Raw genomic sequence first — 72,089 nt, 5'->3', positions numbered from 1 at the left:
TCTATGCTGATATATTCATGAGTGTGCAATTTTTCTTCTGGATTTCGATAGTAAACGTCCCAAGCGGGGTATAAATGCTAAGTGCGTAGCAACATAGGAAAGTCGTATCACATACGATGTAAAAAGTTTCACTAATTAGAACATTATTGGTAGTCGAAGAGATGCACTTTGAAATTTAAACATACACTTTCAATTTTCAAATTAATATTTTGCTTGTTCATTTGACACAAAATATAAGCCTTCAGGAGGCACACTCACAACAGGCGTGGCGACTTTGGCTGAAGAGGCGCGAATGGCCTGCTTGTCCAACTAGCTTCTACCTATGGGGCGAAGGGTGTCAGTCCCGAAATCCAGACACAAAGGAACAGTCACCAAACATGTAGACATCACGTGATCAGGGTTCTTAATTTTTTGATCATATATGGCCGTAGGACTGGAGCTAGACGCACTAACATAAACATACCAAACTGGTGAGAGGAGACTTCGAGATGTTTCTCTCATATACGAGGCTTGGTCAATGAAGTTCAAAATTAGCACTGTCTTTTCCATCTTGCTCAAATGCGATGAATGAGCCTAGGATCGGTGATATCCTTTGGTTCCCGCAGACGACCGAGCAAATTGATTCAATTTTTGAAGAGAACCCTGAACGTCAGAGGGTTAATGGTCTACATTAAAGTATCACTGGGAAATCGCTATGTTGTGGAACACCCTGTACATTAATTCATGTCGGTATATTGGTACGTTACTGTATATAATGGAACACATCTCACTTGTTAACTATGAGGTTATTCACCCTGTATGATGATAAGCCACCTATCGTCAACGCCACCTTTCATACTTATAAAGCCAACTTTAAGCCACCATTAGTAAAATGTTCATTGTTATTTCATTCATTTGTATTTTCAGTTTATAGTTCCATTTCTTTATTTATTTATTTATTTATTTATTTATTTATTTATTTATTTATTTATTTATTTATTGTTTTTCTTTTTTTTCAATTATTGGTTTCTCACTAGAGATGAACATTTCAGTTGGTTTCTCGATCCTTTTTCACTGAACATACCGTACTGTACAACTTGTTCAAAATGATAATAATCACATTAGACCAAATTAATGTACGAATACACATTTATACAAAATACTTAATTACTAAACAATAATAGAAAATATGTATATTAAATTCAAAAGTGTTACCTAATAATGTCGGTTATGTAAGCCTGCCTGACAACAGTTTACATGAGAAGGTTGAAATTCCTAATATGTGTATCTGGTGTAGTGTAATGTGTATATCCGCCTTTCTACAACAACATTTAATTAATGGACAAACTCTCTTATTCAAATTCACATTACGTAACTAATAAATGACTACTAAGTGAAAACATCTAATTGCAATATCAGATTTGTCAAGATGGTAGAAAGAGAACTACCTATATTCTTTTTTTCCATCACTTTGATCACAGTGAAGCAAAACATTTCAAGTTATTATATCTAAGTTCACTTGTCAAAATGCGATAATCTTTTCAAAGTTAAATTGCGCAAGAATATTTTGGCTATAGAAATTTTCATAAAATATATTTATGTATTTTTGTATATACAAAGCTTAAAAAGTGAGAAGGAGCGGATACTGATAATAAGAATACTTACTTCTTCACTAAGGGAATAAGTTTGAAAATTGTGTTATGTGATCATAAGTTCGTTCCAGGTTTCTGTTCATCTTTCTCACCTGACGGCAAGACGAGCAGTGAAAATTGAGCTGTTTAAATCAATTACATATTTTTTTGTTCCTTTGATTTATTATTATTATTATCATTCTGCTGGTTACTGGTTACTTTGTCGATTGTTCATTCGTTCGAACACAGAAAGACAGTTCCATAAGCAAAGATAGTAAAACTTCTATATCTCTGTAGTTCTTAATTTTGACCCTTTACGTCTAGGCCAAATTTGATGGTGATCCATTAAGAATGTATTGACTTTTCTAGTCCTGGACGGACGGAGAGACACATGAACATGGTAAATATATAAACCAAACTCCTTAAACATTGCTTCAAATTTATAGACATTAATTAAAATGTAATATAAATTCACTCTTGTGAATCTAATCTAATATAAATAACATAAAGAGTTTGTTTGTTTGTGTCTGTCTGTGTGCGGCCTGGGGACCAGACGAGTGGGCCGCAAGTTTCCAAATTTTGATCACGGGTACCTTGGTTCAGACACTAAACCAAGAGGAAGCGTTTCTTTCAAAATTCGAACCTAGGGGTCTCAGAAGGGGGGGGGGGCGTTTACCGGGACCGACCTGGGGACAAGTGGACCTACAGTTACCAAATTTTGGTAACGGGAACCTTGTTCTAGGCCCCAGACCAGGACGAATCGTTTTTTCAAAATTCGATCCAGGGGTCTAAGGGGGGCGAGACAAGTAAATATAATCCATATCGTAACCCCATGAATGCGTATGTTTCAAAACAACTCTATTATTCACCATCCTCAAACGAATATAAAAAAAACGTAATTGCAAACATATCCAAGTTTTAGAAACGCTTTAGAATATTAAAACGAGTTCAAATCAGCAAAAGGGTTACATCAGATCACCTTTGAACTTTGTAACTTAATATGTGTACTGTTCTTACAATTGTCATTTTGTAACTTTCCCTATTTTTGCGACAGCCAGGATTATCATCTAAATATTTCTTAAGTATCTAAAAAAAAAAAAAACAGATTTTAAGTTGCATAACATAACGGAAAAACAGAACAGCATACAACAGGACGTAATATTAAGAACACCAATAAAAGAGAAAATGTAATTATGTCAGTTTATTATTCTGTCGTGAAATAGCGATGTTTTGTGTTCGTTTATTTGGAGTTAATGTTTTTTTTTTTTTTTTTTTCATCGAGACTATATGAGATCCCTATTGTCTCTAAGCCGACAACAATTACCATTTAATTACAGACAATCAAAAATAGAGATGGAAACTCTTAGCAGTTACGTTAGATATATATGTAATTCTTCACGATAATGAGGTGTGATATATCCACAATAAAAGTACAGTGGCAAAGAACACCCAAATCTGCTTCTGGCAAACATCACAGTGGCAAACTACACGCCACCAGTTATGAAAGTCTAAAAAAAAAAAAAGTTTAATTTTCTTCGTCGGAAACGTCCGGTTAACTGAAAAGCTCGAGTATACTCGAGATTTTAATTTTACAAATAATTTAAAACCTCGAGTATATTAAGGCATCATACAGCATTATTACAATTGATCACTGTTGAACGGTACAAAGTTTACAAGCTCGAGTATATTCGAGGTTTTATTGAAAGGACATTTTAGGCTTACGTAAATCATTGTTGCCTTCAGTAAAAATAATCACACTGTTGCCATTCGTTTTGTTCCTAAAATGTTAGAAGATGTTAGATGTTAGAATTTAGCAATAAAAAAATAGGTAGAAATTGAAACGCTCCTTTGGAAATAATTGGTAAGTTAACCGGTTGTGTACCTCGACCTTCCTTTGACACGTCTACGAGAAGAGGAGCAAGACAAGCAACATTAGTCATATCCTGGAATGAAGAGTTGCTTCCCACACTAGAATGATAGTTCAGTCTCATTTGAAATTTTGCGCTTACATACATAGGTCGCGTACGAAATTTTCCCTAGTATTTCGTTCATCCTATTTATCAGTCTCAAGAAGATTGAATTTTAATCATTAACCAAAATAAACACGTGATCAGGGCATCAAGGGAAGGGGGCACTATAACCGAATTTACCATTGTCCATGAGCCGTATGGTGAAATAAAGCAAATGGTCACTCAGAAAGTGCAAACTACGGTTGTGGGGAAGAAAAAAGGGCCCGCGAGATTTTCACTGATTCTTGTAGTACTCGGCGGGAGAAATCGATTATTGAAGGAATTTTCAAAATCGGCGCAGGCATACGTGGAGAAAACCGCATTTTCATGTACGGGTTCAAAATGGGGAAGGAAATCGCATTTTTATGTACGGGTTCAAAATGGGGAAGGAAAAACTCGATGGCCCTTTTCCTTCCCCATTTTGAACCGGTACATGAAAATGAGATTTTCTCCATGTTTACCCGCTCCGGTTTTGAAAATTCCTTCACTAATCGATTTCTCCTGTCGAGTACTACAAGAATCAGTTAAAATCTCGTGGGTCCTTTTTTCTTCACCATTTTGAACTGGAACATGAAAATTCGATTTTCTCCATGTTTGCCTACGCCGATTTTGAAAATTCCTTCACTAATCGATTTCTCTCGTCCAGTACTACTAGAATCAGTTAAAATCTCGCGGGTCATTCTTTCTTCCCCCCAACCCAAACTTCTACCACGATTCATGTCTTCCTACATAGCCTAAATAAAAGCAGAAAAAACTCACACAGACTTTTTCAAGAACATAACCTCCTTGGCGGCATAATGATGGATAATAGTAATGATTCAAGATCTGATTAAAACTTTGCAATCAAAAAGTTAAAGAAAAGTTTTTTTTTTTAAATTTAAATAAAGTTGAAAAGTGCAAAAACAAGCATTATTTTCCATCTTACTGTAAATTTTGTTTAATGTCGATAAATAAAATTTCATTATTGTTTATATCTTGAATTACATATGTATGGGGTACGAAAATATTTTAGATACTTAGGGTCTTAAGGGTCTTAATCTCGTCCTGGTCTTAAGGATGAATTACTGCTATAGTGAGTAAGTGTACGTAATAAGTTACAAGGAGAATATTATGGTACAAATTTCTTCTCAATCATTGATGGGGTCTTTAACCTTAATAAGACCTGCTCAGATATTGTTGTGGGACATAAACTTCAGAATCTCCTCCTCTCGCTCAATCCCCTGCTAGATATTGGTTGAACATTTATAGTCTGCTTTAGACCAGAGAATCAAATGCAAAAAGTTTCTTACCCAAATGAATGTTACACTCCACTAAGAATACATCACTACCTCTCTTGAAAATATTCACGAACAGTGTTTCAGTTTTATGCCAATACAGGTGCATTATGGGATAATAGTGATTCAAGGAATCTTGATCAATAATTGTGATAACTAGAGACAGGATGTTTAGGCATTAAAAACCTGGAAAATAGGTAGGCAAATAGGATCTTAAAATTTAAAAAAATAGGCAGTAAAATGTAAGTCGAAATAATGAAGATAAATACTCAATAAAATTAAATAATAAATTCAAGTCATGAATAATGTTCAAAGAATATAGAAACATACTTGTTTGTTAATACCTTCTTTTACTGTATATATGGAAACGAAGCTTGACATGTATTCCGTCATTCTTTACATTAATACTTATTCTTTACATTAAATACATTCTTCACAGCATATTATTACTACCCATAACAATCCACATTTTATACATTCATCAGTACACACAGCAGTCCAAAGTTTTACATCTTATCACTATAAACAACCTCGGAAGAGGCAGAATCCTTTCTTGAAATACTAAATTATATGTTTTATCCCAATAAAGACTTATTTTGAAGAAAGTGCATAGAATAGGCAACATTAGGCACTAAAACAATTATTTAGGCAGAAATGGGCGAAATAGGCAAAAATAAAATTGGTTCAAATTGAAACTATAACACCCATATAACCTTTAAAACGTCACTTTTGATCATATTTTTAATATTAAAGAATAGGCATTTTGCATAACATCAGGTCTCTAGTGATAACTATATGTAAATTTATAAGCGTACTATATGTGAATAGTCTAAATAGATGGTATGTATTTAACTCGACTCAGCTTTCTTATTATTGTAACATATGTTAATATGGAAATACCACCGTGACACTAAGTGTGAGAAGGAACATGTCGTCATTTGTATTTGTAACACCAGTGTTACAAATGCTATTTATTAACGTTGTCTTGACAATGAAAAATAAGTAAAAATAATTATATTAAGTAAATTTCAGAACACTGATTTACATGTTAATTTCTTATGTTCAATCTTCTTTTCAGGAAATTTATGGAATTATATAATGAAGGTCGTTTTGCTGATGGTCATAGTGAATGTGGTGTTTAATATAGTGGAAGCCAAACTAAGCACCAATATAGTCTTGCAAACAGTTGAGACTTCAATGGCTGATTGTGTTTGTCACATACTGCAGACGTATCTCAGCGACGTCAGAAAACTCACAACGTTTGAAGAGAAATCCAACAGAGTCACAAATGTGATGATTACAAAATGCAAAAATGAAATTTCTCTTGTTAAATATGACATACCATATGGAAGCATATCATGACAGCAGAAGCTGCCAGTGTCGGAATGGTTAGATGAATCAGTAGTTTATGTATTTCTTTTGGAACAAGAGCACGGTTTTTCCGAAATTCTTAATAATTTGAAAGTTCTTCGTGTTAGTCCTCATTGCAAGTTTATTGTGATTCTTCGTAGTGCTAATTACTCATCGAATGTCGCCTCTCGAGTATTTAAGAGTGCGTTTCAACAAGATATTTTCAATATAATCGTTGTTACACCAACTATGCTCAGTGATTCGTTAAAATCATTAAGTATCAACATATATACATATTATCCTTTCTCCGAAATTCACTGCAAATCAGAAGGGAAAGCTATATTATTAGATCAATGGTACAATGGAAAATTCCTAACTGGAAGCGAACTTTTTCCTGATAAGATCAGAAATCTGCATACGTGCCCATTACTTGCCACAATTATTCATTTCCCGCCTTCTATCATACTGGAGATGCTTTCCAACGGTGACTTGATTGCCAAAGGTACAACTCCAAACATTTTACATGCTTTTGCGACCAAAATGAATTTTACTTGGCAACTTCTGAAGAGAACTAAACGAAGAGATCATGGCAGGGTTTTCTCCAATGGAAGCTGTGATGGTGATTTAGGACTTGTGTTGTCCGGGAAGTTAGAAGGAGGTTTTGCTGGTTACACTGCGTTAAAGTCACGCTTTATGCATCTTCATCCAATCTTGACTGGAGAATTTTTTAAGTTAATATGGGTAGTTCCCCTGCCTTTCATATATCCCAGATGGATGAGCATATATTTTCCTTTTAAAATTGATGCTTGGGTTTCCATATTATCTGCGTATGTTTTCGTAATATTTTGCATAAAGGCAATCCGATATGTTGTCAGAACCAAGAACACCTTAATACTGCAATATCCTTTCTTGTATAACATTTCTATTCTGTTGGGAATATCCGTTCCAAATCAACCTCAAATAGCTCTGGTGAGATTTGTTTTCTTGATTTGGGTCTTGGGATCCTTTATAATAAACAACTGCTACCAAGCGGCTCTGTTTGGTTTTGTGACAAGACCTAGTAAATATCCGTACATAAATACAATGGAAAATTTAGTTGAGTGTGGTATATCACTAGGAGGTATTGTACAACATCAGCGATTTTTCAGTGACTCATCAGATCCAGTTATGAGACAGATTCTAGACAAATGGGTGAGTCATTCTTCCAGTAAAGAACTGGGAGAAATATACCTAAAAATTGCTAAGTCTGGTAAACAAGGTATCCTTTGGGAAGCTACAAGGGCTAGCTATTTTATGTATAAGAATTCACTTTTTGACTCCCAAGGCAAACCTCTGATTCACAGTGTCCAACAAATCGTAGCTTCAATTCCTACTGTTTACCTTCTACGCCCTAATTCGCCTTATGCTAAGACTTTCAGTAGAGTGATTCAAGATTGCATAGAATTTGGTTTGCGCACAAAGTGTCAAACAGATACCTTAACTGCGATGAGAAACAGAAAATTGTTTCTTGTTGCTGTCGATGATGGAAACGAAAATCCCAGAGCCATTGCTATCGAAGACTTGATGGGCCCTTTCTGCATCCTTATTGTTGGATTATCTCTTAGTTTACTTGAAATTGTTGTTGAAATGGTTGCTAAATGTCCCCGATATTTTTACAGAAAAAAATCTTAATACTTTTAGTAACTTTATCATATTATGTAACAATATTCTATATCAATGTTTCGACATCTTTTTCTTACTACTTAGATACTAACAGGACATGAAAAACATGTTGAAGCATATTTGTGATTCGAAGATCTAAATGTACGAATGGAATTAACTTTTGTCGAACATTTCTCTTACACTTTATAGCTCTTGCTTAGATACATATGTGTTATTTTCTTACATATTAATTTTCTACAGAAACTCGACTTAGTAACGTTTTACTTTGAAGTGGAAACGACTATATGGTTTTATGTTACACTTTTAAACTTGAGAAAGGGTAAACTACGAATATGTATTGTATGTTGTTTTGATATAATCGTACAACAGCAGCAAACAGGATCTCGGTCTTCTCTAAATATACAGTGTTATGAACACGATAAATTTTTAAAAAATCTCCAAGGAGGGTTAAATTTATCAATTTTATAAATATGAATGTTGTGGATTTGATTATGAGTTGCAGCCATGTTGAAAAAAATAAGAAACAGTTTAAATAAAAAAAAAGACCTTTTCTTGTTGGTAGTATGCTTTTGTTTAAGTGGAGAATATATTATGCTTTAAAGTGATTGGCAAATAAATGCATTCCTAATAAAATAAATACTTGAATATGTGCGTGAGGGAATGTGAGTTAATTACAAACAAAAATTGAGTCTGTTAAGCACACACACATATATACAGTGTGTGCCGGGAGGAAACCAACACATTTTGCACACATATTGCTGAGAAGTGCCACTTTTGGAGATACAGGCAATTGTAGGCAATTAAGTGACAATGACAAAACGGGCTACACTTCGATTGCAACAAACAAGCTTTCAGTCAACGTGTTCCTGTATGTATTTATCTTAACAAAATGCTAAGTGAGCTTTTCTCTTGTTTTGGTGTAAGGAATACGTTTATTGAATGTGCTTGTTGATTGTCACAGTATACCGGACATGGCGTCATTATCATTGAATTGCCTAAAACTGCCTGTTTCTCTGAAACTAGGCACTTTCCAGGAAAGTGCGAAATCTTATTTCGATTTAAGGAGCGCATTGACTGAGGTTATTTGTTGATGGTTGCAGTGTTGCAAGATTAGCGTCATTAACTCTAAATTGTCTAAAACTTACTGTATCTTCGAAAGTAGGAACTTCTCAGCTAGGTACAAAATAAATTTTGCTCTTGTTTTGATGTAAGGAACTTATGTGTGGAGTTTGTCGGTTTCCTGTATATAGAATTATATATATATATATAAAGATATATAGATATATAGATATATAGATATATATATATAAAGATATATAGATAGATAGTTATAGTATGTAAGTTAGACATTACTTGAACACATATGGAATAAATAAAAATCGTATTTTTGTCTTTCTATGTAATATGTGAATGATAATTGTAATTATAAAAATTGTCACAAGGAAACTACTAAACAAACATTAGGTTGATAAATTGTTACGAAGTGGTTAATTGCAATATTCTGTACCTTCAATGTTTATCTCCACTTTGATCTTTCTTTCCTTTAATGGCTGTACGAGAAGAGACATTAATATGTTCACGTAAGGTCGGGTCAAACGTTTTCAGTCGAAATCATTGCTCAGTATACCATAACATGGTAAATTTCGTCAAGAAATAGTATGAAAACTATTTTTCGTATGCAGTTCGCAAATTCTCCAGATGTAAACCATCCTCAATACCTTATGTTCACTTTTCAGTTACCGCCTAAAGCGTACACAAGCTTATAATTATACTCCAGGTATGTACATGTTTGTGTGTAGGTGTGTTACGGTAATTTATGGCAACTACTTGTCAGATCTGAACCAAGTTCTGTAGGGCAAGTAGCCCATTGTCTAAGGAATAAAGATTGTTGTATTTGGTGGCCGGCTTGACCAGGGACTGGGACGATTCGATTTATATAAACTTTATTTCTCAGTAACTAATTGCCGGATCTGAACAAAATTCGGTAGGCATGTATCCATCACTTAAGAAATAAAGATCGCTATGCTTGGTTGTCGGATCTGAGTTCCATAACTTAGCAACACTGGTATCTTCTGGGTTCCTCGGCTAACCCCGGCATATTTATTTGTAAACTAGCTTTCATAGCTCATTAATATTATTTTTGATAAAGAAATATGATAGTGCTGGACATGAAGAAATGAAGAGCAGAACACTAAGACGTCCTTCCTCTAATGATATCAAGAACACATACTTCGCAGCTTAGACTCACCACCCAAACATGAGAAGAGTGTGATATAGGGTTTGGAAAAGGAAGGGTTAGGGAGGGAAGAATGGCTGCTATCAGAAAACAGACAAAGTGATCTATCTACAATGGTTTCTGTTTCAAAACAAGACTTTATTTTATTAAAACACAACAGAAATACATCTAATAATTTCTTTCAGTTTAGTCCTCCAACAGCACAAATACACAATTAATGTTATGACATTTACCAACAAAGTAAAGACCAACTATTTGGCTCACTTACTTCAGCAACAAAAAAGATGAAGAAATCAAGTGATCAACCAACAAAAACATCATTACAGTTTTTTTTTAATTTTCTAATTATAATTCTTCATCTATATATTATTTGCATTTGATATATACGGCGTTCTACGTGTGTCGAATATGTCGACACTGTGACAAAATAGGGAAGGTAACTTTCATAATTAAATGTTCATACCTTCTGAAGGGTAGAAACATGAAATTTGGATATATGGATGTCCAACTTAAAATAATTAGACGTGTTTCAACGTTGTTTGATATTTCCGTCGTAGAAGGGAAGAAAAAGGATAGGAATAATAAAAAGATGGGATTATAATTTGTATAATTGGATGCGTATATCTCGAAGTGCTTTAACAGTAAAGATATGTTAATCAGAAATGGGAAACATGATATATAAACTTCTTATTCAAAACGAATAAGCATATGCCACAGTGTTTTCGACAATTCCACTTTTAACGAAAAAAGAAGTAATTTATATTTTTTTTAAATCAATATACATTGTACATTTAAAAAAATTTAATATTATCAGTTTCATTATCAAGCAGAAACGAGAGAACCATTTGAAATGAATTTTTGAAAACAGTTGGATCATGGCTGATTAATTTTTTTTTTATATATATCATTTCGCTTTGATTTACATGTGTATTCTAAGGAGGAAAGGGCTTGATGTTTTCAGCAAAGAATAATGTCATGAACGTATTCTTGAAAAAAGAAGAAGAAGAAATGAAAATTTTGAGCTTTACGTCCCACGATAATATAGTGGTTAGGCAAGAAGGCAAAGGATAAAATATTGGGTGTGAGACCGTAGGTCAAGCAAACAAAAAGTCCTAACGACGAACCCCCAATATTATATAAAGTGAAACCTGTCTATGTTGGCCGATTATCGGTTCTATTGAAAAGTGGCCAACTTCGACAGGTGGCCAACTTACAGAAAATAAGTGTGATTGGTGTAGTTTTAAAATAGGGTTTCTAGTTCGCCGTTGGTGCATCCGCAAAACATTTTACTCTTCCACTCTTGATTGTTAAATTTTAATAAGCAATGGTACCATAGCTACTTTTAAATAATGTACAGCACATAAAGTAATCACAACAATATACAGTACTAGGAAAATTACTACAGTATGTTTAATATATGCACTTTTCTCTTCTTGAAAACTAGACTGGTACACTGAATTATTCGAATTGAAAATACAATAACAGAAACAACCACATGATAGAAACATATGTACGCAGTTTATTGAAATTGATATTGTATAGTAAACTGAGTTATTCCGATTGAAAACAAGAAAAAGCAAAATTATAAATTGAGCAATTTACATCCAGTTTATATGAGTTTTTTTCAACAATGACAAATATTTTCTGTAGATACCTTTCGAAAAATAGCGAATCAGTTATTAATTCCAAATTTATTCATAGTGGTTTATATTCTAGATGTATTTCTTTTAGGCACATATGCACATTATTATCTTGTAATTAACTACCTCTTGTTAATGAGATACAGGTGTTTTCCTCGGAGGAAAAGATGTTTTGAGAAAATCTGAAGGGAATTGATATCTCGAAACCTCCGCTAGCTTTCCACAAGCCGTCAGGTGCCAATAGTTGACAATTGAGATGGTTAGTTTTAACCTTAAGAATTTTTCGGAATTACTGAAGCTCCCCACTGATGGAAGGAGCCGATATAGCTAATGGTTTTAGTTAAACAGACAGGGTAAACAAATACATAGAAACCATTTCCTGAATTCCTGTATGTGCTTTTTTTTTTATTCACATCTTCCTTCATCACCCCTTTATTAGGATAGTTTATTGAACTCCAAGAACAAATCGTAGGAGTCCATGCTTCTTTGTCTTCAGTCACAAATGCGGAACATCTGTTTCGAGTTCATATCGGAATACGAAAGAGTTATAAGAAAATGACAAAAGGTATTTTGGGTGGCCAAGATACACAGGTAAATTTGTCAGCATCATAGTGTAAACATTGCTTCAAAATGGCCAACTTACAGAGTAATAAGTAGCAAATGTTTTATAGGAAAATGTAGGTTCAAGACCAATCAGGGCAAGATAAGCAGGCGGCCAACTTAGTGGTGGCCAAGTTGACAGGTTTTATTGTATTATTAAGAAAAAACACCTTCGGTAGCTCCTATCAGAAAATAAAGAACTGAATATAATAAGCAATGAGGAACAACTTCGGCATTGCCGTAAAATTCTAATCCAAGTAACAAGATCATTCTTTCCTATTATTCGACTATTTTTACAGTCACCCTCTAGCCACAGCCATAGTGGTGCTCATGGGGGCTAAACGTGGACTCAGACGGGATCAGGAGTGTCACTATATATCTCAAGAACCCGTGACCAACGGATTACATACCAATCTAAGTCATGTTTCATTATTTATACGCATTCTCCACTCCCCATGTTAGGTGCGATATGGGGCCTTATGTCCACTACAGGTTGAACTTAGACTTAGAGCATCGGAACTGTCACCAGTCAACTTAAGGATCCCAAACACTATGGATTCTAAACTAATATCAGTTATTTTCGATCACTTTAATACTTCGCCCCCTTTCACTCCCTTCCTATTAGATTATTTTTTCGTCACCATTCCCCCACCCGGAATTCTAACACTGGGTATACCTGGACTTAAGTCATCGGCAGTGTCACTATTCATCTGAGAAACCGTCAAACTATGTATTTAACTATAATAAAAGTTGTTTTCGATTAGTGTTACATATCACCCCCTCCCAATCCCTCTATTGGGCTAAGGGTTCCTACTTCCACAGTGTATTTTTTTCAGATTGTAAGTAATGTGTATACCAACTTTGGTTAAAATTGTGCCAGGTGTTCCACAGTTATGCTGGAATATGCACAAACATACATCAATATCATCTTATAACTATCTATATATCTAATTATATATATTAGGGATGGCCAAAATTTTCCGGAATCCGGATTCCGGAAATTTTGTTTTCCGGAATCGGAAAATTTATTTTCCGGAATTCGGAAAAATTCCGGAATTCAGAAAAATTACCGAATTCGGAAAAAATCCGGAATTCGGAAAAATTCCGGAATTCAGAAAAATTCCGGAATTCGGAAACATTCCGGAATTCAGAAAAAATTCCGGAATTCGGAAAAATTACGGAATTCAGAAAAAATCCGGAATTTCTTAAAAATTCCGGATTTCGGAAAAATTCCGGAATTCAGATGAATTCCGACATTTGGAAAAATCCGGAATTTTTCCGATTTTACTTTCCGGATTCCGGAAAGTAAGAATTCTGGAATTGGCCATCCCTAGCTAGTAGCTGTTAAAAGAGAAAAACAATAATGAATATATATACTGTATTAGTTTCTTGGAGTTGGATATGTCTTTATCACTTACGTAGACAATTGCTACTGCAGTTATTTACTGCTTTATGAGGAAGGTCTTATTTTCACACACAAAAAAGTCGCCGGTATGTCTCAAACATTATCGCGTTCCCACCTGCAGCTGCTCCAAAGCACTGCAAACTACTTTTTAACCAGGCGAAAGGCAGCGAAGGAAAAGAAATCTCAACAAATATTCTAATAACATTCGCTTATTGTCAACATACCTACAGTGAGCGCAGAAAGTGTTCGTACACCGTGCATACTTTATATTGAAAACAGCTAGCATGAGAACGGGAGGTGGAAAATATATACATAACCAGAATTAAGACTGCACATTCATACATTTTATTTCTATATACAAGAGAAAGGCCAAACAAAGACAATCACTGTTTTGTTCATAAGAAAAGAGAGAATTCCTTTTTTGTAAAAGTCACCGTACACTTATGATTGAATTAATGCTTATAAAGTATATTACGTTATTTAATATTTTACGGGATTACCCTGTGCGTTAATGATTGTCTGTAGTCTTCGTGGCATTGATTTCACCTGTAGTAGTTCATAGTTCTGTAGCTTCGGGACTGATTATATCCCATTCTTCTTGAATAGCTTTTCTCATGCCTTCTTTAGTAGAAGAAGCTGTGCCTTCTGATTCTTGTCTCCAGAACAGACCATAGATGTTCTATGGGGTTCATGTCTGGGGATTGGGGAGGTGTGCGAAGCTGTTTCAAGGTATTATAGAGTAACCACAATCGAGTATTTTCCGCTGTATGTTTGGAGTTGTTGCCTTGCTGAACAATAAATTGTTTTCTGCGCACTAGTATGGAGATTTTCCTTTAATATGTTAATATACACTTTGTGGATCATCACTCCATCGATAAAGTGGAGACGACCCACTCTTGAGGCACTCATACAACTCCAGACGAGCACGGACCCTCCTCCGCGTCTTACTTTAGGGACGAGATTTTGAGGATTCATCTCTGTATTCACCTTGCGCCATACCATACGCCTCCCATTGGATTCGATAAGATTAAATTTACTTTCGTCCGAAAATATGACCCTATTCCAGAAAGAAGCCTGATCCTTTATCTTTATACTCTTTTTCAAACTTTAGTCTCTTTATACGATTTGTCTTGTTCACCCATAACATTTTCCTGGCTATCCGACCATGATACCCTGCAAATATTCCGTACTGTACTGGCTGATACTTTAACACCGCGTGTTTCCCGATCCGTTGCCAATTGCACAGCACTACTTTTCGGAACCTTTTTTCTTTCCCTAATAATGTAACGTTTATCTTGTTCACTCAACACTCTTGGTCTTCCAGTTTTTTTTTTTCGCACAGTGATAGAAACATTATACATCGCAATTATTGTTTGTACTGTTGAACGAGGCCTGTCCGCAAGGTTTGCTATCTTTCTCAAAGACTTACCTTTCTTATGCAATTTAATAATTACTTTTCTTGTCTCCTCATTTGTTTCTGTTCGGTTGCTTCCCATTTTGACAGCCCACCGCGCAGTTTTTTCACTCCTATTCACAACTAAACTCATTCTGTTATTCGTCATGCTATACAGAGGTGTATACTCAGGTGAATACTAGTGAACCCCAGTTGTGGTATCTTTGTTTCGTATTCGTACGTCAGGTGTACGATCTCTTTTTGCGTCTACTCTATACACTTTCTACGGAATTTATTTAATTTCTGACCATTAAACTTGTCTTTGTTGCTCTTTATTGATATATTCATAAAGCTTAGTTTTCATTATTCATATTGTGTGTGTTATTACACTTCTTAAATTTTCTGTTTCTTTTTCGCAGGCATTCTCGTTTCAATAGCATAGGTGTACGAACACTTTCTGCGTTCACTGTATGTACAGTAAATACAAATTTATAATTTTTGACTTTACGAAGTATACAATGTAATTGTTCAATAATTAACATAAACAGGCATTCATTAATTTATATTAATATAATAATTAATAAAACTAATAAGCGGGTGATTGATGACTCAGTGGTAGAGTTTTCATCTATGGTATTCTAACCCAGGACATGTGGGTTTTCGATGGCTAATTTTGTGTTCGAAAATTTTTCCGGTGGTAGGCCTACTCTTGGTTCCCTTTCTTATATTTGTTCCATCATCACTCATTAACGAATTAGGTTTATCAAAACTCTATAGCCATATATTCATTCTGTCCATCAGTGAAACAAACAGTCTCAAGAACTATCTGATGGATTACCATCAATTTTGGCCACGATGTACAGAATTCCGGAATTCCGATTACAGAGTCAATAGTTAAGAATCGAGTTCCCTGATGAATGTAATATTCAAACCGGAAGCGGTACAAATCAACCATTTCCGGTTTTAACGTTAATCATTATATAGCAAATATGGTAATAGATAGCGAGAAGCTGTTTCCAGTAATCGACATATATAACATGTTACCCAATTTGTGCATCTGCTGAAAATAATGAGCTTAGGTATTTAGAGAGCATTTTCCGCTTTAGAAAATGTGCTTGGTAAAGAATGTAGAGAATTAGCTGGGTCAGACACGTAGCTAGAATATGGTAATAGGAAGGGGGGTCTGTCACGAAATACTGTGGTTATTTACCAGGGGTTCAATCATTCTAAACTATTTTATTGGTAAAATATATTGGTTCGTTTAGCCAAGATTTCTAATGGAGGGATGAAATACTGTGGTTACACACCAGAGACTCGATCAATCTAAATATTTTACTGACAACATACCCATATTGATTGGTTAGGACAATAAAATGAGAATATATTAGTAAGTATTTTAATAAGAAGCTATGAAGAAATCTCGAGTAAAAAAATATAAAAAAGTATTGAAAAAGATATAGTCTTCCGAGGTCATTCGAAAGGTGTCGAGAATTTTGCGTCTTTGAAATTTGCGCCCTACCTCAAGAACAGGAAAAATTGCGCCTGCGATGTACCTCCACCGGAAAGTTTGAGCCCTGCGAAATAAAAGAACCTATTTGAGCTTACGCATTTGCTCGGACGGGCTGACATTACAGCATAAACAATCCTACCCCCACAACCATGCCATTTGTGATTTATTTTCATTGTGGCTATATAAGGGGAGAATAAACTTCAATATAAGCCAAAAGAACACAACGGATCAACGCAATCACTGCTTCTTCCAGAGATGATTTTGGGGGAACACTGGCTTCCCAAGAGCTCTCAGATTGCCCCCTCGGAGAAGACCAAAATAATACGTCTATAATATAATAATAAATAGAATAGTACAAGCAGTGACCCCCTCCGGAATACTAAGTGTGCCCCCCGGAACATTTTTTCTGAAAGAACGACTGAACGCAATTGTGTGTTTGAAGTGTAATTCCAGCAAGCAAACACACTGTACATAGTTTTCTTGATAATGTTTCTGAACTGATTTTACATTCACTTTACATTTTCTTTTCTATATTTTGTGTCCTAAAAAGGCAAACAACTCGCAATGATTGTGAACAGAGATATCTGGGTAGAGCCAAACAGCCTTTTGTAGATTAAATTATACTCTTTGATTATATTAATAAATAATTATATATCAGTGATTTATACTTTTATTGTAAATTTTGTAATATAATGAAAAATTGTATTTGTATGGATTGCCCTTTAGTGAACTAAAATTGTATTTTTTTTCATTTGTTCGGAATATTATAACGGATGGAGTAACTCACTGAGACGATGAGAGGCAAGCCTAGTTCAAGTGTGAGTGGAAGTTACTTTACACAATACAAAAATAAGTTGAATTGTAGGGCGCTAACATCCCAGTGCAAATATATCGCGAGCGCATTTTTTCCTATTTCTGTGGTAGGGCGCAAATTTCGCGGGCGCAAAATTCTCGCATTCAAGGAAAATATAATGTCCGTGAAGTTGACAAGCCACTTATGTCAGACTCCAATTTTGACTTTAAACGTCGCTAGTGCTACGTTAGTGTTCGATAGTGACGCAAATCATTAGTACTCCACAGATAACATGTGCTTTTTAAATAATGGATATAAGTCTTCTAACTGCATGCCAACACGCCCACTTCTAAGAATCATCTCAAAAATGAGGTTAACCGTTAGAGCAAGTAAGTGCTCATTAGTGCCATTAACATTAGCGTTAATGCCTCCATCGTACGGCCCTTTGAGTAAAAATAACACAACGCTCTTTGCTAGAGTCTCAATGCGTCCCTATATTCTCGCGAACATTCTGACATGCCCAAGTTAGTTACATTTTTTTGCAACCATTGTTTATCTGTTATTGTTTATTGTTTATTGCTAGTCTGCAGAGTAGTCCTTACATTAATATGCCATTGTCCTTGATAATCATTGCGTATTTACAAGCAGTTTGTTATTACTGTTAGAAGATATCAAAAAACAACAGATAAAATCTACTACTTAACGGTTCATATTTTTCTTTTACAGTACATAAACGATTAATAATAATAATAATAATAATAATAATAATAATAATAATAATAATAATAATAATAATAATAATAATAAGACTATTCCAGCATAAAAGTTATCAATTGCATCACACTGGCAACAAGCGACGCATATTTTAACTTCATAAAAATTCGTTTCTCACGATTTTCTGGAAAACTACGTATGATAACATCTTCATTATGTCAAGTTGTTTTTCTCAGAGTGATATATGTCTTACCTCTGGACAATATTACAGTAAAACAAAAATTAAATATTAGGAGTACATCGTACTTTTGGACTGCATCTCATTAACCATGGGAAGATTGAGTAGTGTATACTTTAGGATGTAAGTTTCAGCTTAACTTGCATCATACACTCTTAGGATTACAAAAAGGAAATTTGTTCGTTTGCATTTGAACAAAATTCTTAGGATTACAAAAAGAAAAAATAATTTTTCCGAAATCCGGAATTTTTCCGAATTCCGGATTTTTTCTGAAATCCGGAATTTTTCTGAAATCCGGAATTTTTCTGAATTCCAGATTTTTTACGAAATCCGGATTTTTTCTGAATTCCGGAATTTTTCCGAAATCCGGAATTTTTCCGAATTCCGGAATTTTCCGATTTTACTTTCCGGATTCCGGAAAGTAAAAATTCCGGAATTGGCCATCCCTAATATATATATATATAATGTATTCTATTTTATTACTCTCGCCGAAAGGAGAGAAGAAATCAAATTCGAGGTTTCAACGATTTTACACGTTTCATAGCCCATACGGTATATACTGAAAACGTTAATTTTTCGACATCGATTTGTCCGTCCCTTCATCCTAATGTACCCTCACCAGAGGCCATATCGTTCAAAGTATTTTGACCAAATTTTAAACTTAAGGTTTCTATGTGATCCTCCAGAGAAAGATTTCGAATTTTCTTAATACCCCGAAATATAAGGGTAAAAATTAAAATATCCGTTTTTATCAAAAACAGCTCTAACAATTTTAGGGTGTTCCAAAATGATCTTTCCAATTTTGTGTTTAACCTGAACGGACAGAACATCTATTAATACATCTCAAGTGATTCCATATTAACAAGGATTTAAATTGCAACTAACCAACACATTATACGTAATGTGAAGCTAATTACTGACGCAACTTTTGTAGATATTATTTGATGAAACAAGTTAAATTTTTCCTACCTTACCGGAATAGTTCCACAAAGTTTGTTGTATAATAAATCTTATTCAGGTATGTTTAACAAGCGATTATTTTCGACGTGGTAACTTTTCCAAAGTTATTTTGTCTTATCAACACGTATTTCAGGCATTTGTAGAATTTCAAAACTTCAAGTTAATAGTTCAAAACGGAATGAAGACGCGATTTCAGTGACTTCGCATATATATATATATATATATATATATATATATATATATATATAAATTATCCAACTTATTCGTATACCATTATATTGTCTCTATACTAAATCTCAAATCTACTATGGATATACCACATTGACTTGACACCTAGTCTTCCGTTCCTAGCGCTGCTATCGGTAGAAGGAATTCCACTCCCTTTCGCTAAGACTCTCTCGCTTAGCAACAGCTGAACACTTATTGACTCAACGCGTGGCTGTGGGAGGGTGTGAGCTTTAGTTCGCATTTTTACCACGGCTCAAGACATTTTGGCAGCACTATAGATAAAGAATACGTTTATGTTCTATTTCTTCTCAGAACAATCTAACGCAGTCTTCAATGTTAAAACATAACAGAAAATCAGCAAAATATTCGTTTAGTTCAATGAATGACAAGCAGATTAAACAAATGCAACATACTCACATAGGGTAACTTCGGCAAATAACGCCACCAATTCGACATATTGCTCTGGTATTAAAGTGTTTTTTTATATCTAGAACCGTGCAAATTACATGAAAGATGGAGCGAACGCTCCGCTATAACGCAATGAGGAAACAAAGATCCTACACATACAATGTCGACCACAATGCACTGAGAATGGGAGTGAGTATGAGATAGCTTTATTACCAGACGTGTCGGCAGATAACGCCACTTATTTACAACAACAGAAAGGTGTTGGAATCATAACGAAATACATTTTGAACACAACTAGACAATGTTATTGACAATGTGCTACCAGCTTTGTTGATATACACAACTCATAGTCATCGTACACGTTGTTAACCAGCAACTCTTGTGATGATTGCAAACATCTTATCATAACAGTTACAGTCATATGGAGAACTTCTTGTCGGAGCCAAACAACAGTGCACAACCAGCGTCAAGCAATGTTCAGAACCCACATTTAACAATGCTGCCAGAATAACATAATTATTGAAAGCAAATCTTGCATTCAATACATTAAATCAACTTTTTAAGATCCCTGAGATCTTAGTAATATCCTCCATAATCCCTACGGAGCATATATCCATCCTTCGTCTTTCTAGAGGAAGCTTGCTTCTTGTTGCCGGAAGAAGTGAAAGGGCAAGCTCTTGCCAATAGGTTTAGTGTTACCAATACTCCTCTGGCACTAAGGGAACGCTCCCTGGGATGATATATGCTTCTTGTTATTTTAGCTGTAGGCAGAAGCTCGTGGATGGAGTGGGCACTCGGTGGTGTGAAGGGGAGATGGCGGCTGGTCATGTGCTTGGAGGTATTTGGTGGAGGTTGCTGTTGCCCTGACACATCATTTGGGGAAAAAGCGACATCGGGTATAGCATTTTTGTTAAAAGGATGCGTCGTAGAGCTGAAGCCTTAAATTGTGTTCTGAGGTCTTGCTGATTGAAACCATGCCTGTGAAAACAGTTTTGGAAACTGTAGCTTCCCAAGTGTTCTTCCGGGATGCGTTCGTCGATAACTGTCAACTGCTTCAAAGCAGTACAATTTTAACGATTTGAAGAAGCTCTTGTCGAGAGGTTGAAGTTCATGGGTGCAACGTCAGGCAAGCACAGCAGTTTAATATACATGGTTTCAGCAGCATTTAAAATAGTAATATCAAGATGACTGCGATGACCATCTACTATAAGCAGTGCTCGGCCAGGGATTGTAACGCGATCTCCACCCTTTACTCGTACAAGTGATTGAATGGAGCCGTCGTTAGGTAGAACAAATGTACCCTTCGGGCACATCCACACTTATAACGTATAGCAGGTTCAGAAATTAAATTATTTAAAGCATAAACATTGTTAATTAAATATATAGTAATCCTGAGTTCAAAAATATTAGAGCGAATGCAGCTACTATTCATAAATATACTTAATAGTATGGTTAATCGGGAAAATAATATTCTTTGTTCTATTCATTAACTTTATAACAAATTCAATAAAGTAATACATACTGTATAATGACTGCTAATAAAGAATTCCATCCAAAGAGGCTACTTCAATAGACAAATATTTCTCCAGCAAATAAGCAGATAACCTTAACTTCCTAGAAAATTACATATAATCTGTAAGAATTTTTTAAATCTGAACAATTCTTAGTTATTTATATCAAACTTATTTCTTTATAATTAATAAATACAGTAATTAACTCACCAATATTTTGAATACAATATTCCTCCTTGTTATTTGCATACTATAGGCATGGAACTTCACACAAAACATGTATTAACAGGATCAAATGGAAACACACTTTTTTTTTTTTTAAACGTAGCACCAAATAACTATAACTTATTTCACACATACACCGATCCTCAATTGAATTCTTAGAATATAATAATATCACGTAATAAGATTTTAACTTTCAGAACCATGCTTTCAAGATACAAAATAGCAACTGGTTAACTGGTTTTACCCATTTCGAACAAAATTCAAAACTCAGAATAGCTCAGACTTCTACCTTTGGATTCAACAGCTAAAGTGCTGTTGCCTATAGACAGAAATTAAACGTAGGAAGATAGTTCGCACAAATTCCGCAGTTGGCGCTGTTATGTGAAGCTGATTTTACTTTTTTTAACTCTAAATAAACATCTCGTTACACATTCACCTCTCCCTCAAAATTTTTTTTTTTTTTTATGAAATATGCAGAATCTCGTTTGTCTCAAAGTCACGATTAATCACCAAACTATTATCACTATACCTACTAACTAGCAGAAACATACTTCCCAACTACACCAACTAAAGAAAAATAAACTAAAAATAAAAAAATAACCCCCAAAATACAATCAAACCACTACCATACTATACACTCTCTCTACAGTTAGCAACTATAGTAATTCGTCTATGATTCGCATCTTTCATAAATTTACAAACACTTCCAGAAAAATTATGAAATAGCACCTAAATGCAATTTCCTGATTTTTCCTAAGCAATATTAAATATAAAGCGAAAGATATATATATATATATATATATATATATATATATATATATATATATATATATATATATATATATATTACATATTCAATAATAGAAAAAGAAATTACATTGTAACTTACAATTTCTGTCTTGATTACATACTGAACGAATAGTCTCCAGTTGAAAAATAATATGTTGATTTATCCATAACCAGTTTTATCGGAATAATCCATTTCCATCCAAGAGACATGACAAACAGACTGGAATCCGGTCCACGGAATTCTCCATTAACAATTGACGATACAATCCAGACTATTGGACTAAAATCCCAATTTACAATTAAGGAAGCAATACATTAGACATATTTAGACGGACACATTACAGGCCTGCAATGAGAAAACTATTTTAACATATAACACTTTAAAATTTTTCTTAAAATTATATTCGTCTATTGTCTAATAGCACCAACGTAAAACATCAATAACACTTTATGATTCTTAATAATATTTTTTCTTTTTTAATGAAGATTTCTAATTAACAATAGGGATTCTCCTTTCTCTGAAAGGTTTTGTCATTGAGACATGCACTCTACGAATATCTCTGTCATTTACAACAAATTTAACCTGTAAGGAGTTTTCACCAAGGAATTTCTGGAGTTCGAATGGCCCCAACCACCTTTCTGATAAACTCTTCGTAATGTTATCAGCCAAAGATGACTTGGTTTGGGCTTTAATTAAAAGTTTATCACCCACTTGATAATTAGTAGGTATTCTTCGTTTATTAAAAATTTTCTTTTTCCTATGCCACGCTTTCTCCATATTATGGAGCGCATTTACCCACAAATTGGGGTCTTTCTTTTGAATATCTAGCTCCTGCACATTCCATTTTACATCTAATGGGTCTCCGCAGTTATAGTTACAAACTAAATCAAAGGGACTACACTTGGTCTCCTCATGAACAGCGCTGTTAATCGAGTACCCTATTTCGTATAGACCTGTATCCCATTGATTCTGTCTCTTACTAAAGTATATCCTCAACGAATTTTTTAAAACTGAAATGTATCTTTCAGCTGCGTTTGAGGCACTATGGTACGGAGAAATTCGAATATCGCGAATACCATTACTATATAAAAAATCTTTAAATAGTGCAGAGCTATACACACTAGCATTGTCATGTGCCAAAGAAAATATAAAGCCATGTCTACACATTAATTTATATAAACGATTGATAATGGCTTGACTAGAGAGTACACGGAGTGGTTCTAAGAAAACTCGCTTAGAAAACGAATCTACCACAATCAAACAGATCGTGTATTGCACATTGGACCAATTGTGTCCGTATACCATCTCCCATTTACAAATTTTTCAAAATCTGATGTTAATTGACCCATTTGTTTCCTATTATTAGGTTTATTTTTCTGACATAGCTCACAGCATGACACAAATTGTTTTATATCTTCTACCATCCCACTCCAAGTATATTTGGCTACTATACGCCCAATAGTTTTTTTTGTCCCTAAATGGCTTCCGGGTAAAATACAGCTATGATGAAACTCTATAATACTATTGGCTAGACATTTTGGAAGACAAATCTTATACGGGTTTTTTATAGCTTTAGTCTTTTTACACAGAATCCCTTTAATTAACTTATAATCCTCTAATCTCTCCTTTCGTTCTAAACGATGTATAATCTCCATTAATTCAGGATCTCTAGCTTGATGATCTTTTATAGATATGTTAGCAAATGGCATATTCCAGAGATTTACTAAACATAAATTATTAATCTCTTGTTCCATGGTTGGCTCTAAATACATAGATTCAAAATTTTCCTCGTCAAACAATCGTGACATAAAATCTGCACTTATATTCAAGTTACTTGAAACAGATTTTACAGTGAAATCAAACGCTAATAATCGATACAATAAACTACCATACCTTTTGACCCTTCGTATGTTACGTATAGCGTACGCTAAACCCACATGGTCTACCCACAATTCGAATTTATTATGCAAAAACGTTTTATATCGTTCCATGCATTCAACCGCCGCCATAAGTTCCAACAAAAAGATCGGCTTATTTAAATCATATTTACGTAAGCGTCTAGAAAAGAATGCTACCGGAACTCTATTTCCCTGATTATCTAATTGTTCTAACGTGCCTCCTAAGGATTTTAAACAGGCATCTGATGTAATTATAAAGGGTTTATTCAAATCTGGAAGTTTCAATACTACATAAGCTTCAAATAATTCCTTTATCTGATCTAAAGCTCTTTGCTGTTCTTTTCCCCACTCAAATTTACACTTCGCCGAACGAAGTCGAGTTATCGGTTCCATCACATCATGAAAGTTTGATATAAACCTACTATAAAACTGTAAAAAACTAGCTAAGCTAATCAAACTTTTCCGATTTTTCGGTGCAGGTAATTTCCTGATAACTTCTATTCTAGAAGGATCCATACATAGATTTCCGTTTTCAACAACAAATCCCAAATATGAGATCTTTCTCTGAAATAATGCAGATTTATTAATCGACAATGTTATACCAACCTCATTAAACTTCTGCAAAATTGACTCAATTAGCTGTTTATGACTCTCTATATCTTTACTTACTGCCACTATATCATCAAAAAACCAATCCACACCTTGTTCTTTCAAAGGATATAGCAAATCAGTTAAAACCTTTGACAAAATAAATGATCCTGAAGATATACCAAAAGGCACATACTTATATTCAAATAAACCGCGATGAGTTAAAAAGGCGGTATATTGAGTCGAATTTTCACTAAGTTTTAAATGATGATATGCTGCGTGAACATCAAAATGGCTGTAAATAACTCCCTGTGATAGACTAGCTAATACATCTTCCATACGAGGAGTATATTGTGCATTTAAACACAAACGAGAATTTAGAGATTGATAATTCACTACAAGCCTTTTACTTCCTGACTTATTGTTGACAAGAAAACAAGGAAAAGCCCACTGGGAATTACTAGGACGAATTATTCCTTGAGCAAGTAAATCATCCAAAATTACATCCATTTGCTTTTGTTCTGCCCGCGAAAGAGGGTAAGGTTTTTTCCGTATAGGTGTATCGTCTTTTAACAATATTTGATGTTCAAATCCATTAATACATCCTATCTTATCACTAAAAACATTAGGATATTTATTTATTAAATTATCAACATACCCTTGTAAAGTATGATCCTGTTCCAAGAAACTAGGGCCTACTGTGATTGGTGTCAATGCTGATGGCCGCTGTTCAAAATTCCCTGACCTCTCCGGATACAATGAAGAAAAAGTCTCTCCTGGGTTGGCAACAATGGGAGGATCCAAGGGCGCTGACGATATGGAAACCTTGCAGACGCCTGGCGACGAAGTCATTTCCCTTTCTCTACAACCGTCCATCCTCATAAACAAATTGGCATAAGCAGAAGCACCATCGCTACAAAATAAATCGCTTTGCGCAGAATAAGAATTATCTTTATGGGAGGGGGGTGACAAATTATAAGTAAGGGGTACCACGGCACGTTCTTGTTTCAATAAAAGTTTGTTATTGTCAAAGTCTATCTGAGCACTTATAAATTTTAGTTCCTGGACTCCTACGATAAATGTAGGTTCTAAACCTTCCACTAAAAAGAATTTCAATTTGTAAGTTTTCTTATGAAATCTAATAAATAAGAAAACACAGGAATTCAACTCGATCTTTTGTCTGTCCACACCTACTCCACTAAATTTTTGCTCATAAACACGCACAGGATTATTTAAAGTTTTATTCCACTTCTCAAAGTATTGTTTATTCACCAAGGAAACTGAGCTACAACTGTCAAGTCCTCCTTTTAATTGTTTCCCCATAATAAAGGCATTGACAAATGCTGCAATTAAGTTCTTAAATGTTCCTTTATATGGATTCTCACTCTTAACCTCCTTAAAGTTTGAAGAAAGTTTATTAACTGGACCTTTATTCACCTTACTTGCTTGGGAACTAACCCGGGACCTCTCACTATTTGTAACACTGCGTACCCGCTCACCGCTTTCAATGTTCAACTTAGCTATACATTGAGAAAGTTTATGTGGGCACTGGGAAACTCTATGATTTCCTTGACAAAAATAGCACTGAACTACTTTTCTTCCTACTGTTTCCTTTTGTTGATGTTTAACTAAACTATTGTAAACAATTAAGTTCCGCTGATGTAACTCATTTTTCCACTTCTGCTTTCACAAATTCTAGAGATACTGGACGATTATATTTAAAAAGTTCATAACGTATTTGAGGCTTCATCCCATTTAAAAGAATGTCAATTAATGTTTGTATATCTTCTCTCCCGTGTGTGATCACATAACTATCCACCACACTCTCGACGTGAGATACTATATTAACCTCCGGCTTTTGCAAACAATAAATATATTTACGTTCTATTTGTTGTTTACCTATTGGGGTCACAAATTTTGAATACAATAGGTAACTAATATGTACCCACTGATTTGAACCCGTTATCAAATTAGATAACTCATGATTGATAAGGCCACTACTCCTTCATAAAGCTATAATAAACAAAGCTTCTTTCGGGAACAAGTTGAGTTTCATAATCTTATAAATCTCTAATAAGAAAAGAAAAATAATTTCGTCTTTAGTTCCATCACAAAAAGGGATTCTTTTTATTTTTTCTGAAAAATTCTCATTGGCAGCTGATACTGCTAATTTATTCATATCCACAGAGAACGGCATAAAATTATGTAAATATGACTTACTACGTTCATTCTCTGTATTGATTTGTTTATCAATTTTCCAACAGTCTTTTTCATTTAAAGCAAAACAGCTCTTATCTACCACAGGTGCGCTAAAACCAGTTTGCCTTAACTGACCTACCGCAACACTCTCACTCTCATTCCTCAAATCGTGAGTCGTTGCACCTGCCAAGGTCGAAGTGTAAACACTGCTGGTATCTGAATCTAACAACGGTGATAAACTACCAGCTGTTTGTGGCTCAACTGCCCTACAGTAACTGTCCCTATATCTTTCGTTTTCTAAAAACGAAAAATCTTGCTCCCTCAAAAAAGGATTTAATGGATTAGGTATTATCAAACCACCATCTCCATTGGGAAAATGATTTAAATTTAACTGGCCCTGATGGGTACGTTCACTACTCGTATCTGACATGTTTCTGGTTCGAACCCCGAAATATATAAAACTCAACTCTCACAAAATTCTTTCTATATACAGCCGATATGTTACCAAACAAGTGATATCCTGACAATTAAGAACTAGATACGTGTATCGTAACAAAATTAACTTCACTGGTGCTAGCAATACTATATTTCATGTAGATGAAAAACAGAACCTGCTCTCCCAAATCTATCCTTCTTGCTACTTATAATAATGTTTCTAATAACGAAAAATAAGAAGGAAGAAACACTTTAGCTGTTGAATTTGTGTAACGCGATCTCCACCCTTTACTCGTACAAGTGATTGAATGGAGCCGTCGTTAGGTAGAACAAATGTACCCTTCGGGCACATCCACACTTATAACGTATAGCAGGTTCAGAAATTAAATTATTTAAAGCATAAACATTGTTAATTAAATATATAGTAATCCTGAGTTCAAAAATATTAGAGCGAATGCAGCTACTATTCATAAATATACTTAATAGTATGGTTAATCGGGAAAATAATATTCTTTGTTCTATTCATTAACTTTATAACAAATTCAATAAAGTAATACATACTGTATAATGACTGCTAATAAAGAATTCCATCCAAAGAGGCTACTTCAATAGACAAATATTTCTCCAGCAAATAAGCAGATAACCTTAACTTCCTAGAAAATTACATATAATCTGTAAGAATTTTTTAAATCTGAACAATTCTTAGTTATTTATATCAAACTTATTTCTTTATAATTAATAAATACAGTAATTAACTCACCAATATTTTGAATACAATATTCCTCCTTGTTATTTGCATACTATAGGCATGGAACTTCACACAAAACATGTATTAACAGGATCAAATGGAAACACACTTTTTTTTTTTTTTAAACGTAGCACCAAATAACTATAACTTATTTCACACATACACCGATCCTCAATTGAATTCTTAGAATATAATAATATCACATAATAAGATTTTAACTTTCAGAACCATGCTTTCAAGATACAAAATAGCAACTGGTTAACTGGTTTTAACCATTTCGAACAAAATTCGAAACTCAGAATAGCTCAGACTTCTACCTTTGGATTCAACAGCTAAAGTGCTGTTGCCTATAGACAGAAATTAAACGTAGGAAGATAGTTCGCACAAATTCCGCAGTTGGCGCTGTTATGTGAAGCTGATTTTACTTTTTTTTTTTTAACTCTAAATAAACATCTCGTTACAGGATCCGATGTCTGTTGAAGTGTTCTAGAAATGAACGGCATTCTTCCTTTGTAACATAGCCATTAGGTGTCATTGCATAGGTATTACCTGGAGGAAGATCATCATGAAACTACTTTTTTATACTTTCCCTTGTATAAAACCATCGGAGGGATCTAATTTGAATCTGATGCATTAATGCACGCAATAACACTCACAGTTTCACCTTTTGCGTTACGTGTGGCATAAAGTACTCGCTTGCTTCCTTTTATGTGCCAGAATGTTTAGGCTACTGTTGTACGTTAGTTATAGCCCTGCATTTAATCTGCACTGTAAATAAGTCAGGATTGTCACAAAAGGTTCATAGCATAAAGTATATTTCCCAATAGCGTATACAATTCGTTCACTATAGTTCTGTTGAAACGCATGAGTTTACCGTAGCTCGAATTCTCCGCCTTTGTGCACACGATATTCGAGCGTCTTGCCATGAAAGCATATAACCAGACTTTTCCGGTTCTACCACTCCGACAAAGAAAAACAAACTTTTAACACTAGTATTAGTTTCGATTAGCGATTAGATGGAGTGACGTTATTTCCCGGCACGATAGTGGCGTTATTTCCAGATGCAATATACTTTGTTTTGGCCATTATTTCTATACTAAAAATAGCGGTTCTGCATATTTTATCTATACCATAATATTATGCAAGTACGGCCCTATCAACGCATTTCTTTAGTAATAGTAAAATGTTTCTTTTACCCAAACAATTCGCCTACCTCGTTTGACGCTCTAAAAATTGGTTTCCTCTGCTCCGCGGCTGTCACGTCAACATTTGTTCACTGGTTTCTCTTTAATGACGCCAGGCTGACCTCTAGTCTTTGTGTCTACAAAGACAACAGGCATCACTGTTTATCACACACCCATAAGCGGTCACCTTACGAACCACGTATTCATACTAGCACTGTGGAAAGTTTTAAACGGCGTTATTACCCGACTGGCGTTATTTGCTGAAGTTACCCTACATAATAATGAACATTTCCAGGAAAAAATAAATAAATTGCTACATAAGTTTGAGTACCATTTTAGTATTTATTGTATGGGCGTTTTCCATTACTTCGATACCTATTTGTATGTTAGTCAAAATATCCAGTGTTTGAACCCGCTCTGAGTAGCCCCAGAACAGAAGATTAACACCATCCTCTTAATTAACATCATATATATCTTTGTGTTTTGTTACTGCACTTCATTTCATCATATAAATTACATACCATGCTCAGGTCACCTTCATATATCTAACCAGATAAATATACCAATAAATAAATAAATCCTGACACCCATCTCCCAATGAAACTACCAATTCATTCATGGCCCCAGAGGAGGCGTTACTTTCTACGGCCAGCCCATTTTCGGACGGGAATGAAACTGCACATTTACAAAAAATATCCAGCAAATATTTTTATTAATAGTATTTACATAATGATCTCCGTTTACATCCCTTGCATTTTTAATTTCTCAGTATAAAATCCTAAGAAAACTAACTTTAAATTTGTCATTTTTCTCGCAGGTCCTGATGCAACTCGACATCAACGTGAGCCTTTAGTCTGTATTCAATTCTTCAATGAATCAGATCATATTAGCGTAGATCTCCTGGTTTGAAAAAATATTCATGTGAAATCGATTTGAGAGTAACTGCGGTATCACATATTTTCAAATACACTATATTATTATATATTGTTTTAAATATCAGTAGAAAAATACATTAGCTACTAAAGCTAAATTACAAACAATGAAGAATGTATAACGTTTACAAGTTAGAGAGTACCAGATATTTCCAGAAATGCTGCTATTAAACATATTTTTTAAAAAGCACGAAATGTTACACTACAGCAAGCGCCACGCACAAACTTCAAACTTAATTTGCGCTTGATCAAATTCCTGTAACAGTGTTCAAACTATGTTCTTGTTTGTATTGCAATAGATGAGTCCTCCATTGCTAAATTTCCATATAAGCCTATTTACAAATTAAGATAAGTGTCCATTTTCATTACTTAGTAAAACAATTCGATGTCCATCACCATAGTTTTAAAACCATGGGTTTTCACTGTACACTATATTATTTATTTCTATTTTATCATTGGACTATCTCCTAGCTAATGAGATATGTGTTATAACCTTTCATGTGATCTACTATGTGTTTATATTATAGGATACTTAAGAATGTTTTAATATAACGTACCCAAGTCATTAATCGCCTATACGCGTTTAGTATAAAAGTAACCAAGAAAATCCTGTCGTGTTCTCACCCACTACATTCGAACATCGATATGTCATCTAAGACGTACCTGGAATATCAAAAATCGTCCCCATCAGCATTGACTAGCTGGTAGCAGTTCCCGATGCACGATGCCGCGAGCAGTCCACCAAACCACAAGAGAGCATTCTTCTGATGCAGTGCTGGATTCGACTGTTTAGGAACCGATTCGTGGGATGTTAACCAATGATGACGGTACCGTGGAGCTTCGTACAGAACCCATTTTTCATCACATGTAAACACCTTTCCAGATGGCTTCTTCCTCAGACGGGACAACAAAGAAATACAAGTGTGTGCTTGCGTTGTCTTCTGGCCCGGAGTCAAATCTTGTGGGACCCATCGATCCAACTTCTTGTGCTTTCTAAGTTGTTGGAGGTGCTGTCGAATGGTTTCTCATCATCTCACACTGAATTGTAGTCTCTGTTCCTCACATGTTGGGCCACTGTTCGACTCAATTGCTGCCTGAAGATATTCATTTTGGACATATGTTTGTCTTCCGGCACGTGGTACGTCTTGAAGTGTTTCGTCATCGTCCTTTAACTTCTTAAAACACCGATGCACTCCGCGTAGTCACGACACCCTCACCAAAGGTCTGGTATATTTTCCGCCCCGCTGCAGTGACGTTTCACCCCAGCTTGAACTCGTACAGCATACATAGACGCCCTTATCACGCTCTGTGATCTCATATTCACTTTGTCCTTACGTAAGTTCACGGTATAACTGGGTAGTATGTTGGATATACCCACACCAAGCACTGACCTGCGGCATGTCTCTATTCTCATTCAAGTCACGGTGTGAGGGCAAGTTGAACACAGGCCTCCACAAAAAGCGACAGAACTTTCTTGGTTACCTTTATGTTTTCTCATAAGGTTTTATTCTAATTTTAGGGGCAGGAAACTTTTAAATTAACTTCTACATTTTCTTTTCAAAATTTCGAAAAGGAAAGCAATAATTGAGACACAATTTCCTATTAGCAATATTGTAAATGTACCATCCACATCTTTCATACTAAGCGGACGTAAATCATCTGCTTCCTGCTGGTATGATAAAGGATACTGGAGTTCTCTTCGACTGAATGTCCTTCTAATTTCTTCTCCCCAATGAGTGTCAATGCCTGAATCACGAATTATCGGAATGAATTTATCGTACATTTCTACAATTGGTGAACCTTTCTTAAAAGCAAACGTTACGTAAAATTTTAAAGCACTTTCCTTCATTAAATAAAGGTTTGCAAGCGTATCTCCATCCAAGAAATCCACTCCATCAATTTGACGAGAACAAGATGTTTCGGCTAAAATAGCTATTTTACCTTCCCTAGCCAATAGATTCAGTTTTTCAATGTCGTCAAATAGTTTATATCTTTGGCCTAATATCTGCATATTAGGATCAGAAAGCTGTAGAAACAGGTCAACAAAAGTATGATCAATAATCCCCCATTCAAGGCCAGACCCCACCAGTTCTTCCAAAGTGTTTATAGGAGTTTCATATGCAGGAAATGTTAGAAACGATATGAAATTGCATGTATATGCTGTACGTAAAATAACAGATACTGATGTAATACATACCAATAAATGTCTCACAACGTTTCGGTTTTCATCGGGTACACCATATCCTACAATTATTTGAATAGCTTGCAGTAACGCATACCAATAATTACTGTATTTACTATTTGGTGTATTGAAGAGAAAATCTTCATATTTAGCAAAAAGGTGTAAGATAAAGGAAGTACAAATTACAAATACTAGAATTCCCAACCATGATGATAGTTTTAACGGTAAAAATACTTGCCACAAACCATCAATATGTTTTGGTTTCGGAGTTAGGAATGTAACATGGGTTTGAGTGAGAGGTTTACTGATATCAAAATTTTGGATTGTTAAGCCTGTTAAGAAGATGCTAGGAATTCCGGTTATAAATTTGCTATCTTTAATATTTTGCAAGTATGAGCCATTGTCTACCTCAAGTTGAATCGGTATCTGTTCGTAATGTATATTCCAGGTAAAGTTGAACATTTTTGCAAACTCATTTGATAATCTGTAATCTATTCCTTCATAAGATCCATCATCAAGAACAAATGTGGCAGGGCTATAGGCTATCATTATAAGATTCAATGTTATACCTCTTAAGTTTGACAGTTTATCTTGGCTCACAAATCTCATGAACCTATTTCTCTGTTCAACAGTGAAAGAGATGTTTTGCAAAGTTTCTGTTTCCATATTATTACCGATAGCATTAGTATTTACTCTAAAAGAACACGGTGACGAGTCATTTGTTGCTTGTATTTGTTCTATAATATAGATATACGGAAACAACTTCATATATGGCTTCTTGAAGAGAGTTAGTATTGAGTCTGAGGTCTCATTATACAGTACTATGTAATTGCGATTCTTTTTAAATGACGTTGTTTGTGTAGCACTGTAAATAACTGAAAATATTTTTGAGATGTTTCTGTTCGCAATGACAACAATTTTACACCCTTGATCCATGGCTTTCGAAAACAATGTTCCATGAATATAGTCTGATTAATTAAATCTCTGATAAATTATTGGAGTTCTATTATGCAAGTGTCCTAATCCAACAACAGGTCTGTAGAATGAATCGCTGATTATTACACATTTAGTTTCTTGAGCAGTTTCTTCAAGTAGGGTCTGCAATAAGATTTCGAATTCACACAATGATACTTCTTCGTTCTCTCTAAGCATTGACTGCACAAAAAGAATGTCACTTACCACTAAAAATATTTTCATTATCATGGTTTCTGAAAGAAAAAATAACATATTTCTTAATAAATATTTACGTATTGGTGTTTTGCCACTACATGGTAAAAAGTGTGCAACTGAATTCAGTTTTAATATTTATTTATTTATTTAACAATCACCAGATACAGCTCAGAGGCCATTTTACACTGAATATCTAACAACAACAACAACAATGGAAAGGATTTAAGAAGGTATCGGCCAGAGCCTGATTTTAGTAGGCACCATCCCGGGTTTTGCCTGGTAGGACTGAGGGAAACCCTGGAAAACCCTCAATCAGGATAGTCGGCAGCGGGAATCGAACCCACGATCTCCCGAATACGAAGTCAACGCTCTACCAAACGCTAACTATAAATAAGCCAGAAAGTTGGGTCAGTTATATAGTGCTGACCTCTGGCGCGAGAGGTCAGTGGTTGATACCCTGGCCATGCTAGTTAGTAGTGGACAACATCGCATCTGTGTATTTTTTATAATGTTTCTCCCATTTTGTCTCATATTTTCTCTCCAACAATTACCTCAAGCTCCTTCACTTTCACTAATTACTCTTCTGCTTTGGCCTAAAGTCCATTTCTGGGGGATGTAAAACTACGCATTTCATTTCATTTCACCAACTATAAATAACCCATTTGAACTAAGTATATAATTGGATCGATTTTTGTTAAAAGGGCGTATGTGCAATAAAAAAAAAAGTTGTCTGGAAATGACTAATGTTCCTGACTGGCACTTCTCAGTCTGTTTTTCCGAGGCGGTTTGGTTTATGAAAAAAAATACCATATATTTGTAACACGTTTTAGGAAACACACGTCCTTTTAACACAAATTGGTTAACACAAATTTTATCTACCTCTAAAGTACTAATTTCTTTAAAAAAGTAAAAATTGTGAAAAATGTTACATAAGCCCTTATAATAGAAAGCGACTCAATTACGGCAAATGCACAAGAAAATATTGCACAGAATGTTGTGCTAAATGAGTAAATTGTTCCATACATTTACACTATTGATACAACAACCACAGACTCCTGAATGTGAACTTCCTCGGCCAAAATTCCCAGCTTAACAAGGTTTTTGTAACATAAAAGAAAACAACTGATCTTGGAGGCACTGTGTGCGCTGAATTCGAAGATGCATTCACAAGGGAACATCTTATATTGATAGTAGCGTTGCCCAATCAAACAATGTGCAATCGATAGAGGACTGAAGAAAAGTGAGGAATCCAAAGTTTTACCGGCCGACATCCAAAAACACAGGACATACAGAGGAAAGAAGGATCTAGAATCATGTGAAGATAACAATGCAAAAGATACACTGACACAGAAAGAACTTCAAAATGATTAAAGTAAATCAAAATGGTATTTACACAACAGTATAGTAAGCAAACATTGTACCCACAGATATGCTCAATAACATCATATGTAATGCAGTGTTGCCAACTGAGCACAAAATCAAGTTTTATTAAATTGTACGGAATACAAATTATAACATGTAGAAAATCTAATTATGAGTATAATCATACCTGTGAAGTCATTATGTACAGTGTTGCCAACGTTTGAAGATAGACCTATATGAATTCCTATATGAATATCGGATGTAGAAGAGAACATGCAGTACACGATTCAAACTAGTTAAAACCAAAATATGAGACCACAAACAATAATATAATCAGTGAAGCACGAAAATAACGAACGAAGCACCGTGTCGAAGCAGGTTTGCACAAGTGGAAATTTAGAATAGTATCAAACACAACACACAAAACTGAAATGATGCATGCTCTTGGATTGACAATTGATTAGCAGGCTCACGTTTCTGATGCACGTAATATTGTATCATCTCACACATTATTGGTAGTCAATTTTTCAGTGTTGCTGTTGATAAAGCGCTCCGCAGTGTTGGTAATGTATGTACATCCGGAATTCATGTAGGAATTCATATACGCATATTTTCAAATGTTGGCAGCACTGTACATAATGACTACACAGGTATGGTTCTAATCATAATTAGATTTTCTACATGTTATAATTTATTTTCCGTGCCATTTAACGAAACTTAATTTTGTGCTCAGTTGGCAACACTGCATTACATATGATGTTTTTGAGCATGTCTGTGGGTACAATGTTTGCTTACTATACTGTTGTGTAAATACCATTTTGATTACTTTAATCATTTTGAAGTTCTTCCTGTGTCAGTGTATCTTTTGCATTGCTATCTTCACATGATTCTAGATTCATTTTTCCTCTATATCTCCTGTGTTTTTGAGTGCTGGCCCGTAAAACTTTGGATTTCTCACTTTTCTTCACTCCTCTATCGATTGCGCATTGTTTGATTGGACAATACTACTATCAATATAAGATGTTCCCTTGTCAGTATTTTCTTATCACTTATAGTTTTCCCGCGACAGAGGGAATTTTGGGAAATTCCCACAAAAATTTCTCTTTCCGAGTATTTCATAGCCCTAGCTCTTGTCCCCTTATGAGTAATAACACAAGATTTAAGCCAAAGAAACATTGATTGATACTATTGATCAACAAAAAATGAAAAAACGTTTGTGGCCGGTAATATTTTAATGGATTCTAAGTATATTGTGCGCAATGAATCCAAAAATAACGTTAGTTTCCAAATTGGCTCTAGGCGTTGAGATAATAGGCATAGATGTATTGTGAATGAAATATGACAAGTATGTCGCTACTATGTGGTAAAAGTTGTGACATTGTAGACATAACTTTGTGACGAAAATGATTCATCATTAATAGTATTTGCCTCAGTTTGTAAACGCTTCCATTTCTGTTACTAAAATGCTGTTTGTTTCTTCATTTCTTTCAGTGAATGATGAATTCTTCCCGAAGAGACTGTAAAAACGATCCAGAAGCTTTTTGCTACATCTGTGGCGAATACTGTCAACCAAACTAAAGGAGAAACATCACTGACTTCGTCAAGCAAACATATTGTGCATATTTCGATATAAAGGTTGGAGACCAAGACAAAAAGTTGGGCACCCCATAATGTTTGCAAGACTTGTGTCGATTGCTTACTGTATTGGACAAAAGGTACAAAATCAGGGTTGAAATTCGATGTACTAATAGTATGGAGAGAACAGAAGAATCACCATGATGATTGTTATTTTTGTGCCATAAACGTGAAAGACCTCAATCGTTACAAAAACACAAATATTAAATTATTGCCCCTATTAAATTTAAATAATCAGGATACGCCACAGTCTTTTGAATACCATTCAGATCTCTTCCCTGGTTGCTATGTCTGATTTTCTTTATAGCGTACTCCAGGACAAAGTTGAATAATAATGGCAACAATGTATTTCTTTGTTCAAGTGCTTCTCGACGTGAAAACTCGTGGACTAGAATTTCCCTCCCCGGACTTTACTTTGGAATTCATTTAGACTTATTTTAATTCATCTAACTAGCTTTTTCGGTACTCCAAGTTCTTTAAGAATGTTGTGCAATGTTTCTTTTCTAACCGAGTCGCAAGTCTTTCTAAAATCAGTATATAATTAATGTATCGGGTAGAGCTCTGCACGAAGTCGGGCCTACAAAGCATATATCACTTTAGGCTCGGCCCGAGCTCGGGCCGTGAATTTTTAAATATACAACTATATTTCTCGGGCCTAACTTTGTAAATACTGTACAACCATATATATTGCATCGTTCTTTCTGGAGCACTTTTAAAATACAACTGTAAAATTAAACCTGTAGTTGCTGTAAATAAAAATACAATTTTGCGTTAATAATTAAGTTTCTATAATTCGGACATATTTCGGGCACATTTGATTATCATACGAGCTACGGCCCGGCTTGGGCCTAAACTGTAAAACATATTTTGGACTCTGGTCGGGACTCACATTGTAAATTCATGGGCCGGGCCGAGCACGGGCTAAACATTCAGGCCCGTGCAGACCTCTAGTATCGAGATACTGTATTCTAATTTCTTTTCGAGTATACTTCAATAAGATATTCACCAATATTCTATGTTTCTGCTTTGAGAAACCCAATTTACCCATAAGCTCTTTTTTCGGTACATTGAAAAGAACGTTTCACGTTAGTTGCTTTGTGTTCTTCTCTTAATTTTTGACGTTTCAGTACCCATTACGGGTACTTGCTATATACCTAACAAGTGGGGTTTCTCTTGTTACCACCAAATTTTCTCTGACAATTGCTCTGTACATAATTCTTTTTGTAAAAGACGTGTTTCTCAAAAGATAGATTCAATTATTTTGAGTTTCGTTTTCGTTTCCTGCCATGAAGAAGTCATACTTACCTCTCTGGAGTTACACGTTTTCTTTTCAACCAGTAAAATTTGTGCAATAAATAAACGGATCTTCTATATGGAGAGTACTCGTGCTAAGCAAAACTTGAACAGGTTAAGCTCTAACCCATTTGACTTTCTTCAAGAACAGTGTAGGTTCCATGGAACCTATACGCCTACCTTGTTTTATTACCTACTTAGGAGAACGGTGAAGACTGACAATCTTGCTCAGACCTTGTCATTCGAAGGCACATACTTGATCTCTTTCAAGGATTTTTTAAATACGGGTCCAGTAGTATTTCACTTTATATTGTTTCCATTTACAAAAAATATTTGTAGTCGCATTCAAAAAACCAAAAGATTCACTTTTGCGCTTAAATGTTTGATCATTCCCTTATACTTTTATAGCACTCCTCGGATACTTTTACTATATGCTTGCGTGGATGACGATAGAAGTTGAGGAAAATATGGGTAAGTTTATAGTCATTGTTATTTCATAATGGTTTGTTTATTTCCAGTTGTCATGGTGAAATGTCGCATGTGTCCCCCTCATATACGATTTGAAAATTGATCGTGATAATTATTACGTAATACCCTTGACAATTAACCTAGGAAATTCTGAAGGTGGTGGTGTGTTTGTGCATATTTGATTTTCTAGTAGAGAAACTAATAGAACTATTATTACATGTTTCTATCATTATCTCTAAACATATCATTGATCGTTTTATTTTCTCGACTACTCCACAATAATAAATATATATTATGTAATATACTTTACAAAAAGGCGATAATATGGGACATAGCATACTTCCAGCTAGTGCGGGTGGGTGGATCCCAACTTGACTTGCCACATGGAGTAATTAAAGAGATTAATGTATGCCTCAATCAGTACTGATATCTTTTCGGCCTTCCCTTTTCACACGAGGAAAACACATTTCGTAAACCACAAAGTGCTAACAATATATTTTTTCGAAAAGTTGGGTGGTCGGATTTCAATTTATTGCCCCATTCAGCAGTGAGGCTATATGAGACGTAGATTTCCAACTTAATGCGGGGTCCTAATCACGTGAGCTTCCGCGGGAAAGCAAAAGTTCATTCCAGTGCTGATTATTTTAATAGTCCACATGCTAATTACTTTTTATAGTTCGTTCAAACCCAATCGTCAATAAGGCAATGTATTCTTCTTAGGACCCAGTCTTCGAATACGCAAAGCATTAGGTATTTCAATTAAAACTTGAAAATGAAACACCATACAAAACAAATTATACATATTAATTTTTAAAATTATGACTGTTCACTATGATTGTTAATCTATTACAACATGAAGTTCTATCCAGCTCATCTTCTAGTCCTCACAAATATTCATAACATTATGCATATAAAAAAAATCCTTTCACATTCCTCCAGCCATCAAATAATGTTCTGTCCAATTGAATTTTTCTTTACTTAGCTTCCTCATCCACAGTATCAGGAAATTTATTCTTTTACTTGTATCACGTTATGCGTTATTACACCATTGACCAATATTTTTTATTTCAATATATCACGGCCAAATGCCTTAATTTTCACGAACCTCTCAATTCCAACAGTTATTTCTGAGATCCATTGGTGTCTGTATGTATGTAGACACATTTTGTTGTTACTGAAAACTCTCTCTCTCACACACACACACAAACACACACACACACACACACACACATATATATATATATATATATATATATATATATATATATATATATATATATATATATATATATATATATATATATATATATATATATATATATATATATAATACTTTTGATAAAGTGGATACTTTCAAATATTTAGGATCAATATTAACAGACGAAAATCACATTCACGAAGAAATTAAATGTCGACTAAAAGCAGGGAATTTATGTTACTATTCGGTTCAAAATCTCTTGTCATCGCGAATTCTGTCGAGGAATTTGAAGCTTAAAATATATAAAACGATAATCATGCCTGTTGTTCTGTATGGTTGCGAAACATGGTCGCTTACTCTGAGGGAAGAACATAGACTGAAAGTATTTGAGAACAGGATCCTGAGAAGAATATTCGGACCCAAGAGGAACGAGAATGGGGAATGGCGGAAACTTCATAACGAGGAACTACATAATTTATACGGTCGTCAAGTCTAGGAGGCTTAGGTGGGCAGGTCATGTAGCTAGAATGGAAGAAAGTAGAAACGCTTTCAAAGCCTTGACTGGTAGACCCATAGGAAAACGACCATTAGGAAGACCTAGGCGCAGATGGGAGGAAAATATTAAGATGGATTTCGCAGAGATAGGAATACAAAGTAGAAACTGGATGCAATTAGCTAAGGATAGAAGTCAGTGGAGAGCTTTTGTGAACGCGGCACTGAACCTCCGGGTTCCATAAGCCATAGAGTTACTTTAGTTATATATATATATATATATATATATATATATATATATATATATATATATATATATAGATATAGATATAGATATATAATCCATTGAGAAAAATGACAATGTGATTTCGGACATCCAAATAAGTTAAACAAGTGCAATTATGCTTGTGCAAATACATTTCCACCAACTTATAGAATGAAAATAATCAAAATTTGAGGTCATTGGGTTTACAGTGTTGCCAACCTGATACAATCCGCATCAAAAAAATTGCGACAGCTAACGCCATTCAGTTAGGCCACCGAATATACTCCTTATTATCCCATAACCGGGTTAGGTAAAGAGACCCCCGCTCTCTCCTTCTTTCTTCTCTCCCATACTAAAATTAGCTACAACATGAGCACAATTCTAATTTCAAACTACACATGTATTAGTTTCAATAAAACGAAATAACATAACCGAGGCGAAACAAGATTCATGAGTTGATGTTCAGAGAAACTGAAACACATACAGTGAAAAATTAAAACCAATGGATGTATATTATACAGAGATTCAGAAATGAGGCAGAGAGGCAGAGAGAGCGGGAGGTAGAGAGAGGCGAGGAGAACAAGAAAAAGAAAATGGACAACCATTAAAACTGTGGAATTAAAACGTAGTAAGAAAAGAACCTAAAATTATAATGTTTCGTTTCCAGAAATCCAACAGTAATATAGAATTAACGTTTATTTTTACATATTTTTCAGAACTATTCGAATATGTGAAGGATGCCTTAAACATTTATTATGACACTTTTATAATGGATAGCATACTCAATTTCTAGTAGAACTATATATCCGATACACATCTAGGATAATTTTAAAAGTTTTACACACATGCTTTGTTTCCGCGTGGTTCGATTGCAAATTCGTTGGACGTACTGATCCAAGATACATTCTAAAATACAAAGTAGATAGCGTTGGTCATATCCTATATTTCAGACTACTAATGCAAACTGAACAAACAAAAACAAAGAAATCGAAACGAAAAGAAAAAGAAAGAAAGAAGAAATTGAAGAGTGCTAAATTTCTATCAGAAACCCCATAATAAAAGTCCAAACTATCGTAATGAAAAGTTAGAAATGTTCGAGAGAAAAATTTTATGTTCCTCATAGGTGTAGCATGTTTCAAATCTCAATGTGAAGAAACACATTAAATTATAGGATGGAAAAAATTTCTGTCGAACTAGTATAAATAAAATTTTGTTTTCAGATAACCAAAGAGGATATCATTTTCTAGTCTTTTCCGAAGATGTATCTGTTCCGCACATCTAGCATTGATTTAATCTCTTCCAGATATAACATAATTTCCACAGATAGAATGAACACGGTAAGAGCTTAAACAGATCATCGTGTCAGTCGGATGATGTTGGTTAGGTTATAGACCACCACTGGGTCGAGGATTCAAACCAGTAGTGACTCGGTAGTTCGACTGAGACTCGGTAACACAGAGAATAAAAAAAAAAGATTTTACTCATTCCCTTGCGTTTAAACCTTATACATGTCAGAAGTGACCAGGATTGGGGATGTAAACGCCAGAGCACGAACAACACTACACCAAAGTTCCCACTTAATTAGGTTCTCCGGACCAGGTATATCGCGCTCTTCCTACGTTTTAACTTTCGAACATGAAGTGCGTATATGTGTGTGAGAGAGAGGGGGTAGAAGTAAAAGATGGAAAGACAAGATAAGGAAACGTCATGAAAGAGAGAAAGGGGGACAAACATAAATATGAACCGTACTTATCATTGCAGTGTATGATTTAGAACGCACACACTGTTTACTCGAATTATCGCCATTGATGCTTTGTAAGTTCTCCATCAGAAGATGAATATCTCTTTGGAGCCATTATTTTATGCGAAAAAATCATACCACCTGATGAGGAATCGAACCAAGATTTTATAATTGGAAGTCTGGCACGCTACCACTACACCACCGATTGCTTTACCCGAACATTGTTTAACAAATGGTGTAGTGTTTCTTTCTGAGAACGGTAATACGAAAAGTGTATACTACAGATCAATGGCGTCTTTGGAATGTCCTGGTAATTTCCTTGCCCTTTCCCAAGCAACATTTTTACCGTTTCTATCATGATACAGGTATTTGCTTCCACATTCTTACCTATTGCTTGTCCAATATGATAATTCGATTCATCACAATGATTTGTAAAAAAATTACTTTGACATGAACAGGATTTGGGCCCATGTTATATAGCTGTATTATTCATAAAGTCATTACGTTACAACTACACTATCATGCCACCTAAAATAACCAGAAAAAGATTACTTACTTTAGGTTTGATCTTTGGAAGGAACCGGCTTCTTCCTGTAACGTTATTTGCACCAAAGTGTACAACGAAAGTAATTTATTCAACGATCCAGAGAGAAATTAGTGCGCACTAATAAAGGAAAAACATACAATCCAGGAAATAATAGAGAAATAAAACATATTTTTTTTGTAATTTCGCCGTGCAAGTTAAAAAATACGCAAATAATAATAATAATAATAATAATAACCTATATTATAAAATTGAAAGTAACTATGTTTGTAGCTCTTAATCTCTCAAATCACCCGACAGATCTCGATCAAATTTTCAACAGTGATAAGGTTCGTTCCTGGGAGGCTTTTAATTCAATTCATTTTAACGGTAGAACTTAAGGAGGTGGAGGACGGATGATAAAACGTAATAACTGAATAAAACGTATGAAAAACGTACAATATTAATAAAACGTAATAACTCGTGAACCACCAGACCGACCTCTATCAAACTTTCAACATAGATAATGTTCCGATCTGGGACGACTTTTATCACTTCAGTTTCACGCTGGAACGTAGGGGCAGGTAGAAGGAGATATATGTAAAAAAAAATGAAAAAGAAAGTGACTGTCTTTGTGACATCACTCTTGAAACATATGACCGATCTTATTTTCGATTAAATATGTTTCAAGAGTGATTATATCGATTAAATTTTCTTCATGAATGAGGTTTGAGCATAGGATGGTATATTTTTATTTACTTTTACGATATAAGTTACGGTTGAGGAAGGGAAGAATTAAAATAAGTAAATAAAACTTGATAACTGGTGATACAAAAGATCAACCTCGATCAAACTTTTAACATAGATGAGGTTCGCACCTGAGATTATTTTTATCATTTCACTTTCACGGGAGAACTTGGGGAGGGCAATGGGAGAGGAAGATATATAAAAATTAAACTTAATGACTCTTGAACCATAAAACCAATCTCGATCAAATTTTCAACCTAGATGGAACCTGAGATGGTTTCTGTCTTATCACTTTGACGGTGTAACTTAAGAGATGGAGAGGATTACCGACATTTCAAAAAGAACGAAAAATGACCGGTGTTAGTGACGAATCTATAATTTTTGGAGTCGCTGAGATTAGCAGTGACGCATCTGATGCTGTTTAAATCCAAATTCAGCCCTGCAACTTGGAGGATTGGGAGACATATAAAAATAATCGAAGTAACCAAAATCAGTGTCGAATTCTATAGCTTTCCGAAGATGAAAAATGACACTGCAGATGTCGTGCCCCAAAACATAGGGTGGGTAGGGGATATATAAAACTCATCGAAAATGAACCATATCAAAGATCGCTTTAGTGACTGAGTAACGGAACATATTGCTATTTTTTCAATTATCCCAACGAAGCGGGCAAAGATGCTAATAATAATAATAACAATAATAATAATAATAATAATAATAATAGAGTTGAGTTGATTTTGAATTGAACGTCCCGTTCAGAAACGAGGCTATATGGAACATGAACCTACTGTTTTAACGTGGAATTCGAACCACATGAGCTCCCACCGAAAATCGAACCCGGGTCTCCCACGCCAAAGGCGCGTACGCTAACCACTTACCCACGAAGGAGCTGAATAATAATAATAGACAACTATACCGTGAATGAGAATATTTATTATTATTATTATTCACGTACTTTTGAACTTGCACGGCGAAATTACCTGTGAAAAATGGAATTATCATACTGGACAAGCAATACAAGAGAATGTGAAAGCAAACACCTGTATCATGATAGTAACGATTTATGATTGTTGGTTGAGAAAGGGTAAAGAAATTACCAGGATATTCCAAAGACATCATTGATCTGCAGTATACACTTTTCTTGTTACCGTTCTCAGAAAGAAACACTACACCATTTGTTAAACAAAGTTTAACTAAAGCAATCGGTGGTATAGTGGTAGCGTGCCAGATTTCCAAATGGAAAATCTTAGTTCGATTCTCCATCAGGTGGTATGATTTTTTCGCATAAAATAATGGCTGCAAAGAGATATTCATCTTCTGATGTAGAACTTTCAAAGCATCACTGGCGATAATTCGAGTAAACAGTGTGTGCGTTCTAAATCATACACTGCAATGATAAGTACGTTTCATATTTATATTCGTTCACTCTCTCTTTCTTGACGTTTCCCTTTCCTCTCTTTCCATCTTTCACTTCTCCCCCTCCCTCTCTCTCTCTCTCTTTCACACACACACAGGCACTTCATGTTCCAAAGTTAAAACGGAGCAAGAGCGCGATATACCTGGTCTGGAAAATGTTATTAACTGGAAACTTCGACGTCGTGTTTTTCGTGCTCTGGCAATAACATCCCCAGTTCTGGTCACCTCTGACATAAATAGTATTTAAACGCAAAAGAATAAGAAAACTTTCTTTTTTATTATCTGTGTTACCGACTCTCAGTCGAATTACTGGGTCACTACAGATTTGAATCCTGGACCCAATGGTGGTCTATAATCTAACCAATATCATCCGACTGACACGATGATCCGTTTGAACTCTTAGTGTGTCCATTCTACGTATGCAAATTACGTTATATCCGGAAGAAATGAATTCAATGCTCGATATTCGGAACAGATACATCTTCGGAAAAGACTAGAAAATGATATCCTCTTTGGTTATTTGAAAACAAAATTTTATTTACAGTAGTTCGACACAAAATTTGTTTCCACTCTATAACTTAATGTGTTTTATTCACGTTGAAATTTGAAACATGCTACATCTATGAGGAACATAAACTTTTTTTCAAACATTTGTAACTTTTCATTACGATACAGTTCGGATTTTTACTATAAGGTTTCTGATAGAAATTTAGCACTACAGCAGATTTCAGATGAGAAGCGGCATGGCCTTGAGTTGGCTTTACGCGGCGTCCAATTGGCTTTGAGCGGTGTTGACAATTCGCGACAAGCAGTTCTGCACGCTGACTTCTCGCGCTACTGCGAATCTTGACAATAGCAGAGGCGCTTATTAGAAATATTGTATTAGCACATTAACTGCTCACTTTACGAAGTAGAGGAAAGAATTACGAACACATACGTGAAAACGACATCTTTTTATGACAACTGGTTGTCATGATACACGCTTTGAAAGGTTTCCATATAAAACAATTAGTAAAACGAGCGTTGAGTCCCGTCTAATTTCCAGTGGATTTTTTTTCGATTTGGAAATGGAACTCAACTTTCATTAAAGGATAATCAGGGGTGTAACCAACAGGTTGTTCTAGGGGAACATTACTTTCAGGGGGAGGAAAGCTTTTCACACATTAAAAACAGAACAAATGACCTATTTCAGAATATGAAAGCATTTTAACTCACCATGTATACTATACACATATTATGTTTTCTCGATGCTACCTTAACAAAAGACGGATCTTGACAGTACTGAAGTTGAAAAGCGGATTGTAAGAGATAAATCAATAAGCTATTCATAAGAAAACAAATGCTGTTTCTTGCAGTCTGTTTATCCGACTTTGTGTTTATGTAGGTTAAAATACTAAAGGGAAAAAACTCGAAAAAATATCAACTCAGATATTATTATGCAATAATATAGTGGTGAGAGATCCTGGGGGGACTGAGGGAGCCAGGGCCCCTCATTTTATTTGTAAATGTGCAATATTAGGCATAATTTGAATGCAATTTGTCTTAAAATCATCATATATGCTTTCTGCATCTGAATGCACCCCCCCCCCTTCCAATTTACGGAGAAATCAGCGTCCTTGTAATTAGATACAGAAACTGTATTGATGATTTTTTTCTTTTTTTAAAAATCGTATTTTATTATAAACGTTCCTAATTTGCATTAACTATTAAATAAGTTTACTAAACATATACTAGATGAACCTCATTTCGGGGCTGGAAATAGTTTGGAAAGTCAAGGCCCTCTTTTCCCCCGTTTCTACACCCTTGAGAATAGTAAGCGATCGAATTAAATAACAAGCCTCTGCAATTTGATTCATGTATATATATATATATATATATATATATATATATATATATATATATATATATATATATATATATATATATATATTCGATTCCCGGCGGGAGCTCATGTGGAAGAACAGAAGGTATGGGACATTCGTAATATTGTTTTGAAATTGCCTTCATGCAAGATTCTTCCTTATTCGACAGAAGAAACGCAGTATGATTTTTTTTTCTTCGTTTCAATACCTTACGTATGTGTGGCCAATTACGTACTCCTTCTTTACTCCTCTAGCAGGGATGCAAAAGCACCAGGCGTCTGAGTGGTGTCATAAATTATTGTAACCCAAAACAAACTCGACCATATCGTGTTGCTTACGAATCAGATGGATTGTTGTTGTGAGACCTCCATCAAGTATAAGAGTATGTTATTATAGGAACAGACATGGAAGCAAAGGAGCTGATTGTGTGTGTAGGAACGCAACTTCTAGCATAAACAGAATTCATCAGTGTCTGGGTTGCTTTCTTTCGTGGTAGTTCATTTGTTCTCCAAAATTATAGTTGACAATGTCTTTAAGGAAACCCAGTACAAGTGCGGATTTTTTTTTTAAAGTGCTACAAAGTGAAGCTCGAAGAATTATTTTTTGTGTTTACAATTTTTGGAACTCATAATAAAAAATTTACAAGAGTCAGATTCAGACAATGGCGAAATATTAATTGACATAGACGATAGTGAAAGTAGTGTTGAAGACGAACGTTTAGCAGTTCCTGTGGAATAAGTTAATAGATAGGTTATTCAGTTGCTATATATACTTCTAGGATACACAGCCAAAATCTTTGAGTTTGCTGGAATAGTATATTTACATTGTGAATAATGTTGCCAATGTATGTGTAATAATCTCAACTAGAGGAAGAGCGAGAAGGGAAAGGGGAGTCCGAAATCCGGCAACACTGCGCGGAATATCGCACATCATTGGCTACTGTCCGTGATGCTTTACATCTGAAAAACACAATAAAATAGCACTCTTCAATTTTCTTTCTTTCTTTTTTCTCTTTTCGTTTCGTTTTTTTTTTGTTCTGTTTTGTTTTGTTTTGTTTTTTGTTCAGTTTGCACTAGTAGTCTGAAATATAGGATATGACCAACGCTATCTACTGAGTTTATTAAAATGTATTTTGAATCTGTACGTCCAATGAATTTGCAATCGAACCACGGGAAACAAAGCATGTGTGTTAAACTTTCGACATTAACCTAGATGTGTCTCATAAATATACAGTTCTACTGGAAATTGAGTTTGCTATCCATTATGAAAGTGCCATAATGAATGTTTAAATCATCCTCTATATATTCGAATAGTTCTTTAAAAATATGTAAAAATAAACGTTATTTCTATATAACTGTTGGATTTCTGGAAACGAAACTTTATAATTTTAGGTTCTTTTCTTACTACCTTTGAATTCCGCAGTTTTATCTGTTCTTTCTTTTTTTCCTTATTCTCCTCTCCTCTTCTCTCTCTCTCCCTATCTCTCTCTTTCCCTCTCTAAATATCTCTCTGTCTCATTTCTGAATCTCTGTGTGATAGACGTCCATTACTTTCAATTTTTCATTGTATGTGTTTCAGTTTCTCCCAACATCAACTCATGCATCTTGTTCCGTCTCGGTTTTGTTACTTCATTTTATGGAAACTAATAGATGTGTTGTTAGAAATCAGAATTGTGCTCATGTTATTTGCTAATTTTAGTATGGGAAAGAAGAAAGGAGGAGCGAGAAGGGTCTCTTTACCTGACACGATTATAGGATAATAAGGTGTATATTGGGTGGCCTAACTGCACGTCATTAGCTGTCGCAATTCTTTTGATGCGGAGTGTACATCTCTGCGATCTCAAAAGCCATGGATTCGACACGATTATCAGTCGTTGTCTAATATTTTTGCATGTCACCCCGTCTCACCCCGTAGAGTACCAGGGTCCTACTCAATAGAACGGAGGCAGAAATCTCACTCTTCGTCCTAGTTACAGTGAAAAGTTAGGATTACTCGATAATGTTAGTCGTTTTTGACTATTTTTGCATTCGCTTTCTAGGTGCAAGGTGTGTCTTACCCCTACAATATTTTTTCCAAATTGTAAGTCACATCTGTGCCAAGTTTGGGAATTTGTTTCAAGCGTTCCAGAATTATTCTGAAACATACAGGAATCAGTGACATTGAGGACAGTGACTCATAATACATTACTTATTTTCCCTATATTGTACAATTCTGCTTTGTACTAGTTCGTAGCTTGAAAATGAAAATCCTAAGTGTTTTATGAGTTTTTATTATTATTGTTGTTATTCAATGCGTCTTCTTTGCATGCCCAATTCCATCTGTTAACAAGGGCTCCCCCTCCAAACATTAAAAGCATTTACACATGCAATTGCTGGCCATTGTGTTAGACCACCTTAAGGTTACACTTTCTTCTTTGTTGTCACAGTTGTTAGATTTATTTCACAAAAACCATGATTTACATTTCCTGCCACCGTGTTTTCTATTAAGAGGTCGTATGTGTGTTTTCTTTAAATATAGATTAACATCTTGCTGTTACATCCTATGAAACTAATTAACATTCAGTAACCATGTGCATTTACATATATATTTTTTTTAATTTGTCATAAACCAAACCGTGTCGTACAGTAGTTCTTTCAAACAAATGTTCCGGGGGGGCACAGTTACTATTCCGGGAGGGCACTGATGGTACTATTCTGTTTATTTTTATATTACAAAGTATTATTTTTGTCTCCTACGGCGTGCACTCTCAGAGCTCCGGGGGAGTGCCCTCCAAAAAAACATGTCTGGAAGAAACACTGGTATCGTGAGAGATAATCTTTTCGTCATTTACCGAAAATTTTGTTTTTTATACATACGCCATTTTAACAGAAAGCGATTCATTTGACACCAACCGCTTCAAGAAATTAATAAAAAAAAAAAACTTTGTATATCAATTTTATAAAACTCACCGTGTTAACTATGATCGTGAATCTACTACTGTGTGAAATTCTTTTCAGCTCATCTTCCATTGCTATCTACAAATAACATTCTGCATATGCAAATCTTCTCATATTACTCCGCATCTGGAATTGTCATCTCATACTACTCTGCAATTCTTCCTGACTTAGTTCAATAACTTAGTGTAAGTAATTCCGTAATTCCGTGCTTGTAATATATAGCAGTGGGCGGATATTCAGCTTATATGTTGCGGTGTGCTATCGACCATGTTTTCTTCTTTCCATATATATAGGTATATATCTGGTGCTAATGAACTAGACTGACAAACCGTGAAAGGTGATTCCTTAGAACAAAAGAAGAAAAATCCTTATGCACGCACTGACTACGTGTGTGCTCTGAGGCTCAGGCATCCACAAGACTTTAATTTGGATCCGGGTTTGAACCCGTTCTTCTTGTGTTTAAATCAGTCATGTTGCCGACTGAGCTAGGGCATTCGCAACTTATCCTTATAATACTGACATATTTTATCAAAGCACAGTCCTTTACAACAGTGTTCATAAAAGATTTTAACTAAAAATAATGCAATCAAATATCGATATTTCCCTTTAATAAAAATTAAAAAATAAATTATGTTCCGCCGTTAATATGCACCCACATAAACTTTGAAAAGTCGGCGACGTTGTCCTCATGAACATATGGGGAAAGCTGCATAGTTCCAGTCTTATTTCGAACACGAAGTACTGTGCAGTGGCAGCCTATATCACCGTACAGTTCAGGTCAATAAACGAAACAAAATAGGCTTTTGTCGCGACTAATTGATAAAACACTGAAAATATATCATTATTACAATATTGTAATTCGAGTATTTCCTCAAAAGTCACCAATCTTCCCCGCTTTTGCTTTCCGTGCATCGCCCTAAACATGTAAATTTGCGTACCTACGTTGAAGTGTCAATAAGTCGATTAAGCCACTTTGTATCAATATGATTTCTTTAACTTAGTTTCCTCACATGAAGTTCTTTAAATTATGTCCTTATGTGTTTTTAGCTAAAGTAAGTACATAATACACTATTGAAATAAATTGTTGAAAAAGTAAATTTTTCAATGTAATGCTCAACATTTTGTTATTATGGTAGTACTAAAAACCTAATATCGCTGCAACGAAATGTTTCAAATAAAACTTTTAATTTCTTTTATTAGTTTTAGAAGAATATATGCATTAATTGGCTTATATGAATGGAAACAGTGTCCAGAGTTCTGGTCAAATGACTGCAGGTATGGACGAGTCACCCTGCCTCAGAGAGGTTTAGCTGGAGAATAGCAATTCTCAAATACAAGCAAAGCATTCACAGTTATTTTTAAAAATAATATAAAATATGCTATTTATAATATTCTTGGATAAAGACAAATCCAATTGTGTATGATTTCAAATACTCAATTTCAAGTTAAAATATATAACACATTATAACATTTTTAATTATAAAATATTTAATCATTTTCGAGGTGGCAATATTACGTTTTTTTAAGAAATTATGTCTTTATGTGTTCTTAGACATTAGACCCTGACTTTGAAAGTTAGTATATATGGCGCTATTGAAATAGATTGATGGAAAAGTAAATTTTTCAATATAATGTTCAACATTTTTGTTATTAGTACCAAAAACCTGATAACGCTGCAGCAAGAAGTTTCGAAGATAACTTAAAACTTTTCTCCACATCACTTAATGCAATTAATACCAGCAAAGATAAAGTAATGTTCTTAAATTTAAACTTGAATTTCCAACTCATTTTGATTAGTGAAGCTTAACTTAGTATAGTGTATTGCATTGATAATTGTGTATTAACTTCATATTGTTCCAGGCTACCTGAGCGATATTAGTATAAAAAACAATGAATCATTTTGATTCCATTTCTGTAATTTGTGGAAATGAAGTTCACGCAGACGCTGTATTTGTAAAAAAAAATCATGTATATTCTATTCGTGAATCTAATGTACAAAGAAAGAATGATGTGCATGAAAAATTACGGAGAAAGAGTATTAATAAAGTGCAAATTTTAAGAAAGAATAACAATCTGAAATATTTCTGAGAGAAAAAGGTACAGTGTCTGTCAGACTATGGTCATAAAATTGTGGACTAACGGTTTAAAAATTCAGTTGTTGACTCTGAACCCGAACGAGAAAGAACTGGTTTAGTTGCGGCTTCACACAGTACATAAAGAACTCTACTGCAATGACTACCCTGACTTGGATGCAATTAAATCAAGCGACAGAAATCTTATTCCAAAAAGTCTTGACATTTTTACATCCCAAGTTACAAAAAAGGAAACTTCAAGTAAATCCCAGAAAGTTGAAAGAAAGCGCGATGTTTCGTGCTCTCGTATCTGCCGTAAATTCTAGATCATAAGCCCTAGAAATCAACATTTTGTACTGTTAACGTATATAACTATAGAGCAATAACAGTAATAGATAACGAGAAGCGATTTCCTGTAATCTATTAACCATTTTAAGAATATATTTCATATCCTTCTTTGACTCAACTAAAAACTGTAAGTGATAAAAAATGAACTATAACTTCCGGTTTTAATATTGATCTTAACAGAGCAAAAACGATCAGAGATAGAAAGAACCGATTTTTTTTTTGAAACGGTTTTAACATTGTAAGAAGGGAGGATCACAAAGTCCCTCCGCTGAGATCCGAATAACATAATTGTGTTTTCTCTTGATATGTTATAGCTAGACAAATATATACGTGCAATCGGGCGGAATATCGTGAGCTACATATTTTGTAATGTAAAAGGTACCAAAAGTTACCTGGCAGAGTAGTTTGAATCGAGTCATTTGTTCGGAAACGGTTGGGTTAATAGAAAACTCGGCGAACACGTATTAGATCATTTTCAAGGATACACTTTTCGGGGTAAAAGAAAACTTTGTCCCACGCGAGGCCCCACTCAAAATTGTGAAATTGCAAGGGGGGTTAAGTAGCACATCGTTTCAAAGCTGTTGTAAAATGAAAAAGATAGAGCAAGTCTCGACTCTCTATGACAACCCTGTGCAAAATGTTTTAACTTAAATCTTGTACTTTGAAAGTAATACCATACTTCCTTTCCTGTTTTCACATATCGTTTCCGATTTATAGGGGTGGCCATGAACTTTTCAATTGTTTTTGTTTCAGAAATTACTTATACTTGTAAAATATTAGCGTCCTTTTTCTTTTTACTTTGTCATAGACACAGTAAGTAAAGCCATAGTAATTGATTACAACACACGCTTTTCCCCTCATCCATCTAACTCATGTTACATTGCAAACTATTTACTAAGATTATGCCATGACAGGTTAGAAAATCTTGCTTGCAAGAACTAGAAACTTCCCTTTCTTTGTTTTGATTTTAACATGCTCTTTCAGTACTGATGTTATAAGTGATTCGGGATATTGAATCACATGTCATTGTGTTTAAAGGTTCACCAGAAAACAAGTCCAAACTCCTTCAACGAAACACTGTTACCTACCCACGGAGAAACTCAATTGCACATTTGTTTCCATGACAAGTTTGTAAATATCGTGAGAATATTTACAATATAAAAACCCATTTTGAAAATTGGAAAGGAAATGAAAAGAATTTGTTGATTGCTGATTATTTTTTATCATTAGAGAATATTTCTACCATATTTAGCATTTTTAAATCTATAAAATATGTAAATTGACCTTTGTGCCTTTTCACATAATAAGTACTAACGAATGTTTATGTTCTCTGAATAACAGTTTTTTTTTGTCACCATAAACAAGTTTAAATAACATTTTCTGCAGTTATAAATTGATTCAAATAAATTTAACCCTACAACGGTCGGGCGGAAAAATGTTTCATAAACGATCGGGCTGGGTCTGAGAGACCCAAGGAAATAATACTGCATAATTAATTTATAACCAAAATTTTCTTAATAGAAACATACTTTTGTGCAATTGCAAGTATTTCTAAAGCCGGAAAAAGTATTTCGGCTCAAAAATGATGTTTTCGCTTATTTTTGAAAGCATATTTGTAATTGTTTACATATTTTTGTTAGTAAATTATATGAGCTTTTCTAGAAAATTATGAAAAAAGATTACTTGCTTACATGTTGTTATAGATAAGTAATATTGTAAAGGAAACTTAGAAGTTTATTTAACATAGCCTAAGGCAGCACCTATGTTGAAATGTACTGAATGTCAGGAGTTAATTTTTTTTTAGTTTTGATTGTTGGCAAGATAGTTATCTAATAGCAGAGTGGGTGGAGTTTTCTCAGCAGGGGCAGCAGATAACAATTCTTCACTCTTATCATCTTCTTCACTACACTCACTGTTACTATCGTGGCCACTAAATAATTCAAAATAAGAATCTGCATTGGAATCATCCAGTTCACTTTCATCATCATATAAAATTCTATGAATTTCACTCTTAGAAACTGTTTCACGTTCGATTATGTTCTAAAGTTGCTCAAAATACCAATCAAAATGTTGTTCGTATATACACACTCAAATATTGTCGAATAGGTAGTCACAATAGAAAAGTAAACTTCCTACAAGATTTTTGACAGTGGCAAGAAAAAGTTACGTGAACGGTCGGGCTGGGTCTGACAGACACACGCGAGATTCGGAGCTCTATTAAAAGGAAATTAAGAATAAAGCCAACTGGTTTGCAACACTAGCATCTCTTATCGGTCGTTTTAGGAAGGTATAGGAAGTTACAACTCAAACCGCTAACTTTAAGTTGAAAATTTTATTTAAAATATAAGTAGATGGGTCTCACAGACCCAGCCCGACCGTTCTAGGGTTAATTACCGAATTTTTGATTGAAATACAATCTTGCATTTAACGTTATTCAGTACGTAGAAATAATTTAATAAGTTTCAAGTGGAATGAACATTTATTCATATAGTACTTAATACGTAAAAAAATGAATCAGTTGTTACTCACCTCCATACAGAGAGATATCACATAGGTTTTTACTCTGCTTTCTCTAAAAGAGTCACCAGTTTCAAACAACTCACTGGTGTCTCTTGTATTGTCAGAGATATCAGTATGTCCACAGTAATTACACTTGCAGCAGTAGCCGTCATGTGATCATCCTATGAAAATCCGTATATTCACTCGGGACTTTCTGAAAGATTCGTATGGTAAATTTATGTTTTTTTTGGGGGGGGGAATTCATAAGGTGACTTTTGGACATCCAAATGATGTCCTGTGATAAGCACATCCTACTGAAATCTAATGGAAATCTCTTTGATATTTGCATTATCCTTAGTGGTTTATACTGTGAGCCTCAATGTCAATGTGAACCTCAATGTCAGTCAATGACTGAAATCTGCCAGACGTCCAAATGACGTCCAATGGACATGCTGTGTTATGTACCATTGCTATTTTAAACGTTCCATTCTCTGGGAACAGTATTACTTGAGACATCCAATCAAAATAACACTGTCAGCAACATGTGTACTAAGAAATATTTCAACTATAAAAGAAAGAGACGCAATTATAATACCAATAGAGAGAAGGGCAAAAGTACCTAATATGTCATTCAATGCTAACGGTCGAAGAGATTCATCTTCTAAGCTTATAGAATGTAGATCATTCTGATACATTACTTTTTTAAAATCCTGATTATAGATTCCAGAATCTCGGAGCTGCATAGCGAATCTATTGAAGATATCAACCAATGGAGAACCCTTGTGGAAAATGAATCCAGAATAAAAATCTAAAGCACTTTCTCGCATTAAATGAAGATTTTCGATCTTTTGTCCTTCAAGAAAAGACGGGCATGACATATACCCAGAAGAAAGTTGTTCACAGATAAACCCAAGTTTTCTATCCTTAGATAAAATGTTCATCATCATCTTATCGTTTGTCAAACGGTATCTCTGACTTATAATTTTAACTGATTGGTCTTCTGACATACCAAGGAGTTCAACCCAAACTATTTCATCAGTTCCCCAATACAAACCGGAATCCACAAGCTGTTGTAAAGTATCAATCGGCTCATCATATACAGGAAATGTGAGAAAAGACACAAGATTACAGTTGTAAGCTGTAATCAACAAAGTTGACGTCATGAAGAGCCAAATTATCAAATGCCTATTAACAGCTGGACTATCAATACTCACTCCAAATCCAATTGTAATACTGTACGAGGATAGAAGCGAATAAGAATATTGTTCATACGGATTATTCGATTTTGGTGGTATCAAACACTGCTGTGCCAAAGAGAAAACGTAAAGAAGTAGTGAACCTATTATGATGAATAAAACGATCGAGAACCAAACATACAGAGAGAGAGGTGTAAATATGGACCAAAAGTTTTGTACACGTTGTGGTGCTGGTGTCAAGAATTTCACGTAAGACTGGTATAACACAATGGAAAAATCGAATGAGTGTTTCCAATCTTCAGTTAAATAAACGATTGGAATTCCAATCTGAATATCTAGACTTTTCATTGCTCCAAACACGCTTCCGCTTGATATGTTATCAGATGCCTCGCCCACTTCGTCGAAGTCTTCTACTTCCCAAGTAAAATTATGTCGTTTAGCAAATTTAGTCATCACCTCAAAATCAATACCTTTTGTTTCATTACCTGCAGGTAATATCCACGGATAGTACGAAGTTACGGCTATCTTCAAGGAAATTCCATTTAGATCTTGTAACTTTCTTTCTGTTATGGTGTAGCTGACGTTTTCCCATCGTCCTGTTTCAATTAATTCTACCGGTCGCAAATAATTTCCAAGATTATGAGTTAATAATAGACACTGATTAGGTTCACCTTTACCATGATCAACGTTCATTCTCAGAATGTAAGTGAACGGAAACATTTTCATCCAATCACATTGAAGATATTTATCAACCAATGAAACTCCATTATATTCCAGAACTATAGATTGCCTCATTTTCCGTAAAGTAGAAATCCTGTTCGCGTGATAAATATTTGAAAATAATTCACAAATATGCTTTGATGCTATAATTATGTTAGAACAATTCTGATTCATTGCTTTAACCAGAATACTGTCCTTATGCTGCAATGCATTTTCACTATTACTTGAAATTACAATGTAAGGTATATAACTGTTCCAAATTGTTGCAACAGTTTCCACATATTTAAAAATATTTTCAGCCGTATCCATTATCAATATTACACAAGAATGGTCGTTAATGTTAGCTGTCAACAATTCTTGCAGAAACGATGAGCAGACTCCATTCTTGGTATAAGCCAATTTTAGAAACAGCATCATAAGTACTAGTGTTAAATATCTTCGTTTCATGATCTGGAATGAAATGCAATATTTTATGCGTTTGAATTTTCTGCTTATTTGTGGTATAATCTATATAGAATATTAACCTTACCAATACTATGATATAATATATAATCTTCCATGTGGGTGGGCTACTAAACATCTCTAAAAGTTCTTAAATATTCTAAATACAATAGTCAAATTTGAAAATATACTTTACTATTGGAACAAGGCACACCTAAGATAATTTTTTAAGGCTAAAAGCTAATACAAGTGTACAGAAAAAAAACTGTTTATTAACAGAAACAGATTTTGTATTTAAAGTTACCGTATATCCTCATGAACATATTTTATATTTATGCTAGGATACCATTAATTACGAACGCTTAAGATAATTTTAATCTGTGTTTTGATTTTTAAGCCATACAATTTACTGTATTATTATTTACACGCCTTCTATTATTGTTTTGTGTTTCTTTAAACACCCTCCGTGGCTTGAGCTCTCTTAGTGCTTGTTGTGATTATGCCAATGGTTGATCATGTTGACTACTTCGTTGTGAATATTTATCAATGTTGAATGTTGCTTTAATGTGGGACGAATTATGACTGTAGAATGTTTGATCTGTAATTAATATTGGAGCTTAGACAAATGTTTAATTTTAGATTTTGTTTTATTAACTTCTACCTTAAGCATCAGTGAAACATTACACTATGTATAGTATCAAATACAAACAATTTACTAAACTTTTGCACCCCTTAAGAGCAACTTTGAACCTATTATAAGATTTCCCGTTGGGTTATTTAGTTAAATATTTTGACAATGTTATTCAAACTATTTGAGTTAATCTTTGTTTTTGTAATGATTTCATCCAAAATAACGGATAGAGATCTGGAGTATTTAATCAAATGGATTTTTAAAAATCCCAGTCGTCATACTATACAAAAAAGGGAAAATATGTAAGTGTACTATGTGCAGCTCTTGTTCCTAAAGAGACACTTTCATGTATTTACTAATACACAAAATCTTCAAAAATTAGTATTGAACGAGCTTAGTATTAGTATTAGTATTTGAAACGTGCCACTAACTGTACATTTCTTGTATAACTCGTGTACAGTGATAGGAATCAGACAGTGATAGGAGTGACGGATATTTTGTCATGAAAACAAACGCATTGAGATGTCAATGGGCCAGACATCTTCCAAGAAGAAATTATGATCGATGTGGAAAAGTAGTTCTTGAACTGGATGCTAAGAGACAAGGCGAAACTAAAAAAACATATTCGTATAAGGTGGTGTGATGAAATCAAGAAACACTGTAAAGTAACGTGGAAAAGGATATCCCGAGAAAAATGATTGTGGAAAAAGAATTGGAAAATCTTTATCCAATGATAGACTGTGTTACGTGTCGTAACTTTATATTAAAAAAAGGTAATGAGAATAGTATTCGAGTTGCGCCTTAGTTTTCTTTTATTAAAGAGGTTAATCAACGCCGCCAAGTGGTTGGTTGACGAACCATACCAACAGGTATGCGAAATATGTGTGAGGCCGCTTCATACTGAAGTTGGTGATAGCAAGGGTAAAACATATCTAGTGTAGAATTGGATACTAGGCGAAATCTAAATTGTTACGACGAGTTTGAGAAGATTTTGCAATGGAGTTGTGTTATTTAGCTTTTCTTGTTAATAAAAATTGGATTACAACATTGATATAAGGTTGTGCTACGAATTATTAATACTGATTAAGAGGATTGTTGAAAAATTTAATAGATTTGCGGTGATTCTGTGGATGTTTAAATGGAAGGCGGTAAGTCTCATTAGAAGCATATGTTGTGGTAGATAAAGACTCCATTGTTCAAGATTTGTCAAGTTATTGCACATTCGTTGATTTATTTAATTCCTATTAAGATATATTTGTTCATAAGAGCTTATCGTTTAACCTGAATGGAGAAATTAGTGATATATTCGAAGTTTTACAATCTGATATTTTGCGGCAAGTAAGTAATTTTCCTAGTGAATGAAAGCTTTATGCTATATGGTCTTGGAATATTCTGATGAATTTAGTGTTTTATTATTTGTTTCTCTCTGCTTCAGTTTCACAATTTAATGAAACAAAACGTAGGATGATTTCTCGACTGGGATCGCCTTACCCTATGAGACTGTCCATGCTTACTTCGGTAAGGTCACATGAGCACATCGTAACAACTGTAACTAGCTGTCTATGATTTTATACATATCGTGTTCGAAAAAATCTGATCCAAACGCCAGTTGTCAATACTAGGCGCCATAATAATACAAATCGAATATAATACATTATATTCTTATTTCCATTAGACTCTTATTTCCAGTAACCATAGCAACCTGGGGACCGGACTTTTCGATGTTCAGCATCCTGGTGATCCTACCTGTTCCCCCAAACAAAGCTTCTGAATACGCTACTGCATCACACAAATAACATATATATTTAATTATTATGATTTTGTTATAATTTATGTATTACCTTTCTCTAAGTTCCAATAAGTATCACAGAAGTATCCTGATGCCAACTATTATAACTTGTTGGGGAAAGCAAATGCATTAATTGCAACTAGACAACACTTTCGATCATCGAAATTTACTTTCAACTAGTAATTTAGTTAATTATATACATTTGATCTCCTTCTTACTGGACATGCCAGTGGTAATATTAACAATAAACACGAATTGCAATTTGACATTTACTAGGCAATATTTCTCAATAACAATCATTATTATACTACACCCGTAATTAGAGATAATTCTTTGTATTTAGTATTCATTACAAAGGAGCTGTAGAATAATTACACTTTATTTCTCTTGGTTACTTTCCCCTCCGTTATCAGAAAATGTATTTAAATATTGGATGAAAATAATGTGTGTTTTCTTGAAAACTCTTAAATTAATTGTAGTTCGTACATATAAGGAAGTAAAAATTAATATGATATTACTGCTAGGAGAACATAGTAGTGAAAAGTTAACAATTCCTTAAGATTCTAAAGCTGTGTATTCTTTTCATCTGTTTCCTTTCAGTATTTGGAAATTTTCCCTTAAAATGAATTTTCTTCCTTCACGTTTCTTGTCCGTAAAAGAGAGGAACACATTCTTATTCGTACTGCGTTAAAAACAATGTAGTAATTATTTTACCGTGATTTGAACGCTTATTTTTGTAGTAAGCTATTCATGGAAGCACGTTTAATAATAACTATAGCCTATATAACTGTAAACCTAAACTAGTATTTAAATCTCACTAGAATTATGTTAAGATTTTCAACTTTTCAAAAATCTTCTATAACTTAGTAAACGGCTATTCAATCATGAATCAATTCAACGATAGGTGTGGTTATGAGTAGAAGATGCTAAAATATGGGCAGAATTTTTTGTAAGAACTTCTCACTAAATTACTATTTTTAAAGATTTTATGCCCGTAACAGTTAGGTCTGATACTATAATGTACTCTAGCATATAAAAATGAAATTGATCTTGTATGGGATCGAATCACAGAAAACAGCTGAGCCATATGAAATGAATTTTTGGATAAAGTTATCACCCACCTTGAAATAGGTATTTGTCATGATACTTTAATTAAAGTAACGATCAGTCATGATCAAAATTTAAGCAAACCATAAAGCAACTCACGAGCCCTTCAAGTGAAGAAGACGAAACGTAATATATAAACTCCGCCATAAAGTAACAGATAATGTGTCCAAGTTTTTCTTTAAGCGAGTACTGGGGAACTTTTACATTTGAAATGGTGTCACTGCATTTATAAACTTAATAAATTAAACCAAATCTCCTTGGAACCCAACCGAATAAAGATTGAAGATTTTAAGTTTCGGGATGTATATAATAACCAGTCACTTGTATGTGACAACTTCTTAAAGTTTTTATATAAAGGAATTACTTTAAGCAGATTTACCGCGCATAAGAGTTATCTATAAGATAGTCACTTTTGTATTTAATGTTTTACAATACTACTGCAAAAGAATAAAACTTATAATTACTTTATCTTTGTCTATTTGTTTCCATAAATTATAAGTGGAAATATGAAGTAACAATTATGCGAAAAATCTTATGATCTTTTGCTAAATCTTTTAATTTTCAATAATCTGTTCTGTTAAGAGAAATTATTTGCAATTGTTGGTTTATCTGAAACTATTATTTTCTGTTTCATGTAGTGGACAACTCTGTTATATCATACATAAAAATAAAAAAAACAACTCCATAAGTAGTAAATGATACTGTATTTCTTTAAAATTAATTTAAGAACATAGGAAATATTGGGTCAATGCATAAGTTCGGGCGGTTCTTATACAAGTATTTTATATTTTATTTTTATTGTGTTGTTCTGTTAATTCAAATATAAATACAACATAGACCTAACATTAACATATTCTATGATTGTAACAATACATTGCATACATTTTACTGTCACTCACGTTAACTCACAATCACTCAGTGATGTATTCACCTCCACTATCTATGACCTTCTGACAACGTTAAAGTAGCAGTTAAATGCTTCACCTGCAGAAATGTTTTGGTTTCGACCGGAAGAAATCTGTTAGCAATTCGTTAAGAGAAGCATTTCTGTGCTATTCTTTCAGCAATTGCTTCATACACTGCACAAATTGTTCTCGCAGCCTCTGCTGCACTGGATCCTTGGTTAAACTCGAAGAGTAAAATGTGACGGAAATGATGACTTTTCTCAACTTGACATTCCATATTAACTAGTCTGAAATATATACAATAATACGTTCACAATCACGAAAACCTGTGCTTCACAAAACACAAACTCCGAACTACGGTAAAACAACAGAATAACGATAAACAATCACTTCACGTCTCATTGTTGCCAACCCAAAAGAAAACCACACAAAGGTATGCATCGACCCAATAATAAAGTTATAACTACATTTTCAACTATAAGATATACACCAGTGCAGTCAAAAAGTTCCCGGAATGTTGTTGCAGCTCTTTATTGAGACAATATAAGTACACATTTTCTTAATTCCCTTTAAAATAGGTACCTTTGAAACACACACACACACTCGCTCTACTGGAAAAACAGGCCAAAATCCTATTTTGTTATCTTCCGAAGCTCAATCGTCACGTTTGGTTTTGATGTCTTCTACGGTGGTGAAACAGGTACCTTTCAGGCCAATGTTTTCTTAAAACATAGTTACCTTAAGTTGTTTTAAGGTTAGCAAAGTCTCTGAAGTAATTTCTTCAATTTGGATATGTACTTGATGATGCTCGAACTGCAACATTGAACCATCTAATCATCACATGCTCTTCCATCCCATTTCACTTCTCGTACATTGCCTGTTATGACCTATTCATACTTGTCAAATTCATAATTTCCTAGGTAGACAACTAACTAAAGGTTATAATGTACAAAATTCTTTGTAATTCCATCACAAATTTCAAATTTACAACATTCCGGGAACTTTTTGACCATCTGAGTGAAGAGGTGGGTTCATGCTTACGAAAAGAAATAACAAATGAAAACTCTATACCAGTGATCGCCAAACCATTGAACATTTTCGGTAGATCACGTTAACGCTTCGATTGGTTAAGCTTGGTTCCTCCACTGAGCTGTACCATCATAATGTATTTTTTAAAATGATAATTTTTTTTGGTTGTTACTTCACAATAGAATTCAAAAACTCAGAACCTTTATTAGTTTAGCGACCACTACTATATACTTAGATAGACCTGGATATTCTAACAAGCTTTACAGATTCTACTTACGAATATAGTTTTAACAATATCCTGTTTAGCGCTCACTATATTCGAGTTTAATATAATATCACCATATACCCAGTTACATTTCAAATATTATTAAAAATGTATTAGCAATTCATATTTCAAACTTTGTTAAGCTTACGTTTTACGTGGCTTTGATAAATTTATAAATTTCACATTTCATACCAAAATTTACATCGGTTCACATACGGATTTTCTCCTCTAAGATTGTGATCAATTTATCAACTTCTCAGTCATTAAATTCTAGTTAGATCCTCAAGCTTTCCTTGAAAAGATCAAAATTTATAAATTTACACACATAGAAACTATTGCCCTTCCTTTAGTTACAGTGTATTCGTTAGTAGGTAAAAAGGGTTACTGCTGATGCAAATATTTTATATCATCTAGTTCTTCTGAAAATACAATTTCCTATTTCCTGATAACTTCTTTGTCTTTGGGTTATCTAAAATTATACGATGTTACGCATCATAAAAATGTATCTATCAATTGTATACCCATATGTAAAATGCAAGATTAATCTAATGTTAGAAACGCATACTGGACATTTGACAATGATTTATTCGATGTGGGTTGTAATTAATGTGATTGTGTTAAATGACAACGGAAAAAGCAATTAACTATTATCAGGACCCGATTTGTTTCTTTTATATCCAAGAAAACTAATTAACTAACTCAGTATCTTTTGAATGGTAAAAATATACGGGAAGCATTCTATTTATCTGTCAATAGTAGTAGTTTTCTTGTCTTTCTTCCGTTTAGTTACAGATAACTCATTTTCTGATTAAGACGGTTATTCTAAAAGGTCTGTCATTATGACAATTCTTAATTTTGTCAGCGTATAATACGATTATTCTAACATAATATTTTAAGACTGTTTTTTTCTTCTTTTCTTTACCAGTATTTTTTCTAGGCATACTTCCTGGAATCTTAGAAACCCTAAAGTGGACCAAAATACCCCCTCCTCTAGATATAAAATAAATTAAAATAGGATTGAATGTCGCTCTTATTCAGGACACATCTTTCTCAAATACTGCCTCCGTGAAGCTTACACTCCCCGAACATCTGTTATTTACAGATTAAAACCAAATATTATAGTATTCAAATATTACACATGATAATATATTTTGCTTACTTTGATCTATGTCCTAATGCAAATAAAAACAAGCAAATATGTACACGGATATACTTTGTATAATTCCTCTGCCTTACATGCCTCTGCCTTACTCCCATTAAACCATGAATGATGTATTTGCAGAGTTTTAACTGAAACGTACATTCAAGAAACATGAACAAAATTGCTTTAGATATTTCCAAAAATCTTCAAAGGAACTTAATAAGTAATTCAGGAATTCGAATCTGAAAAGAAATTGATTCTGTGATATTAAATTAATAATAATGAATTATTTATTAAGTGACATTATAGAAAAATTTTATCTGCCGATGGTAAAAAGAAGCAATACTTATCCCACCACTATCTTTTAAGTGTAGATAATAATTGATATATAACATTATAACATTGACTGTGGAATCTATGTCAATACATTATGAAGAAAACTCTTCAGGGCCTCCTCAAGTACTTATTCTAAAAGTACATGTAAGAAGGGATGTAAAATAAAGTTTCTTCACTTGAGATTACTTATTTTAGGCTATTTTAGACATCCTGTATAAACTTTGAAACAAAATTACTGAGGGAACATAAAAATCGGAATACTTTAATATAGATATGAGAAGGATAAAAAGGAAAAAGTAATACAGTTCTGAAGAATGCAGTCTATCAGGTCGTACTAAGTAATAAGTAATACTATCTACCAAGAACATTGAGAAAGCACATATCAATAAAATTGTCGAATGAAACATAGAATCAACATATATATTGGGTCTTATGAATAAAGTTGAGCAAGGCGAGTTTACTCCAATTTTGGAGAGTTTACTCCTTTTGGTATGAATAAAGATGAGAAAGATGAGCATGTTCTTCGAGAGGTCACTCAGCGACTGAGCAAGGAGTCACCACTATTGAGATACCTCTAATTTCGTATGAATAAAACTGAGATCTTTCTCACACTTCGTAGTACTCTCTCCAAAAATCTTGAGTTACCTTATTTGCTGACTCAAGCCGTGAAGTGAAGACGTTTTGTGGAAATGACTACGTTCATGTATTTACAACGGCGACAGATAATATACAAGAAGAGCAGAAACACTTTCGAAGTGCACTATACAACTCTCTATCGCTTTAATGAAGAAAACTTTGAGTGGTTAAATAGTTACTTTCTAGAGGAATCAAAAGAAACTAGAGCGGAGACACTCTTACTAACGAACAGAAAATGCGATTTATTTCATTTTTTCCTTGTTTCATATCAGTTATTCGGATCTTCAAAGCGGAGTAGTGGTGGACCAGAGTACTGTGTCTGTCACGTTTTCAAAAGTTCCAGGGAAAATAACAGAAAAGACCCCCTTGTGGATAAATATTTCCATCAATTCTTACTGAACAGCAGGCAGCAATAAGTAAGTGGCGCCAGCAACATATTTTTTCCGTTCCCTTTAGGAGTCATAGATTGTATACATGTGGAAATGAAATAGTCTCATAAACACGGGGATAAGTACATAAATCGTAAAGGACGTTATACCTTGAATGTTCAAGCCACTTGTAATTGTGGCGAGGAATTCAAGAGTATGGATGCTTCATGGCTAGGTTTTGTGCACAATTCGCGAATATGGATGAACTCAGCTGTTCGCATGGTCAGGGCAGAAAACAGATCAGAAGTCTTGCTTCTGGGAAACTCTGGATGGCTTATGGCTCCTTTCTGCAATCCAGCTACGAGAGCTGAAAGGAAAGTCAACAAATACTTCACCAGAGAACGCGTTGTAATAGAAATATGCTTCGACCAAGTCAAGCAACGATTCCCTATTTTCGAAAATAAGATAACCAACAAAAAGGCTTCGGCAATTAATATCCTTTTTGTTCTGCATAATATGGCTCAATATCTGAAAGACGGAGATTTTGATATTGTTCAGAGAGGGTTTGAAGAAGAGGAAACCACTGCGAAGCAGCGCGGGTTCGAGTGCTGGTAGTGTTGGACATGCTGTCTGAATTTTCATGCCTTTCCCTAGTCACACCATATGAATTGAGGATAATACTTTTATCAGAAGCTCTGTCCATTTCTCCTTCCTTTCTTATCCCTCGGAAAGTTTAAAATGTGATAGTCTTTGTAGATATAATGGCCAGAAACAGTGAAATCAGACAATAAAATATAAATATAAATAAAATTATGCCTTTATTGGATTGTTTCATTAAATATGTGCATACTTAATTGGACGTTGAAGTGAAACATCTCGCTCGTGTTCCCACTCACGAATATAATGACTTCGCATTATTAGCGCATTAAGCTTAACTGAAAAAAAAAAACTTTCAAGAGAAATAACAGCAAAAGATGTAACGTGCGAAATACATTAACAGTATGGATTGTAGACTATAGGCTAAATCTTAATATTTATCTCAAAAAGAGACGCTTAAACACATCTTCGGACTCCCCAGGGATCGCGGACCCCAGGTTAGGAATTCCTGCTTTATTGTAAATGGTTATATTCTAAACAGAAATAGCATATGAATTTAAACAAGATTGGTATTACCGTCCAGTAGCTCTAGTAGTTTTTTTTTTCAATCATTCAGTTTTATTGGCTTCTTTCCTGTCTTCTTTAGGTCCATTTTCTTCTTAATCCTGGATTTCATGTTAGCTAATTTCTTATTCAACTGCGATTCTGTGACAGGGACACCAAATGATTCTCCATATTTTATCCCAATGGTCGAAAATGCAGATACATTCTCTTGTCTTATTTCTGGTAACGTGGAGTTACTAAACATGATTGAACAATCTTATCATGTCCAAAAATGCTGACAAAGAATCATCCTTTTTTTATATCTTCCGTATCACTCATTTTAACACCTTTTTAAAATTATATAAACATCTGACAAACTACCTGCTTGGACTTCTCCTCGTAACGTCCTAGATGCACAAGATAAGTTTCATAACATGTCCACCTTTCCACTTCATTTAGTGCAATAGACACCCACTTTGCAGCAACTTAACGCATGTGTAGCTCGTCTTGTAAAGTAATTTATATTTTTGTCTTCTCAATGCCAGAATGGTGTTGTGATTCATACAGCGTCCATCTTCTGTCGTTCTCCATGCATTGAGCGATCAGTGTACAAGTACAGTCCGTACGCACAGTCAGGCCGTCCGGATCGGTGCATGTCAGCCGTTGCAGCTCTGGAAATGCATTACACATCCAGCAACAGTACAGAAGCATTTCGTAACGTTTCCACAAGTTCCTCGTGGCATTGTCGGGCATTCTTTCCACGGAGAACTGCAATCTTCAACTAAGAGCGCTGTTCAAGTCAGGTAACATCGATCTTAAATTGCTGCATAAGTCACATTGTGGTCTCTCTTGGCGCTTCTTTCTCCTGGAAAGGACTGCCATCGAGTGTCACGTCACTTTACTGTGTCATGATGACCTACCATCTTCTGGATTCTTGGCGAGACTGCTGATGCTATGGAATGCACATAATTTGTAATGTACTATTATGTATTGTTGCAATAGACAGTAAAACACGTTTGAAACGACAAAATTTGTTTTGTTTTTCTTCTCGTGGTATATCTTTATGATGGTGTTCGTGTTCATCCATCTTCCTACGTGTAAAATTTACATATGAACTGACATTCTATTTGCATATTTCATTTTTTTTTACTCGTTACCACTTTCGAGAAAAAAGCTGTCATGACTTTTGCAATGACCCTCATATATATATGACAAAATAGATGCATATTACTAGGCTACATGAACATATTTCCTGTAGTAAATAATGAAAAGGAATGGAATACAAATTTATCTTACTTGTTAGTCTAATCTTAATGTTTGGTAAACGTGTAATTCGGAAAACATTTCCTAGTTTCGTAATACGAAGCATATTTCTCCTTATCTGATGATATTGTGTTAGTGAACAAAAAAATTCATAGGCGGAAAAAACCCTCGATCGTAACCGTTCCGTATTTATGGAGGAGGGGAGTAGGGGCACTGGCAACAAAACACGTTGTGGATAATGAGACACAATATGGAGCGAGTTCGATGAAAACAAGCATAGAAACACAGTTAAACATATGCTACATTGTGACATCACATTCGACACTACGGTACTCTGACAAGTGAGGGCAGAGGCGTAGCACGTAACGACAGACGAGGTGGCCGATAAGCGCAAGTAAACATGGTCATATAGGAGAAGCAAGAAGTCAGGGGGAATGGTACAGTAATAATACATGGTCAGGTAATCTATCACAAACTATAGACAGCCTGTAGACGACACCGCGAAGCATAAATGGAAGGAAAAGAGCTATGGAGGGGATTGTCCATAGGGTCCGGACTCTCTCCCCTCGTAACGTCCGATCTGTATAGACTGTTGTATAAATTTAGGCACTCATTTTCATGTGTTTGTCGCACGTGATACTTTCTGTATATCCCCTCAACATTGCTAGGATCCTTCCTCCCCCCAAAGTCCTGATTTGCTACGTGCATGGTTGAAAGTATACGTTGAACATAAATAAGAATGATCGAGGATTATGACTAAAAATATAGGGTACAAAGGAATGTAGTGCAACATAATGGACTGCCCACAATAGATGATTGTGGAGAACTATTGGAGAGACCTTCATCCTGCAGTGGATCGAAAATGATTGATTATGATGATGATGATGATGACATAAAAGTGAGACAATATTCGCCCCTGTGTGAATGCACTGCAAAGCACCAAAGAAGCAAAACATACTGCAGATAAATAAGAAAAATCAGTCCTCCTCCTCTGTCGTTACGTGCTACGCCTTTGCCCTCACTTGTCAGAGTACCGTTTTGTCGAATGTAATGTCACATTGTAGTATACGTTTAACTGCGCTTCTATGCATATTTTCATCGAACTCGCTCCATATTTCGTTTCATTATCCACAACGTGTTTACTTGCTAGTGCCCCTCCCCATCCCCCATAAATACGGAACGGTTACGATCGAGGGCTTTCTCCGCCTATGGATTTTCTTGTTTACTAACACAAATCGATTGACCATAGTCTCGTTACCTAGTTAGTGTGTTATTTTGAATAATAATAGTGGAATTGTTATTATTTTTTAACATGTATACTAATCTGATGTAGTGCCATATGTTTTTGCCCGATAATTTTTCTTGGTGTTTAACCACTTTTTTCTGGTTATTTTTTCACAATTGATACTTGCGTCAATTTTTATACAAGTTCACAATATTACAATTTGTTAATTAAGATTTTGCGTTGCATTGTCATCGCAAGCTTTGTGTAGATTGATATGCAGTAAGGCCCTTGATTATGTAGGATGAGTTTGGTTAATCGTTACAGAGCCTTCTTAATTTGAATATATTTCATCTGTTTTTATTTAGAAAGTCTCTTCTCAGATAGGAAGCATTTTATTCAAATCTAGTTGCTCTAGTTAAGCCTTTATAACTTGTAGTGCCACGGAACACATTCAATCAATTGTAGCTATGATTTAATTTTCATTCAATTCAGCTCTGGGCCAGGTGAAATTGGACGATGACTGAATCTACCTTGTAATGTTGTTTCGTTTACAATCCTAAGCATGTACGTGGATAACGTTAGAGTAGGATGAGTTCGGTTATCATTAACATCCCTCTTCAGTCATTTTGTGCCTCCATTTATTTATTCTTTTTCATCCATGAAATTTCCTTGTCTATTGATTTCTTTGTTTCTACCATATATTTGTCATCGTGTAAAATCTTTTCAACTCTTATACATATTTTAATGTTCAGCCCCTTTCTTTGGATGAAACGCTATTTTTTTAAAAAAATGTTCCTTCTTTCAAGGAAAATAATGGTAAACAATTATCTTTACTAGTAATACTGTCAGAAGAAAACTTGTAACTACATTACTTTCTCCAATATCTTTCAAATATTCCTGCGAATTCTAATCTGCTCTACCTTGATAAAAGTTATATTCTTTTTACAATTACTAACATATGCTATAAGGTGCATATTATTAAAATTAACAACTTACATTGTATTGCAACAACTGGATTGTGGTACATGATAAGTTCTTAATTATGTGTCTTTAGGTCATAGACAAAACATAACAGCACGGCAAACTCCACTGAAAGCAGGAACCTTCGTAGAAGGGAGTGTGATGTTTGTTCCGACTAATTTTTAGTGGTCTTCCTTCATATCTATCAAAAGATCTGCCGTTAAAAAGAAACAACCCTGATGAAAGAGCTTAAGAAATTTTAAAAAAAAGAAAACAATTAGATGGAAACGGGGTCTTAAGAAAACAATTAATAGAAGATACAATATTGACTTACGAACAATTAATGATGGGAATTGGTGACAAGCTGTCAAAACTGCAGTATGAAAGTAGGGCTGTTGAGTACGAGATCTTGATTGATAAATTGGTTGTGTACGCTGTAAATTTTATTTCTATAACAGTTGAGTTTTATTTAAACATAGAAATTGATTTAAAGTTTTCTACAAACATAGAAAGGAATTTAAAGTTTTCTACGTATGTGAATAACAATACAATTAGTTATCAAGAATTAGGTGGTATTCTTGGTCCGAAGTTGTTGCTTAAGAATAGAGGTCTTTGAAGCAAATAATTAATTATTTCCTTGACTTCCTTCTATTGAATTAGTGGTAAAGAGTTTAAAGTCCAAGATTCAAAATTCAAAAGACACTTTATTGAAAGACGATGAAACTCTAGCCGAACGATTGGAACTTTTATCGGAACAAATTTCCTTACTTTTCACTTCGAAGAAAAACTACTCCCCTCGCATGATTATTACGACTTTCATAATTTACATGCAATCCAGAACACGATATGAAGCTTTAAGAAAAAAACAAACTTCTAACGTTACCACATCCTAAATATTTGCAAGGACTTACAACTCATTGCACATTTCTCGAAATTCCAAAAGTGAGAACAATCATTTTATGAAGACTATCGAGAAAACGTTAACGGAACTATAAAGACGGGTTATTTTGCAATTGGAACAAATATATGTTTATGAGTGCATTGATTACAGTCTTGAAAAATAACTGGTTTTGCACAGAGTCATGACGACCTTACAGAAGCTAAAAGTGTTTTAACTTAGGGTAGCTTCGGTGGAATAGGACAGCTCGTTACGTCATTCACCTTACTTGTTTATAGAACAGAAGCAGCGAAGCAAGTGCCATACCGTGTCTTAACTGTGAGTATCTATAAGTTTATTGTGCAGTTAGATTGAGTTAATGCTGGACGCTCATGGTATTACACAGCAACTTTATTCATCAATTGGAGGTAAGTGTTAAGAAAAATAGTGTATTTTTAATACTTCTGTCATGTATTCTTTTTTAATATGCTATGTAGTTTAGTTGGAAATGCAAAAGTTTCATTTTCTTATCTTCAAAAAGGTAGACTCAAGTTGTTATGACTAGCATGATAATCGTGAAGGAATTTAAACAGGGTTGCCAACTCATTTTTCTATATATTGCAAATTAGGGTGAATACGACCATATCTAGTTAGGGTGAACAAGGCCATGTATTTTGATCATGGAGCCGCGATGGCTCAGTGGCAGAACGTTCACCTTCGCTGCATGTGCTCTCTGGTTCGATCCCAGCTCGCGCCAAGTGGTGGACAAACACCGTGTGCATGGGTTTTTTCGGGATTCTCCAGTTTACTTCCACGTTTTTCATTCCACAATTTCATTGATTCTCATCATCACCCTCTCCTTTAGTCTACCCGGCATAACCTTGGGACTTATAACTCAAATGATTTTTCCCACTTTAATTTTGTACGAATGCATGCATCAACAACACACCCATACATTCATCACATCTATCGTTTTATATATAATGGTGATTTAAGAATTCCATTTTTTGTTTCTCTTTCTTATTTCAGATGGGAAAATATAAGCGTTAAACACAGCAGAATTGGAGTGAAGATGACGTCCAAGAAGCAGTACAAGTTTTTTGTCTTTTTGCACAATTGAAGTATGTAGTAAGGAAGCAGAAACTAACGCTAAGAAGTGAAGGCATGCAGAGAAAGAAACGTTAGCAACTACATCTGTGAAAAACATAGTTGAGTGTATGTCTATGTCTAATGAGGCAAGTGTTTCCCACCATGATTTAATACCAACTCCCAAAAAGATCCAGTAAAAGTATCCAGTAAAACTAGACCTAA

This window comes from Thermobia domestica, chromosome 2, assembly GCF_964235325.1.
Source record: "Thermobia domestica chromosome 2, izTheDome1.hap1.1, whole genome shotgun sequence".
Classification (NCBI taxonomy): domain Eukaryota; kingdom Metazoa; phylum Arthropoda; class Insecta; order Zygentoma; family Lepismatidae; genus Thermobia; species Thermobia domestica.
The sequence above is the reverse complement of the archived record's forward strand: the minus strand, read 5'-3'. Positions refer to the sequence as shown.